The sequence below is a fragment of the Dipteris shenzhenensis genome, chromosome 30 (assembly GCF_047967505.1).
Source record: "Dipteris shenzhenensis isolate YYH24624 ecotype China chromosome 30, Dip_SZ_1.0, whole genome shotgun sequence".
Classification (NCBI taxonomy): Eukaryota; Viridiplantae; Streptophyta; class Polypodiopsida; order Gleicheniales; family Dipteridaceae; genus Dipteris; species Dipteris shenzhenensis.
This window is the reverse complement of record NC_141625.1, coordinates 25,948,870-26,016,369: the sequence shown is the minus strand read 5'-3', so window position 1 is coordinate 26,016,369 and position 67,500 is coordinate 25,948,870. Positions and strand designations below refer to the sequence as shown.

The 67,500-nt window shown below is 38.5% G+C and overlaps 1 protein-coding gene across 2 annotated transcripts; it reads left to right on the top strand.

Annotated features, from left to right (window-relative positions):
- The first annotated feature begins 42,289 nt into the window (after nucleotides 1–42,289).
- Nucleotides 42,290–45,847, top strand: LOC147881894 (glucan endo-1,3-beta-glucosidase 13-like). Of its 2 annotated transcripts, none has more exons than XM_087401771.1 (4): nucleotides 42,290–43,041; nucleotides 43,663–44,919; nucleotides 45,160–45,187; nucleotides 45,427–45,847. In XM_087401771.1, exons 1-4 carry the CDS (start codon nucleotides 42,963–42,965, stop codon nucleotides 45,530–45,532), a joined length of 1,470 nt encoding a protein of 489 aa, XP_087257897.1. In that variant the 5' UTR covers nucleotides 42,290–42,962; the 3' UTR covers nucleotides 45,533–45,847. The 2 variants fall into 2 exon arrangements, with proteins under 2 accessions (XP_087257897.1, XP_087257896.1); XM_087401770.1 differs by having other exon boundaries at nucleotides 43,660–44,919.
- The last annotated feature ends 21,653 nt before the right edge of the window (nucleotides 45,848–67,500 follow it).

Sequence of the window (67,500 nt, the reverse complement as noted above, 5' to 3'; positions counted from 1 at the left end):
TGTCAGAGAGAGAGAGAGAGAGATTAAGAGAGAGAATGAGGTGTCTTGACTATGGCTACAGAGAGATTTAGGAGTCGAGAGAGAGAGAGAGAAAGTAAAGAGAGTTTTATATATTTACATGTTTTATATTATACTTTTAAAAAATTATAAAAGAGTGAATTTATGGTTTGTTTTGAAGGTGAGATAATATTTTTATATATATTCATCTTTTAAATTGAAAAATGTTAACTTTTCTTTAGATACTTGTTCTTCATTTATCTCACATGCAGGTTTAGCCTCTACATCACAACCCCTTCTTTTGCATATTTAAGCCTCTTAAACCCCAGCACATTAAAATGAACACAGAAAAAGAAATTATTTATTGCTTTTCTTCGCTTCGACGGTTGGTTTAGCATAGTTTAGCATAGATTAGATTGCCTTAGAGGAGAGACAATTCTCCAAGTTGCCAATCGAAGCCATGCTCAAATTTTTCTAACTAGTTCCTAATCGTTGTCAGTCCCTTCGCTCACATGTAGTTTAACACTCATAACATGCTATTAAATAAGACCTTTTACCATTTACCAAGAAGTTTATCAGTGGGCAGATTGCATGAGCAGATATCAGTGGACAGATTACATATATCAGTGGACAGATTACATGTCATGGGACATATTGGAGCTTGATGATTATTGGTTATTTTTATTGCATTTGTATAAATATTTAAGCTCCTTTATTGTCATAAAGACCCTTGTAAAGCCTTCTATGATATTTTTTACATTTATTGTCATATGAAGCGCCTTGTAATAAACCCAACCATCCCGACCATTCACTATTTAACGAGTATCAGTGGGATGCATAAGTGGATATCATGTGGGCTGCATAAGTGGATATCAGTGGAACAATTTTTAGTGGGTAGATTGCATCAGTTGGGTATCAGTGCACAGATATCAATGGATGGACAGATTACATGTCATCACGAAGATTGAAGCTTTATGACTAGAGGGCAAATCAATGGATGGATAGATTACATGTCTTCACGAAGATTGAAGCTTTATCACTAGACGACATTTTATATTACTTGTAAAGCTTTATTGGCTAATTTTTTTACATTTGTACAAATATTTAAGCCTTGTAAAGCCTTTTAGGCTATTTCCCACATTTATTGCCATATGAAGCTTTGTAAAGCCTTTTGGGCTATTTCCCACATTTATTGTATCAAGGGTTGTATATTGTACTTTACTTGTATGTATCTAAATTCTTCATTATCTTTTCTTCTAGGATTATGGAGCAATCAACTAATGTGATGGCTATCCTAAATGACTTTGAGATCAGAGAATGGGTTTCTGATGTCACTTTGAATTTCAAAGGAAAGGAATATAGCCCCAATGGCTTTTGTAGGTGGACTCGATATCACACGGGCAGAAGAGCTTGGTTTCTTCATCAAAAGGAAAAGAGACTCTTTCTACTTATGTCAAAAAGGGAGTTCAATGGTGTTGAAGATCCATGGGATGCTACTTTCTTCAAAAAAGATATGACTTCAAGCCTTGTGGTAGGCATAATAATACAAAGAAAAGACACCTTTGTGGATATTTTAACAAAGAGTTTAGATCCTAAAGTTGGTAGTATTCATTTTATTGTGTCAAGGAGAGACTCAAAGATCTTTGTGATGCCTCCTCCTCAACCATCAAAGTTTCTAGAGCTGCAAAGTGCATTGGAGACTCTTTCATATACTTGGGAGCAATTTCCTAGTGTGGTGGCAAAAAGGATGCATGCAGAGATAATGTTTGAGTACTTTCAGGATGCAGAATATGCTCCTCATATTCAAGGATCTTCACATGAAGGAGATCAAAAAGCTCAGACTTCGGGACAAGAAGAACAGGCACACTATCACAGACGTGTAGAACATGAGCACAAACTTCTAGAGCAAGAAATGGTGGATGTAACTAAGGATGATGAAAAACAAGCCTTGAGTGCACGAGAATTAAAAAAAATTGAAGAAGATCAAGGTCGATCCACTGCAGTTATGCTAGAAGCTCTTGCTAGCAAACCACGACATGAAATGCAAAAGGCTAGTATTGCAAGAGCCACGGTTCCAAGCAGTAAAAAAAGACATCATCCCACTATAGAGAGAGATAATGTGGATGAAAAACGGTTAAAAGAAGAGAAAGATGAAGAAGACTCAAAACCCGAGGCTGAAGATGATCAGGATGAACTCACATCAATCAAAAATCTTAATCTGCATCTTAATGAAGCAGTTACAGATGATGATGTGGGATATATTTGGGGTCAAAGGACGTGGTTTGTGAATGCCAAAGATGTGGAAGCTGCAGCTCTCTTTACTAATAGCCAAAGCCTTGATATATCCTATGCAATGCAAATATACGAGGCTTTGAGAGATGGTAAGAAACCTGTGGCAAGCAATGTGGTCTTACCCAATAATGTTTTGTCCAACCAAAAATAGTTTTCTGGATCAAATAACATTTACAGGGCCTACACATTTTGAGGAAACCTTCAGTCGATTCTTTAAAGACACTCTTAAAAATATTCCACATGAGCAAGGTGAAGAGGCACAAGGTGAGAATATGCTAAAGGAAGTAAAGAAGGAATTCCTCCTTCATTGCAGATTCCAACCCATTGATGGTCAACATTGGGCTTATGCTTGTAATCAGATCGCAAGGGAAGCAAAGGAGGGTAAAAGACTCACTCCAGAACAATTTGCAAAGATAAGTTCATTCCATTATTATCCTACAACAATCTGTATATTCAAGCATGAGATCAAGCATTTGATTGGAGTCTGAAAGACTTAATCATTATGTCCATGGAAAGCGTAAGATATCCTCAACATCAGAGGTCTTATAGAAGGCAAGGGTTATATGGAGAACATTATCCTGATTTGAAGTGAAAGGTCACAAAAGCAAACGCCGACACACTCAGAATTTCTATTCTACTTCGAGTGCAGTTGTGCCTAGGGGAACTCAAGAGCGAGAAGAAAGTATGACAAGCCTCAAGGTGGTGAGGGACAGATATGCTGACTACACTTCTATCATATTTCATCCTGTTGAAGTGTTCAATGAGATGCTTGAAACGTGCATTGCTTGTGAGCATGGACAATTGACCTATGAAGCTCCTTTGTTTATCTCCAGCAAGTCAAAGGTAATGGATAAGAAGGAGTTGACAGCAAGGATGTGGAGGCCTATAAAGTACTTACTTGATAAGTATGCATCCATGGCAGCACAAAAAATTTTAAAGAAAGAATGGTTTTTTGGAAAAAAAGACAAATACCACTGCATGGAAGAATGCAGCAATGTACAGGTGAGGGATGATGCTGTCAGAAAAACAAATTTCACTTACTCATTGTAACATTGACTATAATGTGGTGAAGCATATAGCTTCTTTGTCAACACCCAAGGTAAAGCTATGGGCAAACAAGTGGATTAAAAAGGATGAAATAGTAACCTCTTATATGAGAAAAGAAATCCCACAACAGATGGTTGCATATGTGGAAAGATTAATCAGCGAGATAAGGATGCCGACAGATATGCACCAAAGCTTTCAATTCAATGTAGAGGTTAAGGCAGAGTCTGGAAAGCTTGTGAATTTCAGGGGAGTCTCAGAAGATGACTTCTTCAAGAATGAGTCAGCATGGGATAAGCCACAACTATTCTTTATCAATGAAGTTTCTAGCGATGATATCCATAACTTCATTGATAGAATAGTATATACCACCATTAGCAAAGTGGAAATTTGCAACATTGTCATTTTTGTTGATAAAAAAGACAAAGAAGCCATGCAGGTTGCTCTAGAGTGAGCATATTCATCAGATTTGAAGATCTATAGTGGTGTTTATGCAGCAAAGAGACGTAAGAGAGAATGTGGCATAGCGATTCAATATCTTGAATCATTCTTTTTGTGTATGCGGAGTCCCAACCCTGATCACTCCTTACAAAAGAACATAAGAGGGAATTCAAATAATTTGAGATTGATGCTAGAAGAGCAAGATATTCCCAGGTCCATACATTATCAAAAAAACAACTATGGAAGTCCTGCAAAAAGTGGGAGTCTCTTGCTTACCATGATGGAGAATTTGCTACTGGCAGGTTGGGAGGTCACCTTGTGCAGGATGGGATATTTATTTGAGGATCTCCTCAGAAAAGGCAACTCCACAAATATTATTGAAAATAAGCATTTCATGGCTTATTTCCAGCTTCAAGCAGATCTAACCACAGGCTATGAAAAAGAGATAGACCACAAGGACACCGATTACATGGATGATTACCTTGAAGATCATAATGTCCCAGTTGATGATGATGAAAAGATGGACTTACATGACCCGTTCACAAAGAGGTTGGTGGATGAAGACAATTATGATGATGCCTTCTTTGATAATTATGGCTCGCAGGGTTATGAAAAAAGGCCACTACGACAATACTTAGTGGTATGAACTCTCTATTTCTCAACTAAATACAATTTTTTAAATAAGATTTAAATTTAAAGATAATGAATCTAATCTCTCATATTTGTTTACAGGCAATAGAGGGAGAAGAAATGAATGAAGTCAATACGGAGGCACTCCCTTCTACTTCAACAATGCAACCACCTCTAAATTTGATTGAAGAATCAAATTTAGCTGCATTGGATAAAATGGAGAGCTCATTTGAAGTTAGGATCGTTTTGAAATGAGAACCTCAGTATTTGAGCTTTGGTAGAGAGAAGGTTTCAATCCTCTCCAATCCTTTAAAAGAGGTTGATGACAATGTTATCTTGGCCATTCTCAGGTAACGTTTGTTTATTTGTTGCTACTTCAATGAGCTAACATTTGTTTATTTATTCATAGTGTAGTTATATATCAGTTTCCTAGTGCAGAATGCAAATTAATTCTATGAGCTAACGTTTGTTTATTTCTTGGTGCAGTGTAGTTATTTCTCAGCTTAGTGCAGCATCGTGTCTACATGCTCGATGCTCTCCTTTCTTCTATTCTTAGCTCTCCTCAAAAGAATATAGAAGATGTTTGTACCTGGTTAAGCCCTTTGAATTTAGATGGGGTGCGAGTCATCTTAATGCCTTATCATGAGGCGTAAGTATCAACTCTAACCTTATTTTTACTATTTCTTTGGCAAGTTTGTGTAAAACAATAATCATTTTTATTCTGGTCATGTAGCTCACATTGGAGTCTGATCTTCTGGGACCTTGAACTCAATTGTTTGAGGTTTGTGAATTCAATGGAAGGCTATCATGCCAACTCCCCAAGGTAATTATTCTCTTAATATTTTTGATACTTTCGTATTTTGTATCTTATGATCATGACATATTAATATATTTAATATGTCATGATGGACAGTGCTGCATATCGGCTAGTATCTACTGTCAGAACAACCATGTAGCAAAAAGATCAAGTAGAATTCAAAAGACATCTGCGAGTGGAGCAAAAAGATGGACACAGCTATGGGTGGAGAGTTGCCTACAACTGCATGTTGTTTCTTAGAGAGATTTTTGACTTGGAGTTACCAGTCAAAATGGAATCATATACAGAAGCCGATCTGCTAGCATTTCGAGCTGAGAGTATTTAGCGTCCAATTACTTTCATTGGGAAACAACCTGAAAATATGACTACATTGCAGCATGTATAAAACCTTATCTTTATACTTGTATGCTTGTTCAAGCCTTTAATTGGGATGTGTAAATCCCATAACTTTTTTATATTTTCCTCCAAGAGGAGAATAGAATGAGTCTGATGAAAGCATGCTATCTTTATACTTCTATGATTATTTAAACCTTTATTTTTATTTGGGATGTGTAAATCTCATAACTTTTTAAATTTTTCCTCCAAGAGGAGGAGAGACTCACTCTAATGAAAGCATGTATGAAACTTTACTTTTTAAATTTTTGCTCCAAGCGGAGGAGAGACTCACTCTAATGAAAGCATGTATGAAACCTTATCTGCTTGTTTAAGCCTTTATTTGGGATGAGTACATCGCATAACTTTTTTATATTTTTATAGCAGAAGGAGGATGTAGAAGACATAGCAAGTGAAGAAGAATACGATGTAGACTACTCTCTCAATAAGATGAGTCATGAAAATATGAATCTATTGGAGCAGATTGGAAGTTCATTCACCGCTATGATGTTAATTTGACAACAACCTCATTTTTTTGAATTTGGTGAAGAAGAGATTTCAATCCTCTTGAATCCTAAGAAAGAGGTTAATGTCAAAGTCATTACAACCATCCTTAGGTTTGATGTAGCCTTTTCCTTCGCTTTATACTTTGCTTATTTTGATTAAACCCAAGAAGCTAATACTTTTTTTTTTTAATAGTAATATTGTAGCAAATTTTCCACAAAATATACAAAGCATTTCATATATGCTCGATCCTCGTATTTCAGAAGTGCTTAGCAACAAAGAAGAAACCATAGAAGATGTTTGCAAGTAGTTGAGGCACATTCCTATGAATGACGCACGAGTTATTTTCACAGCATATTATGAGAAGTAAGCATCAAACCCTACTTGTTTTTTCTATTGCATTGCTAGAATTGTCTCAAACACAGTAATTATTCTTTATTGATAATGCAGCTCACATTAGAGTCTGGTAGTTGTGGACATCCTTGCAAAGAAGTGCTTCTTTGCCAACTCAATGACATCTGTCCATGGCAATGTGTTAGAGTAAGTATAGACTACACTTGTTGTCACTTCTTGACATGTAAATTGATATGCAATGCACATATTCACTGATGTTATATGTTTTGATGTGCAGATCAGCTCGAAAGTTAGTAGGTGCTGTCAACAAAGTAATGCGGCAATGTGACTTGGCACAACAAATAGAGTATATAACATGTCAGGTATCACATCAAGAGAATAGCCACATCTATAATTGTGGATGGAGGGTGGGCTACAATTGCTTTTTGGTACTTGGTCAAATTTTTGAGATACAAAATGACACCACACTGTCAACATATACGGATTTGCATCTCTATGCATTTATAACATGTACCATTCGAGCAATCATTAAGGGCAAAATGAATGCCGTCAAAGAGTCAAAGGGGATAGAAGACCTCAACTCTACAAACATGGCTTCATTGGAAGAATTGGGAAACTCTTTTAATGTTAGGGTTATGATTCAACATAGACCTCAGTATCTTGAATTTGGGGGAGAGGAGATTTCAATCCTCTCTAGAGCTTCAAATGAGGTCAATAACAATGTTATGATGGCCATTCTCAGGTTTGATACAAACTTTTTCTCTGCTTGATAATTCAATATTTTGATTAATCTAATAAGCTAATATTCATTTATTTGTTGGTGCAGTATAGTTATCTCACGATTTGGTAGAGCCGTATAAAACCGTGTGTATGTGTTGGATTCCCTCCTTTCTCCTATACTTAGCGATAGCAGAAAGACAATAGCCGATGTTTGTAAATGGTTACAGCCTTTACATTTAATAGGTGTGCGAGTCCTATTTATGGCATATCACGAGATGTAAGTATCATGGCAACCTTTATTTTCATCTTATACTGGCAACATTGTGTTAAATAATAATGGTTCTTAATCATTCGTGTAGGGAACATTGGAGTCTGGTGGTCTGGGACCTTGAAGACAACTATTGTTGGTTTGTTAACTCGATTGCAGGCTTTCATGGCTCAGTGCAAATGTAAGTATTCTATTAATCTATTGTTACTTCTATATTATGTACCTTATGTAATAGACACACTAAGTTTTTTTAATATGTCATGATGAGCAGGTCGATTGAGAAGTTGGTATCTGCTATCAGAGAAACAAGACAGTACAAAGACTCGGTAGACTTCCAAAAGCATTTAATAGTAGAGCATGAAGATGGGCATAGTTGTGGGTGGAGAGTTGCCTACAACTTTCAAAGAAATTTTCTCACTTAAGCCACAAATCTCATCGGAAGACTCTTTGGAGCTCAAATATTCAGAGGAGGATATACAATTGTTTAGGGCTGAAATCATTCGAGACCTAAGTGCTGCCATTAGAATACAACGTGCAACTGAAGCAATATTAGAGCTTGCATTTAAGGAAGAGGAGATTGAGTCTACTATGAAAGCACTGCACACTACAGAAGAAGTAGAGACCCAGTGTACACCTACAGCACCACAGCTTCCACTAGAAGCATCAAAAGAGTTGCCATAGCCTCCGCTTGCATTTAAGGAAGAGGATACTGAGTCTACTCCAAAAGCACTACATACTTTTTTGAACATGTCAACCACCTCGAATCAAAACTATGGAACTTCCCCTAGTTAAACAACAGCCACAAAATGCTCCTTGCAGCTAGCAAGACTGCTATTTCCCGTGCTCTATGATGTCTCTTTTCCTAGAACCAACCTACTGCTTGTATGTGGCCAATCACAACAATGAGCCCTTCCAATCCACATGAAAACTAAAAACATCTCCTCACCGCATGACCTTTTTCATTGTGTGTGTACACGCAAATACCGGTTGCCAAATTCTGTCAACCTTCTTGTCTGATGTCTACTTGTATAAACCATCTACAACAACTTGCACACATACTCCACATCCCCTGCAGGTGACTTGACAAGATCACTATTTTTCCCTCAACTGGCTCAGAGTTCTATGGGTGGCTTGCTGTTGTTGTTGAAACGAATGTAGTATGGATGTTGGAATGAATCATCTACTACTACCTATCACTTGTTTACTAAAGCACAAGAGCTGTAGCTACTTCGTGTTCTATTTCCAAATCCTTCTCCAGTGCCATGCAAGCTTTTGAATTGTTAGTAGCTAGCCCTAACAAGCTAGAAACCCGTCCACTTTTCAGTGCCAATAATGCACTCGCTAGTTTCCCAAGCAAAGCCTTTGTGATTAGACTTGTAGCAATCTACTTCAAGCAGAATGAGCCCAAATCTCTCGAACTGAATATTCTCTCCTCACAAAAAACCTAGCGCAATATTATCTGTGCTCTCGAGTTATGGCATCCTCATGCCTATCAGAAAATCAAATCTACTCACCTCTACACCCAATAGAGCAGCATCAATATTCTCCTAAGATCACCCCCAAAACACAGGTGCATGCAAGATCCCCTTGTTTACTTGGCCACCTTGAAGATCTGATGGCGGAACCACCAGTTTATTTGAAATCAAGCAAAACTCCTCTACAATGAGCATAAGCTCATGAAACCATCCATACAATCGACGGGGCCCTTAAGAAGAACTTAAAATGAGCCCAAAGCTCATGAAATCCTTGATCAACTACTCTCTAGAATCAGAGACGACGAGCAAGCAGATGGGTTGAAATGGGATGGCCGCCTCTACTTATGGATGATCAACTGGAAGTTGATTTTTACTTCTTCTACTTGTCTTCCCTTGCTTTCCATGCAAAATTCAAGTTGTGGATTTGTGCTTTTTACATCATCAATAGGGACCATTCCTTTTTTTCCTTTTCCTTGTGGCCCACTCTTTCCGACTGTGGTCATGCTAAGCACTCCTTATCTATAGTCTTTTTAGGAAAACACTATTCCTTCTCTAGTGCTTTAGTGACCACTCCTTCCATCATCCATTCCATGTGCCAGTGCAAAATCCAACATCCTCATTCAAGCTTCATGGGTCATCCAATCATCAATTTGGTCACAAAGTTCTTGTCATCATTTCCTGAAATCAGGGTTCTTCATGTAGGCGCATAATTATTTTCAAGATATATATTCAATACAAAAATCATCCCAAAAAATAGAGAGGGGCAATGTCATGATATTCTCTAGCTACTACTATCTTCTATCCTATCCCTACTATCTACATGTATGCCTATTAGTGCTACTGCCTCCTACATGTGAGTGTTATTATTCATGATTTACATAGCATTTCTTATTTGATACAAAAAGATACCCGTCGCTCAAAAAAAGCCCATCACATTTTGCCATCCCCCCAATTGTTAGAGTATGCACATGCCCAGCAACACATGTCTTGTATTCCTAAGTCATCCTTGGTTAAAAGCAAAAGAAGAAATTGACCATTGCTTTAGCTTGATAAAAGAGATGGATCCTCCAGGATCAAAGACCTATTCAGTTGCTTGAACACCTTCATGCTCACAGCTCTCATCTTCCTGATGCCATATTCTGCCATGCTTCACTTCATCTTCAATATGTTCCTGCACTGAGTAACCAATTGTATCTTCCATCTCAACAACATCAAGATATCTTTCTTTATCTACTATAATGTCATCCTTCCTGACATCTTTTGAGAGACTATTGCATTCTTGAACATCTTGCATATGCTCGACCTCTATTTCCTCCACTAACTTCATAAAAACAAACCATGAATCATCTTTACCCTCGAATTCATCCTCATTATTCTCGACTTCAACTTCACCATCTGGCAACAGCATACCCACTTCATCTCCACTTGAATCTATGATGTCACTTTCACTTTCACTGTCTTCCTCATTCCCACTTGAACTGGCCTCACTATCTTCTCTTTCTTCTTCTTCTTCCTCTAGGAGCTTCCTGTCCACCATGCTGAATTTTTTTCTTAGCCCTTTCTTATTCAACAGAGGAAGCGTGCCCTTCCCCCAATCTTGGACTGCTTTTACTAGTCTCAACCACGTTCTACCCAAGATTAGTGGAAAGGCTCCCATCCTGGTTAGCATGACATGACAATCGACTATTTTATCAACCCCAAAAACCCTCACATCCATGGCATTCAAGATCCCCAATCATTTCACCTTGGAATGATTTGCCAGTCTCATCCTATATCCTGATACTCCATTTAGTTTGAGGCCTAGCCTTTCAACACAAGATTGTGTAATTACGCATACTTGGGCTCCACCATCAATATATGCTTCTCCTATAGATTTTCCCTTATGCCAAGTATCTATCACAAGACATATATCAGGCAATTCTTCCAAAGATTGAACCCTTACTATCTTCTTTCTCTCTTGCTTAGGTGGGTTGACTAGTCACTTCCATTCTGAGCTTAGCCAAGGGCAAAGCTCCATAAATTAACCATATGAAATATCCACTTTCTTACCTATCAAATCCTTCTGAAGAGAGTAATTTTCTTGAGTTCCCCCAAGCGGTAAATCCCCTGTTTGAAAATGTCTTCGTTGTCTTGACTTCTTTTTGCTTGGAGCAGACTCCCCTTCCTTCTGTTTTCCTTTTTTGCCTCACCGTGTCCATTCTCAGGCTCTCTTTCCTTAGTCCTATTTACTGGCATCACTTCTAGGTCTTCTAAATATAGTGGTGACACTGCAGGCTGCTTTTCATCCATCTTCTACTTCCCTTTTTCCTCAGTTGTCAAACCACTTGAACTAGGCTTATCTTTGATTTCTATGCTGAAGTCGTTTGCTCGATTATTCAAATTGCTTGGCAAAGGAAACATGTCTCCTCCTCTACGTGGAGGTTTATCACAATTTGGACTGGTGTGACCCCAATCCCCACAATTGTAACAATTATAGGGTTCAAACCTTCTCTGATTAGTTGTCTGTTCCCTGGATTTTGGTATGTTGGCCTGGGCCCTCTTCCTTGTCCTCTTCTTGCACCTCCCAAAAGATTGAGACTGAGATTTTTGAACATGTCAACCACTCATGCATTTCTTTACGCAAACTATCATTCTTTGTATTCTTTGTTTCTCCTCGTGCAACCAAAGCACCAATAGAAGATTGGTCCTCCCTCCATGGCATTTGTTGTACTCCCGTGGTGGTCAATTGCTCCATTCTGATCATCTTCCACTCTTTTGCCTTTGTTAGATCCACAGCTTCCTAGAAATTGGATACAGGTTTCAGTCATCCTCAAAGGGCCTCTAAGTCCTGAAATGAATTTCTCCGATCACACAAGCGGCTGAAGTCCTGAATATATGCATCAAGGCGACCTTTTTGCACAAAATTTTGTATTTCATGCCACAACTTATTTGGATCCTCTACTCTCGTGTAATGCTGTAGAAAAGCCTCCCTTGCTAATTCAAAAGTTACCTCTACCAGTGGATTATTTGTTGCTGCTTGAGTGGCTTCGTAAGTATGAAACCATCTCCTTGCTTCATCCTGCACATAGTACATGAAGATCTTTAGCATGAAGGTTGCATCTTACTGATTCTTGATCAAACAAGTACTTTCCGACTATTCCATGAATTTCTCGGCATCCTCGCCTAGCATCCCATGAAAGAACAGGAAGTGTTGAGCCATGATTTTTGATGATCAATCACCAATGATTCACTCTTGTAAACTGAAGGTCCGGAGTTTGATCCTTTCTGGAGGCACCAAAAAACACAATGAGATTGGAAGAGCTACACTGAAATGCCTTTATAGCTAGATGAACAGTCACGTTTGCAAACACATTGAGAGGAAACACAATCCCAAGATGAACTCAAAACACCATGAACTGGGAAAACATTGAAAAAAAAACATATATTGATAGCCTCCAATAACTGTAGAAAATATAACAATAAATTGTATCGAGATCACAACTTCCTGCAACCATGAACTTGTAGATAGAACCCCCTGTAGGATCAAATAGGACCTTGCCACAAAAGTGATGGATTGGATGCCTTGGAGCTTGGAAGGAACCTTGGATCTTGCTCTTGGTGCACTCACCCTTGCTACTTTCCTTTGACAACCTTAGAAGCATGTAAGACAATCAAAGGAGCCTTTCTTGTATTAAGTCCACCTCATATATTCTTCCTCCAACTATCTACCTTTCTTTGACTAAAGGCAAAGAGAATTAAACCTGATCATTATTTCCTTATGCATTTCCCTCCCACATATGGTTGATCACCTTTAAACCTTTGAGTGGTACTACTGTGGGCTTAGAAGAACCACCTTATCAAGCTAAGATATATTGTGACTTTGAGGGATCTATGGGTAACTGCCATGTTTTTCTTTGTGACCCATGATTTTCCTTGTGATCCATGAGCAGACGTTGCCTCTGCTCCTATGCTACGACTCTCGCTGAAACCCAGGCCTTGAATTACATGCTGCCATCCATCAGCACCTTCTTACAATTGGCATGCAGAGTTGTTGATCGAACTAGGCCAATATATATGAAGCCACGCTATCGTACTCACTTTGTAGCCTTCCACAATTTCTTTGCAGATCAAAAGTGTGGAACTTCCCCTACTTAAACAACAGCCGCAAAATGCTCCTTGCAGCAGCTAGCAACAATAGTGCTATTTCCCATGCTCTATGATGTCTCTTTTCCTAGAGCCAACCTACAACTTGTATGCGGCCAATCCCAACAATGAGCCCTTCCAGTCCACATGAAAACTAATATGCTCACCACACGACCTTTTTCTTTGTGTGTGTACATGAAAATATCGGTTGCCAAATACTATCAACCTTCTTGTCCGATATCTACTTGTATAAACCATCTACAGCGACTTGCACACGTACTCCACATCCTTGGGAGTCACTTGACAAGATCACCATTTACCTTCAACTGGCTCAGAGTACTATGGGTGGCTTGCTGCTGTTGTTGAAACGAACGTAGTATAGATGTTGGAATGAATCATCTACTACTACCTATAACTTGTTTACAGAAGCACAAGAGCTACAGCTACTTCATGTTCTATTTCCAAACCCTTCTCCAATGACATGCAACCCTTTGAATTGTTTGTAGCTAGCCCTAACAAGCCAGAAACCCGTCCACTTTTCATTGCCAATAGTGCACTCGCTAGTTTCCCAAGCAAAGCCTTTGTGATCAGACTTGCTTGTAGCAATCTACTTCAAGTAGAATGAGCCCAAATCTCTCAAACTGAATATTCTCTCCTCGCAAAAAACCTAGCACAATATCATCTGTGCTCTTGAGTTATGGCATCCTCATGCCTATCAGAAAATCAAATCTGCTCATGTCTGCACCCAATAGAGCAGCATCAATATTCTCCTAAGGTCATCCCCAAAACACAGGAGCATGCAAGCTCCCCTTGTTGACTTGGCCACCTTGAAGATCTGATGGCACAACCACTAGTTTATTTGAATCAAGCAAAACTCCTTTACAATTAGCATAAGCTCATGAAACCATCCACACAATCGATGGTGCCCTTAACAAGATCTGAAATTGAGCCCAAAGCTCATGAAATCCTTGATCAACTACTCTCTACAATTAGAGACGAGCAAGCAGATGGGTTGAAATGGGATGGCCGCCTCTACTTATGGATGATCAACTAGAAGCTGATCTTCACTTCTTCCACTTCTCATCCCTTGCTTTCCATGCAAAATTCTAGTTGTGGATTGGTGCTTTTTACATCATCAATAGGGACCAGTCCTTTTGAGGTCCTTTTTTTCCTTTTCCTTGTGGCCCACTCTTTCCACAACTATGGTCGTGTGCTAAGCGCTCCTTATCTATAGTCTTTTTAGGAAAATAGTAGTCCTTCTCTAGTGCTTTAGTGACCACTCCTTCCATCATCCATTCCACGTGCCAATGCAAAATCCAAGGTCCTCATCCAAGCTTCATGGGTCATCCAATCGTCAATTTGGTTGCAAAGTTCTTGTCATCATTTCCTGCAATCAAGTTTCTTCATACAGGCACATAGTTATTTTCAAGATATATATTCAATACAAAAATCATCCCAAAAAATAGAGAGGGGCAATGTCATGATATTCTCTAGCTACTATCTTCTATCCTATCCCTACTATCTACATGTGCACCTATGAGTGCTACTGCCTCCTACACGTGAGTGTTATTATTCATGATTTACATAGCATTTCTTATCTGATACAAAAAGATACCCGTCACAAAAAAAAGCCCATCAGCAGACTAGCAGGTCAAAATGCGAAATGAAAAGTCCAAATTCACATCATGTGAATGGCTACCATATGCAGCTCGCACACTTCTCTCCATGCTTGTGCTCCTAGGCTGTGCAGCTCGCATCATAGCAATCGTCATCCTTATGGCTCCCATGTCTTCATCCCTTCCTTCTTCCCCAACTCTAAGCCCTCAAAATCTTTCTTGATTCCATCTAGCACCAAATCCTACCCCAGTTCCTCTATGTTTTCATCCAAGTTCCCCACTTGCAATAGTGTTATCAAACCACCCGTTTCGTCTCCCTTGCTTAGTTGTTCACATATTGAAATTTGAATGAGAAGTTTGAAATTTGCCAAGAAATGGAGATTGGAAATATGAAATTCAAATTTTAAATTTACCGCTCAAGCGGGCTTGAAGAGGAAGTAATAGTTGTAATGGAATTAATAGAGACATTTGATTACTAACACAATGGTATCATTCACAAAGGAGCATGAATTTGTGATTTTCACTAATGGTGATGCTTCAGCTATAGCAGTGGAAAATAAAAGAACAACTATCATAGTTGTTTTTATACGTTGCATATAAATAATAAATCAAATATTAGAAATTGTGAATCATTATAGTAATGTCTTATATCCTTAGTTAATCATTTTTATGGTGATTTGTGTTATTAGTCACTTTACATTTACTTCAATGCTTTTTCTTAAGCCAAGTTCATTTTACAACCAACACGACATAAATATTTTCCCAAACATCCAAAACATTCCACTCAAAGTTTGGGCATAAAAAATTGACCACATAGAAAAAATTTTCTACTCAAAGCTTGGTAGGGAAATTGGGCCAACCTTAGACATTTTCATGTCAAAAACATCTGAGCACATGGTGAGATATCTTTCCCTTCCTTGATATCCAAATCTCTCTCTCTCTCTCTCTCTCTCTCTCTCTCTCTCTCTCTCTCTCTTTCTCACACACACACACACACACACACACACAAGATTGTGTTGACATAATCACAAATAGCCTAGCTAAGATTTGACCATGTGGCCAAATCTTTAAGATGGCAAGATGGTAAAAAACACAAAGCCTTATGAAGATTTGACCATGTGGCCAATATTTATAAGGACAAGATGGTGTCCAAAAGAAACCTTGATGGGAGTGTGGAAAGGTTTTCAACCCAAACAATTGATAATGTAGAATTGAAAAACAATAGATTTGACCAGGTGGCCAAATGTTTAATCCATCATTTCCTTTAACAATGTTAGTGTTGTCTATATCTTTGTGTGTATGGTAAATGCATTTAAGAACAAAATAAGATGAATTATGGTTGTCTATGGAGTATATTAAATTGTCTAGTACTTAAAATGTCATGTGTGAATGGGATTTACACATATTTATACTGAAGTGTCTAGTTGTGGGTGTGTAATAGACCAAATGGAAGAATTCCATGTAGCCAAAATATTATTTGTCACAAGATTAGTCAAATTTTCTATTGTATTGGATTTCAATGCTCTTCTTTCGCAATGTTGCTTCTTGAAGTTGATACTTCAACTGGGATGCATGCTATTTCTTAATGCTTTGTTTGAGCGCTTCCAAGTGGAAATTTGATCAACATATATGCACAAGAATGTTATGGTAATCATTTTGTGTTAGGAGCATTGTGTAGGAAATAAATTACCTTTTTACATGATGTGGAGCTAGGAATAATACTATACACATCAAGGGAAAAGGATAACAATCCAAATAAGATGGGAGTAGAAGTAATGTTCAAGCCTTTAACACTTGTTTGGAATAAATGGGCTGATATTTGCAAGCATGATAAAACTATTGTCATTGATGATAGTGCATATAAGGGTGTCAAATCCGTGTAGGGAATTGCATGTTTTGATGATGTTCAATTGTGATAATGAGCATTTAGCTTTGATTAAAGAGATACTACCCTTCGTGATGATTAGTTTAAATATAGTTGAGGATGTCCATGAGGTGATAAAAGGTGACAAATGTGGTAAAAAGCTGGTGTAATTTGGGCACCCTTTGTATCTCCATTGTATGAATGTAACTCTTGAATGGAATACAATCATTAGTGAAAGAGAGTGGGACAGTTCTTGAACTACCTCCAACAATGGAGGTGATAAGCATGAAAAGTATGTGATCTATAATTCTGAAGCCCCATCCAACACGCAATCCCCATTGGTAGGTATTTCTTGTTATCCACATATTTAATTAAGCACCTCAACAACCGCTGAAGTTGAAAAGAATTACTCATGTGTCTACTTTAAGAGACATGGAGGCCATGCACATTGCTTGCTCTCCTAGGTTTTCCCTCCCTAGCCAACGGTCTTAACATATTTTCCAATTAGAGGTCACCTCTTCTCGAAAAAAGGTGGTGTTCAAAAACACCATGTTAGTTTAGTTGGAGAAAAAGTAAGAATGCAACAATAGTCCTTGATATTTTGTCGAGTGTGCAGAACTTGCAACCACAAAGCAATGGTTTGCAAAAAAAAAGATAAAGAAAAAAGATCAATGTCATACCTTCCAAATATTTGTCAGTATTCAATTAAATATTGTCATTGTGCAAGGAAAAAAAAGTCATGCATTTCAAGTACCTTCACTCCATTATGGAGTCAGCATCAGAGTCAGAATAATCTGTTCTATGAGACAAACTAGATAATGCTCGCTTGCATGCAATGGTTGGTATCTTCACCTTGATCGGGAGGTTGCTGCTCTTCAAGGAAACCTTCTTTGAGAGGTTACCTTTTGGAACCCATGACCATACAATAGCATCAACAAATTCCCAACGTGGAGGATCACCTTTATTGCACATCCAAATCTTGTTCCAACAATCTACATACACCTCCTCAATTTGTGCATTGCGTCTTTTGCATATAGGTGCCCAATATTGTATGAAAACCTTCTTGAAATTTTTAGATTTATTATCCTTCTGTACATCAATTTAAGCAATGCCTAGCCAAATTGGGTAAATTTTTTCTACTGGTCAAACCAAAAGAAAGTGTCCTTTTTGTACATCAACCATTGGATCAAATGATTGTTTTGGCTTTTTCCTTTGAGGTCCATAGTAGTGATCATTCAACTCTTCAATTCCTTGAAACTCATCGTTTTCATTATCAACTACTTACACACAATCAATATGTTGCGTCTTTGGCCAAAATCTCTCGTACATGCCCTCTACACTATTGTTTGGTCTATCAAGCTCATCAATCATGTTCTTCCAGTACTTCACTACCGGCTTGTAAAACTTTGTGAAAGATGCTTCTGGACCTTGTAGGTGCACCCATTTTTCCCAAAAGCATACATACTCCTTGATACCAACTATCACATCTGAGTGATCCTTCACATACTCAAACATGGGTACACAATGTGGCTCTCCACTTGGTAGCATCGGATGACCATCCGGATGTCTCTTCCACAACTCAATGCCACCTTCACTTGGTTGCCAATCTAATGATCATGGATGCACTTTATATTGTATGATAGGAACTTCATTTCTCATAAAGAACCAAAATTGGAGAGGCTTTGGGTGTCCCAATAAAGCATCTTGCCCATCGCATAGGCATCCATCAACATAGCTCTTGAAATCAGGGACTTCCGTTACCAAAAATGGCATTGGAGAAGACTCCTCACATTGTCTAAAAGTATCCATGAGATGTGCAAATGTCAATGTTTGGCTAGTTCTTAACCTCTCTGAAAACCTACTAAACATTGCATCAATATCCTCATGTGTATGCCCAACCATCAAGAATCCCAATTGAATTGACTTGAAAATCCCTCGAGCAACAAGTAATGACAAGTATGCAAACAAGTACCTATTCTTCTTTTCAGAACCACAATTATCCAACTGCAACAATAGGTGTTCGGGTAGTTTCTTATAAGGATTTTCTTGATGGGAACTTCCAAGTCCAAGGTCTTTGAATGTTCCACCTACTGCTCCAAGGTGAAGTTGTTGCTTGTCATTAGAAACATAATGAGAATCCAATGCTTCTCTTAAGGTTAGTGCATTTAGCAAAGCGTTGTCAAGACCTTGGCATCCCATCATGTACCAAATCTCCAAGTGCATGGTTATCAAATCTTTCAAGATTTCTCAAACACAAAGCCAATGAACCAATCAAGTGAAGTTAGGATCCGATGGCCACAAGGATAAAGAAAAGTGACCATAACTTCCTTAACCATGTCCATGTGTTATCATCCCAGTCAAAGCCACTGGGAGCTGAAAGGATTTGTCTGTGTCCTTTGAACGATTGCGTAATCTAGGGATGGCTATCTTGTTTTGGTCCATCTTATCATGGATAATGCAAAAGTATGTCTGAGGATACATTTCAGAAAATCTACGCCAAGTGTAGTACACATTTCTATAACTTTTTTGTTGTAACATGTGCTTTCTTCTATCTTCCATCAACTTATTACATTCATTTTGGCATTTTGTTGCTGCAAAAGCTGAGCCTTGATTGCACTACATAAACCACACTTAGAGAATTCACTTGTTTATGACAAAGTTACATGCTTGAATTCAGAGTTCCCTATGCGGTTGAACGTGGAAGTTGACATCTCCTTACAACCCAAACTATGCTTTAACTACATGTTAACCTCATAGAGAATATCAACCTGCTTGTATACATCCGGTATCACTAATTGTGTTTCCCTTGATCTATCCTGAAGTGTTCTACTTTTGTGTGGCATATGCTCAAAATTGTTATCCACAAAATCTTGGATTATGGCTCTACCCAATTATGTGTGGTCCCAACCTCTCCACACGATTCCTTTATTACCATGCATGCACCTTCGTATACTAATTTCAAATTGCTCCATGTATCGATAAAATGTTGTTTTTGGAATACCATGCATTTCATACCATGCTCTACAACAAACTTGAATACCATTCAATGAAAAGACATATTTGAGCTGCCCATTGTCATCTTTTCAACAAGCAACCCCAAGAGTGTCATATACATAATTGGTGCAAGCCTCCAAACTTTGGCCCTAATACTCTATGCATAATTTAGATATCATTTATTGACAACAATTTTATTTACATCAATCAATCATAGATACTTTTGTGACGGCATCCCTTGTGAGTCTCGATGATGCTAATGGCATGCCATGTTTTTTAGCTTTCCTCTTTATCATGCAATAACGCCTCTTTTTTGTGGATTTTTCATTTGGGTCCTCATCTTCCATGTGCTTTTGTCCAGAACCACTTGGAAAATTCATGGTGTCATTGATTCTTAATGAAGTTCCATATAAAAAGGTTATTTGTGCAATGGGCCATTTTATTAAGTGGATGGTATTGATGCCTGATACATCACTATGATACTTTTCAATTCCCACACCCAGATTACCTTCACCAAGCATCTCAAAATTTATAGGTTCAAATGGGTAGACATACAAAACAATACCCTCATCAATGCACTTGGTTTTCTGCTCATCCCATATTAAAACTTTCTTGTCCTTCCATGATTCTCGAATGGAAAACTCATGATATTCACATAGAGGTTCAACATCAATGCTATCTGATGTTATATCATTCATTGGTACAATAGCTCCATTGACATTGTCTACACAACTCACTGATTGTGCTTTCCAACAAACAACACTACCCAAAGCCTCACAGACTAAGAATGCATCCATTGTAGGAAATGGAAGAAGTCCACTTTCATCCATACAAATATCGATCGCCACCGATACATTGTTTTCTCCCAAGGACACACCTTGGTTCATGTCATCATGTGATGTAGAGAATATTGTCCAAATGGCAACAATCTTGCCACTGACAAGCAAGTTGACTTTAACCCCCACTTTCAATGTGGCACCTGCATACATAGCATTTGTTATAGTTCAATATTGATATCTGATGGTGTGACTTAGGATGAAACTGCTTTACAAGATTTCATTGCATGACCAAATCTTCCTAAACCTTGGTGCTTTGAATTTTAGCTAGCAAAATCTGGCTACATGGCCAAATCTTCACAGACCATGGTGCTTTGAAAGGGAGATAGCAAGATTTGTCCACACAACCAAATCTCATGAGACGCTGGTGCTTTCAAGAAGCCATCAAGATTTATCCACACAACCAAATCTACTTAGACCTTGGTGCTTTGAAAGAAGCCAAATCTCTACATACCTTGGTGTTTTGAAAGAAGCCCACAAGATTTGGCCACACGATCAAATCTCCCCTGACCCTGGTACTTTGAAAGGAGCCAACAAGGCCCTGGTACTTTGAAAGGAGCCAACAAGATTTGGCCACATGGCCAAATCTCCTAAGACACTAGTGCTTTGAAAGAAGCAATAAGATTTGGCCACACAGCCAAATCTACTCCAGGGATGTTTTTATCGAAGGTATGGAAATATAGTATTATAATATATTGGCGAAATTTTTCATAAATTATTTTTAAAAGTTTCAAAGAATTGGCGAATTATATCTTTTGTTATAATTTTTGTTTCAAAACTTGGCTAAATATTCTAGGGCATTTAAAAAACTTTCAATTTTCACAAATATACTAAAAACTAGTTATATTGAAAACTCTGTCTTTTTCGTTTTACATAATTTCAAAATACATGAAATAGCTAGCATTTAGGATACGGTAGATTATGCAAAACATAAAATTGTTTAAGGATAATGAATATCCTTCAAATCCAATGGGGGAAGAAAATTCTCAAAGTCTAGTTTAAATAGTCCAAAAAAGCTAATTATAGCCTTTTCTTTTACAGCTTGACTTCTAGAGTGCTAAGGCTCTATCATACGGAAGCTATTAACATCATAAGAACAAGAGTATAATCTCAAGCTAAGATCTAAGTTATCATCTAGCTTATTACGAAGCTTATTCTTCAAGTAACCGAGAGTACTAAAACACCTTTCATCCTCAACTGAGCCAAGAATAAAGGTTTGACATAAATTTGCAAGCTTGAAGTACTCAGAAATGTTATCTTGTAGGAATGTACTGCGAGAGAGCTTGTTCCAAAGCCGAACCATTGAACCTTGCATTTGAACATTTTCCATTAAATTACTTTTTGCAGGTGCATGACTTCTCCAAAAAGGGGATTATGAATAAAGCTTTCCAAAATCCAACAAACCATTGTACTTCATATTGTCCATGTCAATGTCCCGTCCAAAGTGTTTTTTGAGAGCATCCAAATGATTCTTTAGACCTGCTTTGATACTTTCATAAGATCCATTGACCCAAAAATGTGGAAATATGATGGTAAATGCTTCCATTAGGTCATTTCGTGAAAACCTACTTCTGATCTCATCTACCACTGCACTTGCAACTTCACTAAGGGCATTTTTCATTGTTTATACTTTCTTTAAAAAAGCCTCTTTTTTAATGTATTGTAGTCTTTTGTGTCGTTTGTTTTCTCTCGTCATCCTGAAAACCTAATTGTTTGCACAAAGGTAAACATATCCTTCTTGCTCACATGTTAAAAGTGAGGAATCCCTCAGGAATCCCCATCTAGGTCTATTAAACTTTTCCAATCTTTAAACAATTTCTCGTCTTGAAAACTAGAGCTTGACTTCTTATCGTATGCTGTTGTTATACTCAAATTAGTGAGTTTTATTGCCTTGACATATTCATTGATATAAATATCCTTCAATTGCCACATTTTACTCAACATATTCATTTTGTCTAAAAGTGGAATAATTCCACACAATCCCAATATCGAATCTATGTTGGTTAGTTTATGATAGAAAATATCTACCTTTTCAACCTCTTCTTCTACCTCCATGTGCAATAAATAGACCAAAGTCTTGTATTCATTCCATAATCTTTTCACTAGCTGAACCAAAGATATCCATCTAGTATCCACATTCTTCAAAATCTTCCTCCCTTTTGTACCCAGTGCTTTTGTAATAACTCTAAATTGATTGTATCTTTTTGGACTCTTGCGAAAGTAAGAGTGGATTTTTTTAACCAACGTCTCGATTCGTTGTACTGATGGAAATGTGGACACAACTTTGTAAGCTAGATTTGTGCGATGAGCCATACAATGTATCCCAACATAGTAAGGAGCATATTTTGTTTCTATTTGTATAGAGACACCATTCCGACAACCTTGCAAGACTGAAGCACCATCACATGCAAAACAAACAAGTTTCTTGACCACATCTTAGACTCTGTCACACCTCCATACTCTTTTAAAGCTTGGATCAAAACTTGCACTAAGTTATTAGCATTGGATTCTAAATTAAGTTTGTGTACATGTAAAAAATATGGTTTTCTCTTATTGTTTTCTACCATGTACAAATGCATTCCCAACCATGATGTAGTATCCACAGCTATGTACTCATCCAATGACACAGAAAAAAAGTCTGCAAGTTTTAAAGTCTCCTTTAAATCATCAATTATGACTTGGTTCATGTGGTTAGCCATATTTGTTGCGCTACTCCTTGACCAATGCATGCTTGCCAAATTAGGAACATCCAAAAATTGAAGATATGATTGGTAACCCGAGAAGAATATCAGTGAGTGGCCTTGCTTCAATATTTGCATGATAGTTGAGAGTTGCACTATCTTTTCTCTATCAACCTAATCATCGATACATTCCCAATGCTTTTTCAATGATCCTTCACTTTTATTTCTGCTAGACTCTTGTGCAAGCAAGAGCTTATTGTACTCAATCTCATTTTTTCAGTGGTGGTTATTTTCCTTGTCCCATTCTTTGATCACTTTCTTTTCATTACTTGTACCTTCTACATTCTTGTAAACCTTTCCATAATGCTTCTCAATCGTATCAATCTTCAATTGTAACTGTGCCTCCTTTTTCCTTGCCCAGGTGCATATTTTACAAATAGCCCACTTTGGTGCATCCCCAGTGTCCACTTGTTCTACGTCTAACCAAGGATATTTGGCTACCCAATCTTCTTGAAAATTCCTACGAATATCCCAAGCTCTCTTTCTCTTCTGCTTACTTGAAAAGTTGCAATTTTGTGATGCATTCTCAATGGCTTCTTTAGTTGCTGTTGACATTGATGATTCTGTTTCTGACATTTTTTCACTTTCCAATCCAGTTAAATCCACTACCTCATTATTTGTCAATGATGTTCCAGCTAATGAATTTTCAATTCCAATTGCATTCCCTTGATTACAATTTTGTGATCATGTCTTCCCTGCTTCCAAGACTTGAAAACTCAAATCCCTCTTAAAACTATCATCGTTAAGCAATGATCTAGAACATTGATTTCTAGCATGATGCATTGTGCCCAAAGCATGTTCAAGAGTCCCATAAATTGCTTCATGATTCATGGATGATGAACTTGAGAGTAAATTCTCTGGTGTACTTGATGTTGTAAACATGTTTATATTAGTGCCCAATGATGTAGAAGGTAATAAGAAAGATGTCATTTTTGTATTTTTCTCTAGAGCTTGAACTTTCTTCTTTCTTCCCATGATAAGTACCTATTTAAAAAATTATGTCTTTATTAGTTGAGCATAAAATAGAACATAATTTCTTTTCTCTAAACACATGCTGAAAAAATAGCATAATAATTCTTATCCTTATAAAATTATGTGCACTTCAAGTGCATTGCAAATCAAGTTGAACACATCTTCCAAGAGAAGAAATACTTTAATTTATTTTCATACAAATCTACTATATGAATACAAAATGAATACAAGTCCACTACATGAATACAACAAGATATTGCTAGCTTCAAAGCAACATTCATCTTATCAAGGGGCTGCATTGCTAGACTTGCATTACATCCAAAGCAACATTCAAAGGTAGACTGAGTATATTTTCTATGTTGCTAGCTTCAAAGCAACATTCATCTCATCAAGGGGCTGCATTGCTAGACTTGCATTACATCCAAATGTTGATAGGATACTATAGATATCCATAATTGCTATTCTCTCTATAGAATTCTCAGTCATCATCTTTTCAAAGGCATGTTTTTTAATACACTTTAATAGTGCACTATCAGGCATGTGGCGAGACTATTCAAAATACCCAACTGCATCTTCCCAAAACTGTATAATCTCTGTAATTATCCATCCTAATGCATATATGTCTGACTGAGGGCTATACACACCTCTCCTAGAAAAACATTCAAGCTTAGGTGCAAACCACTTCTTTCGTGCATGCTCTTGTTCTTTCTTGTGCTTCCTTTGTGTAAATTGTTGGTCAGTCTCTAGAGATGTCTTCTTCATATCCTTAAAAGATTTTCTAGTCTTTGAAGAAACTAGTGCCATCCCCCAATCAACTATGCCAACTCTACATGCACCATTTGCTGTGAAATCTAACAAAATATTACCAGGATGTAAGTCTATATGAATCCATTGACCCTTATGTAACCTTGCTAATCCAGCAATGAGTGCATGTATAATGTGGTACACATTTGAACTAAAGTAGTTAATTTTCTCTATTTGCTCCCTTGTGCATACATCTTCCAATGTTCCTTGTGCCCTTGCCTTCATTTCTTTGCCTCTTTTTAGGACTATGTCAACATAGCGCCTAAACCTACCTTGCTCATATGGTAAAGTTCTCATGAAGTGCATCAAGCTACCACCATTAAAATATGGTGTGATAGTCCACAAGGGCTCTTCTGGAGTTGCTGCAATAACACGAACAAGCACAGGATGCCGAATTTGCATTTGTCCCTCCTTCCTTGCCTCTTGTGTACGATCCCCTATGTCACCCTTATATTGCTTTCCAACATAGCATATATGTTGTAATAATCCTAGAGCACTTGTGAGTTGTACTTTGTAGACAAATCCATATGTGCCAGAACCTATCTTTTCACCAACTTGGATCTCATTTTCAGTTATGTACATCATGAAGGACACATTGCTTATATGACTTGCCCTGATCTGTAGCTTTTGAGAATCACTACCTTGCACTTCTTGCATTTTTCCATTCAAAATCCTTGCACTTTCTTCTCCTTTTGCTACTTCCTCCACCCTTCCGAAAGCAATTGTTGACTTTTTCTCCCAACTTATAGCTAGTATGGTTTTCACATCCGACCTTATAACCTTTGTCTTATTTTTAGCCCAGAAGGAATTCCATAAATGCATCTTTTCCTCATTAATATCATTTGCAAATGTTGGGTTCCTTGCGCATGCTTCATTAAACCGATCCAAGACATTCCCAATGTTGCTCTCTACCCATAGCATAACATCAATGTCCCATTTTGTGATCCCTATAAGGTGTTTCCTGTTAGGATCCAGTTCTACTTGACGCCTTGTATTCAAAACAACTTTGCTCTTTAGAGTATGCAATCTAGAAGTGCTTTCTATGGTCATCTCCATCTCCTTTGTACTCATGTTATTTATCTCTGCAAGAAGCTCGTTGCGAAGGACCTAATTGACATTCTTCTGTTGTCCTTTATATAACTCAAAATCAATAGCCTTACGCTTAGATCCTTCCATCCCTAAACCATATGTAGGATCAAAACAAAAGAGCATTCAAAAATAGTTCTAAATCTAAGAAATGGAACAACTTTATCATAGCCCAACATACATGAAATTGGTATCAAATTAAAAAAAGAAGGATCACATCACATCATGCATACCAAACAATAATGCATATGCATATTCACAACATAAACTTTAAAAAAATAAATAAGCATATATTTCTTCAGGTTGTCAGCTAGAACTAAGGAACTTGGTCCTAGGTCGTGGTGCCTCTTAGCCCCCTGCCTTGTGAGTGCAGGAACCAGACACCACTTCCTGAACCAAGCCCTTCTTTCATGTTTGAAATCATAATACTACACTACATAAAGCATGCCAAACCAATTTCAACTTACTCTATACAATGCACCAATAAATACATTAACAAAGAAAGAGCACATCACAGACAATGATGCATATGCATATTCACAACAGAAACTTTTACAAAATAAATAAGCATGCATTTCTTTAGCTTGTCAACTAGATCTAAGAAACTTGGTCCTAGGTCATGGTGCCTCTTAGCCCCTTGCCTTGTGAGCGCAAGAACTAGACACCACTTCTCGAACCAAGCCCTTCTTTTATGTTTGAAATCATAATACTACACTACATAAAGCATGCCAAACCAATTTCAACTTACTCTATACAATGCACCAATAAATACATTAACAAAGAAAGAGCACATCACAGACAATGATGCATATGCATATTCACAATAGAAACTTTTACAAAATAAATAAGCATACATTTCTTCAGCTTGTCAACTAGATCTAAGAAACTTGGTCCTAGGTCGTGGTGCCTCTTAGCCCCCTGCCTTGTGAGCGCAGGAACCAAACACCACTTCCCGAACCAAGCCCTTCTTTTATGTTTGAAATCATAATACTACACTACATAAAGCATGCCAAACCAATTTCAACTTACTCTATACAATGCACCAATAAATACATTAACAAAGAAAGAGCACTTCACAGACAATGATGCATATGCATATTCACAACAAAAACTTTTACAAAATAAATAAGCATACATTTCTTCAACTTGTCAACTAGATCTAAGAAACTTGGTCCTAGGTCATGGTGCCTCTTAGCCCCCTGCCTTGTGAGCATAGGAACCAGACACCACTTCCTGAACCAAGCCCTTCTTTTACAAAATACATTAGAAAAGAAAGAGCACATCACAGACAATGATGCATATGCATATTCACAACAGAAACCAAACACCAAGCCAAGAACCAGACACCACTTCCTGAACCAAGCCCTTCTTTCATGTTTGAAAGCATAATACTACACTATATAAATCATGCCAAACCAATTTCAACTTACATTATATAAAGGACCAATAAATACATTAAAAAAGAAAGAGCACATCACATCATGCATACCAGACAATGATGCATATGCATATCCACAACAGAAACTTTTAAAAAATAAATAAGCATATTTTTATTCAGGTTGTCAGCTAGATCTAAGAAACTTGCCGAGTAGACAGAGAGAGCCTGAGAGGAAGATCAATAGTGGGATAATAAATAGTCGATTAATACCAAATGTGGAATACAAAGTTTAAATGCTGAATCTTTTTGGTAATTTGAGATCCAAGGTGGGGGTCAACTTACCTACCACCATCCAAGAGAAACTAAGTGTTAAAACATCATAGTTTCGATTAGGAAGATAGGTAATGCCTGCTTACCCAAGCTTGTTATTGCTTGTACCAAAGAAACAAACCACCATCCAAATTCAAAAGTTGAAGATGATAAGTGTATAAAGTAATAAGTGTGTCAGAGTAGACATCATTATGCTTGTGCACATGTATGATTAACGGATAACCCCATACTTACTATCACGAATAATTATGCTAAATGATTTATGAACCCTATGCTGGAGAAAGTCCTGCCATATACTTAATAATTAGACTCAAAGTGTAAATTAGATGAACTTCAAAGTGTTAAAAAAGTTCTTAAAAAAAACTCCACCAAATTGGAGAAGGAATTTTCAAAACTTACATGTACCTAAGTAATACATTTATTTCTTTATATACATACATTAATATATATATATACATATATATACAATTTGTGTATGGAACAAACTTACAGTCTATCATCTACACAACCACTACGACCTAAACTTACACGACCTTTACTCTACAAGGCAAACTTCAACCAAAGTCTTAAATGTCAAAATAATGAAAGCTCATACATATACACATTCATAGTCATCAACCACTATGTAGAATAACAACTACTCTCTGATACTGTTAGATCAATACAACTGAAGTATGCAGCTAATTGAGAATGAAAAAGTGCATTGTTTATATAAGATGATGGAGCTTACAAGCCCCAATACCGACTAATTGTGTGAAAATCGTACTACATAGCAAGGGTCAAAATAATCTTCATAATTGAGCTCATCTTGATGTTCCTGAGTCGAGTCTGAGTCATCGCATATGAGCTACAACCTTTGATGGAGACTTGTCCTAATCAATAGCACCAAAAATGCATACAAGCTTTCAGAGGGAGCTAAGCACCTCTTGGCCACCATCGCTAGTCCTGAGTGCTCAATGCGACGTTGTCCTGAGGAAAAGTCATGTAAAGAGTAGGAGAAACTGAGAAGGGGTTTTTCCACATTCCCATGCAAAATAAGAAGGAAATCCTCCTCGTAGTAGGGAATACGGACACCATTAGTAGAAAGCAAGTGATAGGGCATGCATGCTAGGAGCTCAAGGTAGCGCAAATGCAAGGAGCTACTGCATATGCTTGCTCGTAAATGAAATTTTGGTATGGCTTGCCTTTAGACTTTAAGAACCATCCACTCTCAAGTGATAAGCAACAGTGGTAAGTGCAAACTGCCTTGCTAAAAGAAAGCCACAGATACATAAATACCTCTCCCATAGTCCTGAGTGTTAGCTATTACCAAGCAGACGTTATAGATCAATAAACCAATCCGTCAATGGGATAGCCACGAGTGGGAACCAATGAGTCTACACCTTAAAGACTAAAAACTGAAGCCTATGAGACACATTCTTTAGGTTCATGAAAAATGCAATAGAGACCAGTACGTAAGAACAACCATATAGGAGCAATGCGCAAGACCATGAGTGACCAGAAATTTTTAGCAAAGGACTTGCGCGAAAGGACCCAAGCTAAGAATTGAGGTTACCAAGAGATGCAACCAATTACATCCGAGCCAAAGTGTACTTATGTATGTGCCATAGTAAGCAGCTCGCTATCACCAAGTATGCTACAGATTTCCTCCTACCCCCTAGTGATGAGCTCGTTCATGAAAGCTAGCGTAGTAAGAGGTTAGAGTGGAGATTATTTCACAATTGAAATAATAATGCGATAGACGTCCACATTTTAGAGAGAACTGTAGACGAGTTTGCGTGATGCAGAAGTACGCCTGGATAAAGTTGTGACAATCATCGAACAAGTGCTAGATCTAGGAGTTGAAGTACGAAAAGGTCAAGGAAATATTAAGCCCATGCAGTAGGCTGCCAGAGAAGCAACTAAACATAGAAGAAAATAGAAATGGTATCCCTCGTGACGGTAGTCAGGAGCCGGTCAGACCTTAGCAAGCCAGATCCGAATAGAGATATAGATGATCATCAATAGCGCAGGTAAAATAGAGCAAGCAAAATAAGAGATCAAGACATAATACTATAGATTCATGGTAATGCAACCAAGGCTTTCCTCCTACGTACACTGAGGCTAACAGAGATGCATTCCAGAGAGAGATACATTCCAGACATATAAGTGGAACACAAAGGGATCTAGAAGATAAAAAATATGTACCTGAGAATCCGCCATAGGATCATGAGAGCAAGGGAGGCGTAGTGGTCCAAACACTAGTGCAAAGCAGCAGACAAACTTTCACGGAGAGTGGAAGATGGGGTATGAGATGCCAATTATTACAAAGCAGAAGAACAGTCGCTCAACATGGAGTAGGGTAGAGGGGACTACACACAGCCAGAGCAAGGTAGAGGGATGGAAGAGAATGCCAATACTGTAAGAAGGCGGTGCAACCATACAGGGAGACTGAATATGTAGATAAGTCATCAAAGATTTAGGGAGCACCGCCAAGAGCATTAAATGGAATCTTATCCTTACTTAAATCATAGGCACGTTGTTCCAACAACACACTATCAATCACACTGTCCATTCCAATTGTAGCATGGGCCAATCTTGTGCCTTTGATTGCATAACCATTGTAAAAGCCACCAACATTTGTATAAGATCTCAAGTCCATCCGATTAGTCAATAAATGATTACTTTGAGATGTATAGTGCAGACTTGTAAAGCAGTGTACCAAAACATCGGAGGTTTTTAGACTATTAGCCCAGATATACTTGAAGAGTCAAACAAAGAACCAATATCATGGTTGCATGAAATTCATTGATAATTGAAAACACCAGAACCCTACCATATAACTAGAAAGACATAGCATTGTTATTGATTGGATGCTCATGAGTTTTGCCTCATAGACCCATGTAGTGGGTCTGTCTCAATAGTGACTCATGTGTCATGGGGTAGTTGAAGATATTTCGATGGAGCTTCCACTCCTAGCTACTCCTTGTGGGACCAATGCATAACACGAGCCATCTGCAAGTGTCACTCAAGCGGCCCCCCGGATTATTGCAATGTGGTTTCATGCGAGGAAGAGGGAAGGGGAAGAGGGGAGGGGAGAGGAAGAGGAGGGAGAAGGGCAGAGGAGGAAGGGAAGAGGAGAGGGAGGAAGGGGGATAGAGTGACAACCACAAAGGCACTATAATGGAAACAAGAGAACACCCAAAACACTCTCTTGGAAGAGAAGAGGGAGCTTGTATTCAAACTTGTGCAAACAACAATGAAGACCAAAGTCAAACATTTGGCCTTTTATACAAGTCACCTTTTGAAGGGAGAGCCAACCCTTTTCCTTTTTAGCACTCTCCCTCACTTTACAACCATGGGCTCTTGGGCTTGTAGGGTGCCAAGGCATATTGCTATTCTTACCGACTCTCCCTACTAGTGGAAATGGCACTTGTGTTAATCATATTAAAGTGCTTGGGACAAACCTGGTATTAGGAGGTGGTCCTAACCAGTTTTTAAATAGCGCTTATGTGAGCCTTGCCACTCCTAGGATCGGGTGATTTGGGGCTCAAACTCCCTGAGCGCCCTCACACCTTCACCTGTTTGTGGTCATGCATGATACATTACTTACTGCATATTCACTACTCTAGCTCTATTCATTAATTTAGTTGAATTTTTATCTACTTTTTGCAATCATAAACTGCAACTAAAGAAATACTTAAAATATCTAACAAGACACCTTCTAGTAGGCCATTATAGAAAATTTCATTCTTTAATTTAAATTTGTGTCATTTTAATCATTTGATTCTTCTTGCTAAGAATCTACTTGTTGCTTATGTTTACCTATGTATGTAGTGTCCTTCCATGTCCTTGTTGAAGATAGAAGCATGGAGAGATCCCTACTATATGACTTGATGAGGGGTAGACGTAGTGCTGGTGATGGGCCTACCAAAGGCTTAAGTTAGCCAAGTGTATGTTGGATGTAAGGCCATGCATTGGTCTAGTTAAGGTATTGATTGAGTATTGAATTCAATTTGTACTATCTCGAATATATTGGCGACAATAGTACATTGCATTTACATTTTATGCAATATCAAATGGCTTCATGTTCAAATAGGATAAAACCTCCACATTATTATCATTCTAGCAAGCATTAAATGTTAACACTAGATTGTACTTGATTGCACAAGTCTTCTTTTGGTGCTTAATTCTATAGATCTAGCCAAGTTTTTAAATTGTATATATAATATGTAGGTGAAAGTTTCCAAATATATTTATTTATTATATAAAACTTTGACAAATTTTCATGGACTTTATTTATAATTTTATAATCTTAAAGGCTAAACCTAGCTCTTTTTTTAATTTGAAACTTAGTAAGCTTTTATTTTTATAAAAGCATACAAACTTTCACAAGCCATATAAAACTTTCGCTTATTAACGAAACTAACACGAAAAAATCATCCATGATCTACTCAGAGCTTGGTGCTTTCAAAGAAGCTAGCAAGATTTGGATGCACGGCCAAATCCTTTGAGACCTTGGTGACTTCTTTCAAAGCACTAAGAAGATTTGGTTGTGGCGTTCTTTCAAACTTGGGGAGATTTGGTCATGTGGCATGCTTCTTTCAAATCATCAGGTTCCGAGAGATTTGGCCATGTGGCCAAATCTTTCAAAGCACCAGGGTTTGGGAAGATTTTGTTGTGCTGCCAAATGTTGCTAGCTTCTTTCAAATCACTAGGAAGTGGCCAAATCTTCAAACATTAAATTTAAAAAGTGAAAATCCAGATTTAAAATTTGAAATTTTAAAGTTCAAAATTTAAATTTTAAATTTTAAATTTTAAATTTTAAATTTTAAATTTCAAAATTCAAATTTCAAGTTTCAAGTACTCGAAACAAGTTTCAAATTTTGAAATTCAAACCTAGAGATCCTACTTTCAAAAAAATCGTACATGTTTTTCATGATTCACGCTATTACACTTTAAAATCATACTATTGCTTTAAAAGCAAACCTGAAACTCTAAAACTATCAAAAAACCAAAACTTTAAAAGGAAAAGCTAAACAGACCTTTTAAACCAAGCATAAAAAGTAAAACTATGAGAAGGAATTGAATTCATCTTCATGGGGGATCAAGTGCTATGCTCACCTTGTTCTCTCCCTTCCTAGATCTCAAATGTGTAACTACGGTGATTTGAGAGCTTTAGGACAATGTCTTAGATGGGGTAGTTCTTGGAAAACACTCCTCCACCCTTGGTTAGCTAATTGCAAGCAAAAAAGCTCAAAACTATGTCAAGATCTCGGGAGGCTCCCCATCCCAGATTTATCCTAACAATGTGCACTTAACTATGTCGGTTCTAAACTTCCAGTACCAATTAAACACTCCATAGGTTCCACACTCAATAGTTGGATAGAAGAGGTCTTTTTTTTTTGGTTTTGCTCTACATGCTTTTGGGGAGATTGCTCCTTCCCCCCATGCCTTTCTTTTTAGCTCCCACTCTCGCCTCCTCCCACATCCTGCTATTGCGGCACATTCCTCCTCCTCCCTCACTTTCCATCCCCCTTGTCAGCATCCTACTCCTATCTCCCTCGATGCTTCTCCATCCTTCACTGCGTCTTTGACACTCCATGGCCCCAGATCCAACACCGTGGCTTGTTTGTTCTTTCTCCCACGCATCTGTCTCTATCGCTCCTACGACGCTCCTCCGCCCTTCTCTGCCTCTGTGATGCTCCTACCTCTAAGACGCTCCTCTGCCCTTCCTTGCGCTTGCGACACTCCGTGGCCTCGGAGCCAACACCGTGGCCTATTTCTTCCACCCATCCGTCCCTACCGCTCCTGCGATGCTTCTCCGCCCTTCCCTGCTCCTGCAACGCTCCTGCCTTTGAGACGCTCCTCCGCCCTTCCCTACGCCTGCAACACTATGTGGCCCCAGAGCCAAAACTGTGGCGTGCTTCTTCCACCCATCCAGGAAAGTGCTTCACCCCCGTCCGTCTCTACTTGTCTTCTGCTCCTGCGATGCTTCATGGCCTCAAAACCAAAACCTGGCCTACTCTTCTGCTTACCCTTCTCCTGTTCAAACTCTTACCCTGCTCTTCTACTTCTCCCCTTCAGCTCCTCTTCCATCTGCTAGCAAGAAAGACAACTCCTACAGCTCCTCTCTCCCTTCACGTCTGTACCCTCCTCTTAATTCACCTCCGTCAACTACCGCATGCAACAAGAGAACTGGTTTTTTGAGAAAACAAATAGATTCGCCTGCCCACTTAAAATCCAAAGAGCACAAGCTCACGAACAACAATGGCTACTCAATCATCCAAGTAAGAAAATGAAAGAAATCGAAAGTGTACCTGATTCTTGCATGTTCTCCATTTTTTCCATTTCGAAACACCACGATTTGAAAGCAAGAGTCTTGTAAAAGTAGGAATCTCGAAGTGTGATTTCAAAGTAGGGTCTTTAGTATATGACTTGACTTTCAGATCTTAAAATTTAAAATTTGAATTTTGTATCTAAGATTCAGAATTTCAATTTTGAATTTTGAATTTTGAATTTTGAATTCTCAAATTTGAATTTTGAATCTTAAGATTTGAAATTTGAGTTTTAAATGGGGAGATTTGGCCATGCAGCCAAATCTTCCTGGCTTCTTTCAAAACATACAAGATTTGGCCGCACGACCAAATCTCCCTAGACCTTGGTGATTTGAAAGAAGCTATAAAGATTTGGCATCATAGCTAAATCTCCCTAAACCTTGCTGCTTTGAAAAGATTTGGCCACACAGCCAAATCTCCCTAGACAGTCGTGATTAGAAAGAAGCTAGCAAGATTTGGCTGCATAGCTAGGTCTCCCTAAATCCTCATGATTTAAAAGAAGCTAGAAAGATTTGTCATCACAGCCAAATCTCTCCAAACCCTGCTGCTTTGAAAAGATTTGATCGCATGGCAAAATCTCCCTAGACCCTTGTGATTAGAAAGAAGATAGCAAGATTTGGCCGCATGGCAAAATCTCCCTAAATCCTCGTGATTAGAAAGAAGATAGCAAGATTTGGCTGCACAGCCAAATCTCCCTAAATCCTGTGATTTAAAAGAAGCTAGAAAGATTTGGCATCATAGCCAAATCTTCCCAAATCTTACTGCTTTGAAAAGATTTGGCCACATGGCCAAATCTCCCTAGAGCCTCATGATTAGAAAGAAGGTAGCAAGATTTGGCTACACAGCCAAATCTCCCTAAATCCTCATGATTTAAAAGAAGCTAGAAAGATTTGGCATCACAGCCAAATCTCCCCAAATCTTGCTGCTTTGAAAAGATTTGGCCGCATGGCCAAATCTCCCTAGACCCTCGTGATTAGCAAGAAGCTAGCAAGATTTGGTCACATAGCCAAATCTCCCTAAATCCTCGGGATTTAAAAGAAGCTAGAAAGATTTGGCATCACAGCCAAATCTCCCCAAATCCTGTTGCTTTGAAAAGATTTGGCCACACAGCTAAATCTCCCTAGACCCTCATAATTAGAACGAAGCTAGCAAGATTTGGACGCACAGCTAAATCTCCCTAAACCCTCATGATTTATAAAAAGCTAGAAAAATTTCGCATCGCAGCCAAATCTTCCCAAACCTTAGTGCTTTGAAAAGATTTGGCTACACAGCCAAATCTCCCCAAACCCTGGTGCTTCGAAAAGATTTGGCCACACAGCCAAATCTCCATAGACCCTCGTGATTAGAAAGAAGCTAGCAAGATTTGGCCGCATGGCCAAATCTCCTTAGACCTAAGTGATTTAAAAGAAGCTAGAAAGATTTGACCGATTTGAAAGAAGCTAGCAAGATTTGGCTGCACGGCCAAATCTCTCCAAACCCTAGTGCTTTGAAAGAAGTCCATAAGATCTGGCCATGAGCCCAAATCTCCCCAAACTTTGGTGCTTTGAAAGAAGCCCATAAGATTTGGCCAAATCTCTCCAAACCCTAGTGCTTTGAAAGAAGTCCATAAGATCTGGCCACGAGCCCAAATCTCCCCAAACTTTGGTGCTTTGAAAGAAGCCCATAAGATTTGGCCACACATCCAAACCTCCCCTTCCGGTGCTTTAAAAGAAGCCCATAAGATTTGGCCTCATGGCCAAATCTCCATAGACCCTAGTGCTTTCTCAATTCTACCACTATGTCTAGTGTCAATTCTCAATTCTATTTCAAATATGTTTATCGATAATGTGTTTTGTCTAACATTAATGATTATAAAGATGATAGTTTGTATATTGCTTGGATTTTTTACAGGAAAGACACAAATGTGAAGAAGGTTGAGAAAGTTGTAAGTGGGTTTGGAGAAAAAAGCATACCTTGGTACTTTGACATATATAGTATTGAGGGAGCACAGTTGACACGAGTTCACTTATTTGTTTTGTTACCTAATAGAAGTGCATACACTTGTGTTGGATCGGAACATCAAATCACAGAAGATGTGGTTGGAAAAAAGGAAGATATTGGATTGCTGATCATTATAAATCAAAATAAGAAATTTCTCTTAGATCCCAATGATTATGAAGCATCTCGTATGAAGTTTGATGTAGATGACAACATGCACTCAAGAGTCTAGATAAGTGTTGAATCAATTGATGGAAATGAAATTGAGACAGTGACAACAATCATTGAATCATATCGCAAAGTTCCAGCAACATTAAAGAAGTGCAAGAGTGGGGAAGATAGTGGGGAAGGAACAAAGAAAGGAAAGTCGACTATGGTTCAAGCACCAAGTGGTAGTGGCGGAGAAGGGGCAAAGAAAGGAAAGCTAACTATAATTGATGTACCAGAGGAAGGAACACCTCCAGAGGGTATGCTAGCAGTTGTGGAAAGAAGCAGTGGTAGTGAATTATAGCCAAGTGGAAAGGTCATAGGAAAAAAAGGCAAAAGAAACCATCAGGCTTGGTGGAATATGAAAAATACTACCCATTCGGGTTGCATGCAACATTTCCAATTCCAGTTACAAGATGTCAAAAAGCTCCTCCAAGCTATGTATATAGAGGGTTGAATAAAGAGCATGTGGAGAAGCTTGCTGCAGACTTTGGTTATAACTCTAGGCCTCCTGCGGTTGTAGCGGATTTAATGCCTTTCAATCCTGAAACAAAGCAGCCCCTCGAAAGGGTAGATAAAAAGTATTTAACCAAGTGCCACTACTGGATACTATCTAGATATCATTCAATATATGCTGCTAAAATATTCACATCTAATGATGATAACAGCACAGCCGAAAGAAAGAACTACTACTGCACCCTCCAGGCGAGGATTGTAGTAAATTGTCCCGCACGCTTTTGTGTGGAGATATCAAAGATGGCAAACCTAGAGTCTCAAAATATATTGAGACAATCTCCATACATTGATATACTTAAGCAGGTGAGGGGACAATGGATTCTCTTTAACAGACCCAAGAAAGCACAACAAGGGCTTGCCAAAGGACATCCAGATCATGAGAATTGGGATTTTAGTGCAGATTTTAATTATGAATCATTTTTTACAAGTTTGTTTTCTTAATTATTGCATTCTAATAGATTCATATATTTTGCAAGCTTTCATTAACACTGGCAAGGTAGCATTGGGCATTAGCTTTGCCACGAAGGATGTACATATGATAATCACAAGCGATGCCATTTATGATGGTTGGATCTCCATCCTTGAGGATTACATTGCAGGTAAATATTCACAAGATGGAAAATGTCGTAGGCAACCCACAGTCTCAATGCTTAGATGCTTGCGTGGATTGAGTGATGATCAAACTGGTCAAATTCAAAATGACATTAAGGAAGGTAGAGTAGTCATAGCTAAAACAAAGATTGATGCCATGATTCTTGATATTGAAGGATGAGCTATGCAGATCAAGAGAGATGTTGCACTACAAGAAGAACTTTATATGTTTATATCGGCAAAACGGCATTCTTTAATGTTCAAAAATTGGGATGAGTGCAGATTACATTTTAAAATTAGTCCAGAATTGTATCATCAGATTCGTGGTTGCTCTAACTCATGGTTAAAAGTGAAGCTTCAATAGGGCAAGGAAACTCCACCATTGCCTGATGCTGCAAAAGGGTATCTGAGGTGGATTATGGGACAAAGTGAAGGTGCAAGTCATGGATCGAATTCCACCCGGCCTTGGAGGTTCTACACAGTCGGTTCAAACATGGAGGGAATGGAATTTATACATAATGTGTACCAAGAGCCAATGGCAATAGGGGTTGCTTTTTTGGATGTAATGTATGGACCAAGTAGCAGTAGAAATTGGAACGAGGATTGCTTTGAGTGTTTGTTGAAAAGCTTGATGACAATCGCTTTTCCCCCAGTGCAATTCCTTGTTGTGGTGTTCTTGACCATAGATCATGTATCATGTTTAAAGAATGAATTAGAAAAGACATGCGGACAATATAAAATACACTTTGATTGCCTTGATTTTGAAACTGCAGATGTATTTGTCACTGGATCTATGGATGGCTTAATTGCCTGTGTACTGGTAAGCAAGGAAAAGCATTTCAACGATATTGAGTGCTATACCAATGCACAATGTAAGCCATCAATATATGTTGTAGATGAAAACTATGAAAAATCAAGTGGTGCAGAAGAATCAGGTGACGAGGATGATGATGATGAATTTGACATTGAATTGTCCTTGAAAAGAAAATGTTCAAGTATCATGAAAGACATGATCATGGGTTTCTATCGAGAAGATGAGTATGTATTGGACTTGTTCTCTGAGGGGCTTACTGCAATAGAGTCTCTTTTTTCTAAGAGGCATGTTGTTTCACTTCTTGAGACTTATGAGGAGTTGGCAAAGGTGGGAAATATCTGTTGCACGCATGCTTACAGTAATCATGAAATTCGACAATGGGCCAGCTTGCAAGAACCAATATTGGCAATAGAGGGGGTACCAAAAGAAGATGATACAACTGAAGGTGGAGGGGATAAAGAAATTGATACCATACCAGGACAAAAGAGCTTCAACCCTTTAATGAAGAGCAACGTGAGCATTTACAAAAACACGCTTCAAAGTTTTGGGAAACAGAAGAGGAAGCAACAGGTCCCTGAAATTGTCCTTTTATATGGTGTTCGTGTTTTCCATATGTTATCTTGCTATATTCTCCATATGATGTATTAATTTTGTTCCAAAGATCTTTTAATATTACTTGGAAATTTCTTCTATCTCATTGCCGTAATTCAGACATTTATATGTATTCTTGAATATGTTTAATTTTCTATATTTCATGAAAAGATGTGTTTGCATGTTGTAATACCTTCGGAGTGTGATACACATCCAAATTTATTTATGAGTTCATAAATGTTAAAAAGTGTGTTGAGCTACTTCAATATCATAGAATCTACCAATGCACAATTGGTAAACCCTACACCATTTGAATTGCTTGCCTACAAAATGGGAAGGTTACGTGAGGTAAAATAAGGGACTTATAGCTGCATCAATATCATAGAAAATATTGATGCACATTTTCTATCACCCTTGTACACCCAAACTACCTTTACAATACCAAGGTAGTGAGTCATAAATTTCCAAACTTTGAGGAGTTGTCCCATTATGACCAAGGAGGCACATTTGATGCAACTTGGCATGTCTTCCTCATGTTTCATTATTTTACCTTCTTGGGCCTAGTTATAATATTGAATGGCAACAGTAGATGTACAACTATGAAAGTGAACCAGGGAGGTCACGTTTCAGACATTTAACATTGAAACATGTGTACAAGGGATATTTAAATTTAATATTGAAGCACATAAACTTATAGAAGGAGGCCAACAAATTTGTGAAAACCTGTAAATTGTCAACTATAGGGATATTTTATATAAATTTTCAATTATCGAGGTTTTTGATAAAAATGCTTGCTTCATACATGCTATGTATAGGTCAGAGTGGGAACCCCATTACACCAAGGGAGGCAATAATGTGATTTGATGTGGGGGTGTGGTTAAATGCAATGTACTTTGTAGTTGATGATTGTATCAAAAGTAGTACTTTGTATTGCTTCTCATATATATAATGGCAATAATGAATTTAAAATTGCCAATTCTTCTCTATGGGGACAGCAATTGTGGAGGCTTTTATTCACTCAAAATCTTCAATAAACATAGTCTATAGGGCTTCATCAAGAAATGTGAAAGTAAACCACATGGGTCCAAATGGAGGGTTTTTTAATTCAAAATTTTAAGGTAAAAGTAATTTAGCAATGCATTTACACTAATGTGGTTTTCTATTTACATTTAAAAACACTGTAAGTTTGTGTAGAAAAAGCTATGTTTTTATTTGTGGAAATTTTATAAATAAGGGTTTTCTAAAGTACCCTTAAACACATTGTAGCAAGGGTTTCTTAGTAGTGCACCCCTCATAGTCCTATTTTGGCTTCCCTATTACCCTAATTATTGCCATTGTACCAATGGACTAGGTTAACTTACTTGTTTGTTCATCATGAGTTGTTGAGGCTTTTCAAGTGACACATTGTAGCATTAAATTTAGACTTGATGGGGCACTTTAGATTGTAGCCCTCCTCTTAACCTGTGTAAGGTGCCACAATATGTTTTATTGGCTTGTACAAATTTGACACCTTGGAACCTATTTAGAGGCATTTTATGCTTGAGAGAAGGGTGGAACAAAACTTTGCCCTTCAAAACAAGATTCTTGTATGGCAATGTGTATTGCAGTAGGATGGTTGAACTAAGGATTGTATTAAAATGGTTGAGGACCTTCCCACGCCACTGCCAAGGTTGGAACTATAATAGAAGTGGGATGCTTAGCTAGCATTGCAGAAATAGTTTCCCATGAAGACTATCATGATCCCAAAGTAGGAGCCATCATCCTAATAAGGATTTTGTAAGCTGTTTTAGCCAACTATATGGTAGAATGATATCTTTTGGGCCAATCACGATGCTTGGGCATTGGAATGTTGTGCTAACAAGCTTTCAAATAGAGTTGCTAGGGTGGCATTGTGGAGTTGATAAAAAGACCAATGGCATGGGGAGCTCCTCTAAGGGGGTTTCACACCTATACGCCTACAAGAGTACGTACGGGTCCCTGACCCCCGCTCAACAAAAAACGTCATGCTGACACCAAGTCATGCTCGAGTGTGAATAAAATCCTAGGGGGCCTACATGTAATGCCCAAGAACCTGTTCGGGAGATGTAGATGAACAAGAGGCTAAGTGGAGGATTTGAACATGGGTTACTCAGACTTCAGCCTGAAGTCTAAGGGCTTTACCAAGCTGCCATAGTGCTCTTTGGTGAGCCTAAATTTATTATATGCCTTTACTCGTCTGTCGTGGTGTGAATATAGCTTCAGACGGGCATACTATCAACACTCAAATTGGCAGTATTACCCATCTACGGACAGGGGAGATATCTGCCAATTGGGTCATAGGCTGGATTCAGATTGCCATTCTCCAAAAAGTGGTGTGAAGGCATGTTGTCCTAGTTGCCCCACTAGGAGGGACGGGCTAGGCACTGATACAAAAGATTTGTGTGTGCCGATGAAGCGAGCCCATTGCATGGCCAACTCCTCCAACTCTTACATGATTGGCCCATTCCATCTCCACCTACTACTACACTAATCACAGGTTGATGACATAAATTATAGGAGGTTCCTGCGAGAGCACAAATGTCAGGAAATGGTAAATTTTCTCTATGCCAGGGAGGTTCCCATGAGCAGCCCCAAATTCCACGGACCTCAAATCTGGCGATGGAATGCCCAGCCTTGGAGATGAGAAAATGGTCTCTATAGGTGGGCACTTCGGGGCTAGCCTCCTTCCCACCAATTTCCTCTTTGCAGATTGCAGGTTTCTTTGTTGAGACTTGGGCTAAGCTAAGTAGAACTTGTTTTCAGGTTTTTCGTCAGAGTCTGGCGATCGTGGGAATCAATGTTGAAGCAATGTGCTCATCAATGCTGCATTGACGAGCATGGAGTGGGAACACGCTCTTAGGCGCAGGATGACCGTCGTGTCGTGTGAACCACCTCAAATCGATTTCGTCCTCCATGGGAGGCGGTGGTGTGCCGCAGCCCAGGCATTTATGCAGGTTCCCTGGCCGGTGGCGAAACGAGTCCACCAATTTTGGATGGTCTCATTGCCGCACCAAGGTGCTTGAAAGGCCACCGGACTGCCTCCGATGGAAACAGCTGCTAAGTTCTTTCTGTCGTTTGAAAATTCAAAAATTTATGGCCCAACGGATCTTTCTGGCCGCGTCACCACGTGAAGACGAGCAGAGGATGTAGGATTGCTTCAGAATTGCTGTCATCCGACCGTCACGCTTTGTCGCGGTCAGCAGCAAATCACCACAGAAATCTATTGTGATTCGTAGTGTGTGTTTTTGTTTTTTCGTAGTCTGGATTTTGCTGTCGTTTTGATTCCAGAATTTGCGCTCATTGATGTCGACATAAATCGCAGAATGCCATCGAGCATCGCAGTGCGGACCCCAGTGTCACAGACAGTCACATACTCATCGTTTTCTATCCGTTCTGCTCACTTTTCAAAATCTATATTCATTCCTTGAGTTACTCGCTGTGGGATGTATGGCGGCGGACGCACCTCGATCCGCGATGGACGTCCAGTGGGTAGATAAGGTTTATTATTATTGGAACGGGGCTGGAATTTCGTATATTATTATTGGAACGGGGCTGGAATTTGTAACAGGTTACTTTCGCGAGAAAATTCGAGGTGCAGAGTTCAAGCCAACGCTTACCAGCTGTTGGGTGGTAACGGATTGACGGAGGGGAGCCTTGGGCGTTTTCTCCTGATTTTTAGTTCGTTTCATTGCGGAGGCGTATCATCAGTAGCGTTTCATAGTTCGTTTCATCGGGTTCTCTCTCGTATAGGAAGCGCGGGAGGCAGGGAGAGACACAGAGAAGAGAACGCTTTGACTCGTCGTTGAAGGCCGGTAGTCCTGGTCTATTGTGTAGAGCTCTAAAATCGTCGAGGGACACAAGGATCGAGAGAGAGAGAGAGATCGGGGCGGGCTTGGCTCGACATTTCGCATTTCGCCAGAGGGGAGAGAGAAAGAGAGAGAGAGAGAGAGAGAGAGCAAATGCAAGAGGGGAGAGAGAGAGAGCGCGCGCGCTTTGGTAGCGTGGCTTGATTGTTTGGGAGAGGTTCCTCTCTTCCCTTCCATCGCGTTTCCTCCTAGCGGAAAAAGAGAGAGAGAGAGAGAGAGAGGCGCTACAGATTGAAAAGGGGAGGGCACCAAATAAGAGGGACGAGTTGGAAGCGGGAGACGGGCAGATCAGAGCTAGTTGAAGTTTGTGGAGGTGGAGGAGTAGGAGAGGTAGGGAGAGTCGGAGACCGAGCGAGAAAGTGCAAGCATAGCAAGAAACTAGCTTTGCTGAGAAACTCTTGGTTTGCCATGGACAGTATTATTAAGCGCTACAACTCCTGCTTCCTCCTGCTGCTCTCGTTGGTTTCGCTATCTGCTTTCATTCCAGGTACGTAGTTCCTCCAATCCTCAAAACCTTGATGCAGTATCTATTTTTTCATCAACTCGAAAAACATATGCGAATTCTACAAGGCTTTGAGTTGCACTGCAACCAGTCTTTTAGACGCCTCAATAGATCGAGAGTTGATTGAGCAATGGGTACTTACTCTCAGATTCTTGTTCTGGGCTGGTTATTAGACGTAGAAGGCTTTTAGATCCCTCAGATTCATCAAGTACATCAATGATCAATAGTACATCAATGATCAAGAGATCGCATTTCAGTACATCCATTATTAAGCTTTCAGTTAGATATAATCAATTAGTGAAGCAATAGCTCACTCACTCGTTCATTAGTTTCATTTTGGAGTCCAAACACAGTTGTTCATTAGAGTCCCATTTCGGAGTCCAAACACACACATGATAGTTGATTTGGTTACTTTAGATTGTGACTGGTACGAATGTCTTGGATCACAAATTGCAGCTGTTAGATCCACCATTTCTGATCTTTCTTCCTTTGTTTTGCTTCTACTCTGACTTTCTTTTGCTATGCTCTGACACTTCCATTCTTCCCACATCTCCAATCTCTCTTTCTTCCTGTCGTTTGATTTTCCCGTCTCTGCTGCCGCAGCAGTGGAGGTGTACGCTGGAACCGTTGGCTTTTGTTATGGTCGTAACGCAGATAATCTTCCGTCCCCACAATCCGTTGCTCAGTTTCTGGCCAAGCAGTCCGTGAGCAAAGTCAGAATCTACGACTACGATTCGTCCGTTATCCAGGCGTTCGCTAACACCAGCATCGACCTCATCATCACCATCCCCAACGAGCAACTTCCCAATTTCCAGACCGAGAAGCAAGCCGATGACTGGGTGAACACTTACGTTGTTCCTCAATCTACCAAAATCACAGTCGTTACAGTCGGAGTAGAGGTCGTCACCTTGACTCCCCAGTATGCCCCGTTCGTTTTGCCGGCGATGATGAACGTTCATACGGGATTGACAAAGGCCAATCTCTCCGATCAGATTAAGGTCTCCACTGCTAATTCAATGGCGGTTTTGAAGACCTCCTTCCCACCCTCTGCCGGGGCCTTCAATGACAGCTTCGCCACTTCTTTCATACAACCCATTCTCGACTACCTCAAGGCAGTAGGCTCTTTCTACATGGTGAATGCGTACCCGTATCACGCTTACACTGCCGAAGCGCAAGATGTGGCCCTGGATTACGCTCTGTTTGAGCCCAAGGACTTGGTTCTCGATCCAACCACGAACTTATCGTACTCCAATCTGCTCACAGCTCAGCTGGACGCCGTGTATTTTGCCATGGAAGCAATGGGTCACGGCGAGCTGAGCGTCTTGATTAGCGAGACAGGATGGCCAACGGGAGGGGATTCAGACGAGACGGCTGCCAATGTGCAGAATGCAGCGACCTACAACAACAATTTGATCAAGCTGGTGCAGAACAACACGGGGACTCCGCACAAGCCGGGGCAAGCTCTAAATGTATACATCTTCTCAGTTTTTGACGAGGATAAGAAGGCCGGGAAGGGATCAGAGCGACATTGGGGTGTGTTTGATGTGGATGAGACGAGTCTCTATTACATAGATCTGGCGGGATCGCAGAGCGGGTCTCCTCAGACATTCAATGGCACGGTGGGTTCGTGGTGTGTTGCTTTGCCGGGGGCTAGCAACGATAGTCTAAAGACAGGCTTAGATTATGCCTGCAGCTTAGGGAATGCAGATTGTGGACCGATTCAAGAAGGTCAGCCTTGCTATTTTCCCGACACATTCGTCAATCATGCATCCTACGCTTACAATAGCTACTACCAGAGGAGCGGAGATAACAATGGCGCCTGTGATTTCGGAGGAACTGCCATGATCACCTCTACAAATCCAAGTAAGGACCATCTTCATCAATTTCAAGATGATTTGATCAGTATCTAATTCATTGCCTTCCCTCTTTTCTGGTAATTCACATTCACAAAATGGACTATCACCACCCTAATGCCATTACACTATGGTTCTTTCTTCACTGTGTGTGATTCATCAATCCGTTAGTTCTGCGTTGTGGATGAGTCAATTCCATGAAAATGTGTTTAAATCTGAGTTTTAACAGCCTTTGTGATTCAAACTACAGGTTATGGATCCTGCGTCTTCCCCTCAGAGTAAGCTACTGCATCTTCTTTAACAGACTAATCGGTTTTTTGCCCAAAAACCTTCGCTCAAACTCTTGTTTCTAGCAGGCTTCCTATTAATAAATTAGTCTTCATCCTGCTTTTATTTCTATAAGTGTAACTGTTTCCTTTCCGCTAATTCTTTTGTTTCTAGTAACAGAGCTTGCAAAGCCTAATCTGCTTGATCATCTGCAAACAAGCTTAACATTTTGATGCTGCGTTTGAAACAGTTCTTTATCACCCTCCAGTAGTATCAGCGGTAACTCGTCGATGGCACGTGGGCGTGCTCCAGCTTGGGTGCTTCCGGTCATCATTTTGCTCATTTCTGCCCTATAGCTACACGATCAATCACTAATTGCGGCTGTACTACACTTACAGCATTTTTTGTATATCCAGGTGAAGGTGCGGCCTTGACCTACAAAATCTATCATTAGCTTAGACAACATTGATAAGATGAGATGTGACATGGCTTTCTCATGAGAGTGTACACAATTGCGGTCTTGAAGTAAGATTGCAGGGCAGTACACAAATTTTGGTGTAGCATTCATTATCGAATGTGTCCTTAAGCACGAAGTTGTGGAAATGTCCTCTATTGCAATATCATTAAAGCCAGCATTTGTAACAGCTCTTCGTCATCTGGAACATCGTTTTCACCTAAAAACTTAAACCTTAGCGCAAGTCATGAATATTATTTCGTTCACGCGAACAGAAGTCCTCGATACGATGCAGGCAGCAAGTGTCTCTTACCATTAAGGCAAATCTAACATGCACGATGGCTCTTCCCTCCACTATGTAGTGCCATATCTGTATCTTGACTGTCTTTGACAGAATTCTGCTTCTTGCTTTGAGGGATAAAAACGGATCACATACACTTCGCCATTAATCTTATTCTATAAGGGAATTCGCCCTTGCCATAAGTGCCATATCTTTACCTTTACTGTCTTTGACAGAATTCTGCTTCTCGCTTTGAGGGATAAAAACATATCACCTATACTTCTGATCTCTTTTATGTAGTTATAGTGGCTAAATCATTACGCCCTATCCCTATGATTGCTATGGGGAGGGTATTCCATTCGGTGGCCAATTGGTAGATCGAGAGCTACATTTTCGACCAGATTTCGATCGAGAATACTCGATTGATAGCAACTTTTGACTGAAAGGGTCATCAATGGTGAGCCACCGATAATTGGTTCCGGATGCAGTGTTGAATACCGATTTCGAATGTCAGTGTCACATATCAATTTTCGATGTAGAAATTAGTGTCATTATAACATCAGTGTTGAATATCGGTGTCGCATGCAAACATTGGTGCTGGATATCGTTTTAAAGTTGAAGTTGAGTAGACAATTGTGTGCACTCTTGGGAGTGCAAACGATTTGGTTCTTGAATTGATTAGTGAGTCTTGAATGTTTCTTTTTAAAGTGACCTTAATACAAAAGGTGGCTAACTCAAGTAAGGAGAAAAACAACCTAGAAAAAAGACATGCTGTATCCCAATAGAAAATCTTTCTTAGAGCTTTTTTGGCCATTGCTAGATATAGAGTGGAGTGAGGTTATACATAGCCAAAATGTTCCATGATATGCAATGTGCCATGAAAGCAAGAAATGGGGGTAGATGTGCTCATACAAGCTCTTAAAGTGATCAACATGTTAGTATTCATAATAATATTCTCTACGATGCCGCTTTTGAAAAAAGTGTTTATTCAAGAGTCGATGGGGCTAGTACAAGCAGAAATGAAGTAAAGACTAGTGGAGGTGACGAGGCCTCTACCTCTCAAATTGCCTCTACTAAAAATGGAATATCCAAGTTGATTTTTACCATTCTCATGCTTCATTGATTTCTTTTTTAACTGCTAGAAGAACAAGAACAACTTTCACTTGCAAGGGTCTAGATGAGGATTGGCCTAAGCAGTTGTTGTTATGTATGTGTCAAGTATTGATTTATGTTCTAAAAGAGAAATCAATATCAATGATAGATTGTTGTAGTGTCTTTTTAAATAATCTATAAGTTTTGATTATAACACTTCTTTTTCACTTATGCACCCCCCCCTCCCCAACCCCTCCCCTTACACTCACATGCAATTTACGCCTTTCATATCCTCGCCCCCTACTTGCCTTTTTTAAAGATCATATGATTCTTCAATGTTCATTGATATGGCATTTTTTATTCCTTTCTTTGCTTGTGGTATTGTATGCATATATAAGAACCATTTGATCTTATGTGGCTTATTTTTTTGGGTTTTACTTAAGACTTTCTCTTTATAGTGAACATGTAGGTTATGACATGGAGACTTATAACCACCTCTTTCACATGGTTTTCGATCACATATAGCACATAAATAGAGTACTTATGGACCATAGCTTTGTGCAAAAGATTTTGGAGTATACTAGTGGGATCCAAGTGGATTGAGGCATGCGGCATGGTAGATACTTATTGCCTTGATTTTACATAATTGTATGGCCTCCAAATTGTCTACTAAAAGTCCTAACTAAAGCTATTACTTTATGTAAGGTCTCATGTATGTATTGCATTTTGAGCTTTAAAAAAAGTAAGAATGAGAGAAATTTGGGAACTACCTAGCTTGGCGTTCACATTAAAAAATTCTAATCTACCTAGCATGGCGTTCCCTTTAAAAAATTCCAATCGAAAAGGATTTATGGGATATTGTTTATTATTGTTGGGATTGAAGTTAAACTTGAGGGTGATGATGCATACGTTGATGTTAAAGCTTGGAAGAAAAAACAACATCAAGCTATTTCCAATATCTCAATAACTATCAAGGATACTATTCTTGGGCACATTCAAGATAAGACAGACAGCTTCAAAGGATGCTTGGGATGCTATTGCAAAGCTATTCAAGACTACGTCTTGAAAATTTGAGGCATTGTTGATGAACTTGGTAGCATTGGTGAAGTTCATGATATAATGATTTACAAATGATGGACGTCTAAGGAAGAAAAAAATATGCATTCATTTTGGGATTCATCTTGTGTGATTCATCTTGATGGATCCTCTACTCATACACTTATAAATGGAAGGATCATTAGGTCTTCACATAGAGAAAGAGCATGTTCTTATTGATAGTGTCTAGGTTGATGGATAATTGCCTCTTAATCATCATGAAACTCTAGGTGTTGATACAAAATAGGATGGACTCGGAGAATAAGAGAGGGCATGTACACTTTTTGGTTGTCTAGCAACCTTCAAAAATCCATTCTTTTGGGAAAATCATTGTACCAAAAGATTGCTCAACTTGTCAATTTCATTGATGAAGCTAGCAAACCATAAGAACTATGTATCATGTTTTTTTACATTATAAAAATTTGAAGTTTAAAATTTTAATGAAAAATATTGGTAAATTTAGGCCTTTTTTTCAAAACACTTCTTTCCACATTGATACCATGCAATTTTTTACTTTAAAAAGATGGAAATTTCATTTAGTTCTCATTGTGTGCAATGTTACCTCCTGCTTTATATGCAATAGTGTTTAGAATGTGTAGATATTTCTTGTGGGCTAACGAGGGTACCTCTAAATGTCTGCATTATGTACCTAAACTCAAGGCTCCTAAATTTCAAGGGAGATGTTAGTGTAAGGAAATTGTACATTGCTCTGATGTCTGTTTGAGTGCCAAGCCCCCTGGGCTGAAGTTGTGAAGTACTTTGTGGAAAATGGTTCGTGCAAGGTTTTGAGACAATGGAAGGATCTTTCATGGTATGCCATGGTACTATCTTATTCGTGGCTATGATACGATCTCTAGTATAGTTAACATTGAGATGTTCTATGGGTTTATTATCTCGTAGAAGGCTAGGATTAGCCTCAGAGGGGATGCCAGGCTATTAGAGAGCATTTCATTAGGATGGTTTCATCTACAGAATGACAAACCTTTGGACGATTGATTTAGATTGTGCTAGGTCTTTATATATAAAAGGTGTTTGATGCTAGCTGCACATGTGGGACTCAAACTCTGTGGGAGGAGTTTAAGGTGCAGTGCAATTTGTTAGATGCCAAAGTTGATTTTTTTGTCTGAGTGGTTGGGGATCTTCCTTAAGGGTGTTGATACCCTCCCTGCATTGGAGGGTTCATCAATGAGTAATCGGTAAGACTAATTTTTGTAAGATCTCTAAGGGAGCTATGTATGGTTGGCTGCTTAGTGGTCAAGTTCAAGTGGAGGCCTTTAATCTCAAAAGGGGACCCTAGTGTGGAGAACTTCTTATTGGCAGGTATGGAAGAATCATTTGCTAGGAACAATCAACTTTTTGCTATGGGTAGTTAGTATATACGAATAGATAAAGGTCAATCCCATGTGTGCCCTCTGAGTAGGTCAGACTTTTGGTGTAGGAAATTCTTATCATTAAGGAAGAAGTGCGAGAAACCCTGGAAGCACATTACTTGAAGTTGCAATTCATTGTGATGGCATGATGGCATGATTCTCCATCTCCTCAAACTAGAAAATGGCACTATTGGGTGATGTGGCCAGACTTCCCTTGACCCTAGCTTGTTATTGGCCCCATTTTATGACTGTTGTTACATTGGCATTATGGATGGTCTAGTATCAAATTATGTTTTGTAAAGAAGTGGAGATGGGTCACTGCTGAGATCCAAGTGGCTCTCTAGTGAAAAAGTTTCTAAAATTTTTGAATATTGATATCTTTGAAGGACTCCACAATTGATGGTTGGTTCTAAGTGCAAATCATGTAATAGTTTAAATATGAACTGTATTGGAATTATCCAAATTTTAAACATGTACGTTATCGAATAACTATTTAATCTATATCACAAAAAAAGACAACTTATCACATACAGCTTTTTTCACTAGCTCATGGGAATTGCAATATAAATTTTTATTTGAGGCCCTATATAGAGTCCCAACATGTTGTGTATACATTTATGTTTGTAAACCAAGATGCACACACAAAAACATATAAATATATACACACACATTTAGATATGTAACTTCACATACACACACACACAAACATGAAAATACTAACCTATCAGAGATTCTATTATTTGAATTGTTAATAGACTTTCCCATTAGTTTGTAATACATATGCATTTTAGCATTAGTTTTTAAGTGTGCTAGGTTGCACACTAGGTTACTTTAAAATTATTAGATTTTAATAGATAGTTGTAATACTTAGTATGTTCAAAGGTTAGTATTAATAGGATCATACTCTTAGATTAGCATTAAACATTCTACACATCTCAAACATGCTATTATTTGAATCATGAATATATTAGATCAATAGTTAGAATGAAGAGGTTGGTACGTATGCTAATGTGACATTGTTTTATCTTTTGTTAATGTGATGTATTTTGATTTTTTAATATTACACAAGCATACACTTCATGTGATGCTTTTTTTATATGAATGAAGACATTTATGTACAAAATGTGATGCAAAACATGAGGGGATAATGGCATTTGTTCCATTTTCCCTTGCAAAGAGGAAATTTTTAGAATTTGGGCTTTGCAAAGGGAGAATGGCACTAATGCCAAGAGAATGGAAGCAATGCCATTCTCCCCTTGCAAAGTGAAAATTTTGAATTATTACATTCGAAAGCCAAAAATTTGAAGACATTGGAAAGAGAGAATGGCACTTCTCCACTCGCAAAGCCAAAATTTTTGACATTTTTCAATTATGACATTTTAGGGGAGAATGGCGTCATTGCCATTCTCCCAATTGCAATGTCTTGATTCAAAATTTTGGCTTTGCAATGGAATAATGGCATTGATGCCATTCTTCCATTGTGACACTAGAATTTTGAATTGAGACATTGCAATGGCAAAAGTTCTTTTCTCAGGGGAGAATGGCACTAGTGCCATTGCTCATGTCATTCTCCCCTTGCAAGGCTAGAAATTTCAAATAATGCCATTCTCCCCTTGCAAACCTGAAGTTTTCAAAATTCTAACTTTGCAAGATAATAATGGCAAGAGTGCCGTTCTCCCCTTGGAAAGCCAAAATTTTGAATTAGGGCATTGCAATGGAGAATGGCACTAGTTACTAAGCCAACATTTATGAATTATCAAAATATTGATATGTCCCATTAATATGTGCTATTAATATCTGGAGCATGAAAGATGGTATGATGAATGTTAAAGGATGAGGATAGCCAAAATCATCTCTAAAAAAGATCCAATCATACTTGCAACATCAGGATCTAGAGAGAGAAAGACTAAAAGCCTACACTTTTTGAGGTCCCCACTTTGTGTAGAGACCCAAAAGGTTCCCCCACTTTGTGTAGAGACTCAAAGGTCCCCCCACATTGTGTAAAGACCCAAAAGGCTCCCCCCCAAAAGTGGAGGGACTCTTGTCCAAAAGGTCTCCTACAAAAGAGGTCCCACTTGGCAAGGAGGTACCTATACGAATTGTATAGAGACCAACGTGTATAAATATCTCTCAATGCAATGAAGCTCCCACTCTTTGGGGTTCAGTGTTCAAGATCACTATTGTGTTCATGTGATTGATCTCCCTTGTGTCCATGATCTCTTACACTATTGTGTTCTACTTGGCCCTCTATCCTTGTACTCCCTCCTCCTCCATTGCGTCCATGCTCTCTTACACTATCGTGTTCGACCATGCCCTTACCTATGCACTCTCTACCCTTGTACTCCCTCCTCTTCCTCCTTCCTCCCTCCTCTCTTCTCTCCTTCCTCCTCCCTCCTCCTCCTCCTCCTCCTTCTCCTCCTCCCCCTCCCTCCTCCTCCCACTCCCTCCTCCTCCCTCTTCCTCCCTCCTCCTCCCTCCTCCTCCTCCCTCCCTCCCTCCCTCTCTCCTCCTCCTCCTCCTCTCTCCTCCCTTATCCCTCCTCGTCAACCCTTACCCCTCGAATCCATGGAGTCTAGCTCTCCAATCGTCAACCCTAGAGTCCTCCTAAACCTTGCAATCCCCTCTTGACCCCTGGAACTCCTAGATAGCTCTCTCAACCTTGTCCCCTTTTGAACCATGAAATCCCCTTCTAAACCCAGTGAACTCCCATGGAGGTGAGAGCATCCATCAATTGTTGTGATCAAGCCCTCTTTCTCACCCACACGTGCATGAGATCTACTTTCCATGCCTTAGCCTACACCTCTCATTGAAATATGACCCGAGGACCTATGCTACAGTACTTGTGAACACCTATGCTACAACGAGGGATGACATGACTATAGGTGACCAAAACCCTCGGAACTTGTACTTGGGAAAAATAGTGACAACAATACGATCTTGGTTGATCATGGGTTGCACCTAGGTAGGCTTATGCAATCTAGAGATGGTCAAGCCCACTAGTACCTATGAAGAATGCTAGACCATGATATTGCTTTGGAGAAGAATGAAGGCTCAAAGAGCAAGGAAAAGAAGAAAGATGCTGATAGTGACATCATGGAGCAAATCTTGAGGTTGCATTTGCAGCTGGGTTGTTTGTTTGCTATAGGGGCCAAGTATGCAGAGCCACTCCTTGTATGGTAGTCATCTTCCTTAGCTGCTTTGAATGCTAGGTCGTTGTAGATTAGCTTGTAAGGTCGATTGCTTGGATGCGGGTATGTTATAACTACTTGCAAATTGTAGATGATGTTGGTAGATGAAGCGCTTTTGCTGTTAATGCTACCACTAGAGCTTTGCTTGGCAAGGTAGTAAAAGTTTTCCACTCAGAAAAGAAAGTAGCCAAGCTCTTTGATCACTCACAACTGAATGCTCACTCTCATTCCTAGAAGAACCACTCACATTCTCTCAGGACAACTGATGAGCATAGTAGTACTATTTAGTACTGCTCAGTACTCAATTGTCACTTGCTAGGTACCACTCTTAGATGCTAAGTATGACTATCATATGCTATTTAGTATTATTTGATATGCTAAGTATGATTGTCATATGCTATTTGATATTATTTGATACTATTAAGGTACTATTATCATATTCTCTAAGATGCTGCATACCACTGTTATATGCTATTTGGTACTATTTAGTACTATTTAGGTACTACTGAATATTCTCTTACAAGCTAAATGATTACTATCATATGCTATTTACTACCAATGCCAGATACTAATGTCACATTAAGACCATATTAGATAATTTGGGAAAATCCCAATTCCCAGCTTGGTGGTATTTTGAGAAATTGTAGCCTTTCTCCATGAAAAACTAGAGAAATAGGCAAAAACAACTACATTAAGGCCTTGGACTAAGTGGAAGTATGCAAGATTATAGTCACATGCAAGGACATGAGGCATTGACAAAGCATTTAGTATGCACTTCTAGATATTAAGACTAAAATTCTTCATTTTAAGAGTTGGATTTCTCATTAAGGGTACTTTGTTTTTTTTCTTTTGTTGAAAACTTAATAGTTTGTGGATGCACAATTGGAAACCATAAATTCAAATATCTTCTAAATTTTTTTGAAATTACAATCTAGAGAAGAATGTCATGTCACCAATGCCATGTAGTGAGTGTTAAAATGAAATATGTAGCATTGCCTTACTATGTTGACACATTATCCAAACAAACATCATACACAACATTTAAGACTCAAAGTCTACAACTAGTAAGAAAAAACATGATATGGACTAGTATTGAATATAAAATGAGTACGATATCATTTATAAAAAATCATAGCTCACAAGTAGCTCCTCTCCTACACATATATCATCTATGGTTTCAACACAAATGTGTCCATATTTTGCAACGTCTACTCTCCTCATGGAGATGGATCGAGGTGGTAAATAAGGGGAAAATACATAAGAACATTTGGCTTTGAATTTGTATTTCTATAGCTGTTGATAAACTCGGCCACATTGCCATGCTGAACATCACCGACAATGTACACCATATCCTCCATAGAAACATAAGGGTTCTCTTCGATAGAGTAATTCTTTAGCCTTGCTCTAGCTTCACACAATTCTTTCCAATCTCAATTCGTAGATTTGTCACCTCCATAATGGAGAGTAGTAGTACCTCTCTTAATGGAATTATGCACAAATAAGTCGTGAACCATTGCTTGTAATAAATGATTCATGCACCTCAAAATCCAGATTTTTAATCTGAAAGACTTCCTTGATGGGGATAGAAAACTTTGGAGTTCTAAGTGGATCACAATCTGGTATGCACATATTCAAGCCACATTTTAAAGTATATATGTCTGTTGGGCAAAAGACAACCCAATTAGCCCAAAACCATTACAGTAACTTGTGACAAAACTAAAGGAAAAATAGGCATATGTACCTTCATAGAAAATATGCATTTAGAAGTCTCTTTAGAAGCAATGTGCTTCTAGATATAGCGAACATTGTACCCTAGTTCTATAGCCATATGAGAAGTTTGCATAGCACTCATACTATTGATAGGTGGAGCAACCCTTAGCATATTTAATTGTGACATGTTAACTTTAGGCAAGAATTCACCACCATCATGACTTGGCATATGGGATGCAGCCTTTGATTCTCTCTGATCACATCCAACCCTCTCGTTAGTTGGTCTACAGGAGTAAGCTTTCCTGTATTGTATCTTGTTATTGACCATTGATGATTTTGCTCACTCCATTCTTCAAGAACTTCTTGGACAAGATTGAAATCTTTATGGCCCTCCACCACTAGTAATTGTCCATACTGATTACTCTCAATCATGATGTGCATATCATTGGCCTCATAAAGATGTAGCAAGTATGGCATCAACTCTCCTAGTAGAATGTTATCATCATTGTCTTGCACATTAGATGTGTGAGGAAATGTGAAATTTGATGGAGGATTGATGCAAGACTTGTATGGAGAGTCATCAATAAGTATTGTCCTCCTAGTAGCACATGCAAATGCCTTTGAGATTTTTGCTAAGGGTTTGAACATAGCCTCTAAAACCTTGTTGGACCTATTTATCCTCCTCTTACTATAAGTGTAGCATCCCTACTGAGCCCAGATCATGAAGAAAGAGAGGTTTTCCTTTGCATATTTTTGAAGATTTTCTACCATATCAGTGACATTATGCTCCATTTTTACAATATAATTATTCTGGCATTCTCCTTTTAAGTTATGGAGAATGGCACTAATGCCATTCTCCTTATGTGGTTGTGGAGAATGGAACTAGTGCCATTCTCCTTGTGCGGTTGTGGAGAATGACACTAGTGACATTCTTCTTATGAGGTAACAGAGAATGTCACTTGAGAGATAGACAATTGCACAAAGTACTATCCCCTATCACCTCATGGAGAGTGCATTTTCCCATGGCACTAGTGCCATTCTCTACATCACGAGGGTTCTTAATGAAGCACTTAGAACACAACAAAAAATGCATTGCAAGACCTCTAAAACTTGTAGGAAATGGACATGAATACAAATGCAATAAAGGTTGGTGAAATAGATATCAAAAATACAAATGGGGCAAACGACCTTACTCTTATTCTCCACAACCTCATATGAAGTGGCAGAGAATTCCACTAGTACCATTCTATTTTCAGTGAATGACAATATCATCATCCCCCTAATGAGGTTATGGTGAATTTCTTAAAAACCTCATCATAGAATGGCACTAGTACCACTCTCCAAATTTTGGTGGATGTGTGGAAAGAACTGCAATTTAAATGCTTTGGAAGATCAAACATTACAATACATTGGCTTCAGATCACACAAAACCAATATCAATCAAAGAAATGGCAATGCTATATTATTGAAATGGTCGCTACTACTTTTTAAAAACTAAGATTGACATGCATAAATCCCTTTACAAATCATCAAGTGACATAACAACTGGAACACTAGCAACATCTTTGGTAGGTATTGGAGGCAAGCATCCCATTGGCTCACCATCATCATCTAAATCATGTGGTGGTGGCGAAGCAGCACGTGTTTGTAGTGGCTTTTTGATTCTGTACCAAAATATGATATTTGGATCATTTGTTAAAAGATCAAAACAAATGGACGACTTCTATGGCTTGTGGTTTTGTCAACACCAAGGACACCACTCTTCTTTCAGTGGATAACACATGTGTTGCAACAACTGCTTTGGTGAAGAAGTCAACTCAAATCTTATCATCCCTGCAAAAGCACATGTGATGATGCATTCTTTAATTGTCTCTTGTGGATCCTTTGTTTGCTCCTCATCATCACTCTCAACGATGATATTATCCTGAAGTATGTAGTAAGGCTTGGCAACTTGCAAGTAGTGATCAAGTTCGGCAAATCCACCATCTAAGCTCTAGAATGTAAAAATGGCAAATATTTATGTCAAAGCCATCCACGCCTCATCTTTTGTGTGAATGATATACACAAATCTTTGACTCCAAATTGGACACTCATCAATGGAATTATTGAGACTGACCATCTATGTCATATTCAAGAATGATAAAAGTAGCTTTATTTTCTTCAATGTCTTCTGTGAAAAGCTCTAAAACTACTTCATGGTTTGGAACCCATTCCTTTTTCAAATAGCCAATATACATTGTATTGTTATCCTAGTTCTCCTTCCTACGCCTTGGCTCATACTATAGTGTTGTAAATGTTGCAACTTTTCCCTTGACATCCATGCTCATGTCCACCATTTTTGCAACCCAAAACTTAACATTCTCATGCTCATCATCTGATGGTCAGACTACAACAAAACAGTGGATATCTATGTCTCCTTCTAGCATAAACTCTATCTTCCTCAGACCACAATATGGACGTGGGAGTAGTAAATCAAACTCATTTTCAAAGACATCAAACGTTACCAACATTTGGTCAAAATAAAGGCCGTTTTGACTTAGCATCATCTACTCGCATTTTCTCAAGGTCCTTTATCAATTGATAGGTCTTCTTAATTATAATAATAGTGTGTTCCTTCCAAGAGGGCTTCCAATCAGGAAATCTACGAAGAATTTCCTCTTTGTATGTAATAAAAGATTTTAAGCGTTCTATTTCACCTTTAGATTTCTCGCTGAACTCTTTTATAGGAGCTCGTACTGGATGCATTTCTTTTCTCGAGATTGAAGTTAAGAGACAGTAAGGTTCTTCGGGTTCCCATGTTGTATCATTATGAGAATAGTGTTACCATTGCATCACTGGTTTTTTATCCTTTAAGAAAAAGCGAAAGTAGTGTGGAGCACTATGACCAATTAGGGCATCACCACCTTTTTGTATGAAAGGTAGAATAAACCTCTTCCAATCATACATCCTTTCAACCATGGAGCATACTATACCTTCCTTGTGGCCACCAACTTGCCTCTCACATTTTCTTATGAAGTCATCCATCATCTCCATGTCCTTGTGTTTTAGCTCTCTTGAGACTATGCTAAAAACCTGATCGATATCCGCATGTGTGTGTCCAACCAACAAAAACCCAACTTCAATCTCATTGAAGATTTGATGAGTGATTAGCATTGAGCAAAATGCAAAAAAGAGTACATTCTTATTCTCTCATCTGCAATTGTCTGCCTATATTCTCAAATTTGCTAGTAGGTGACCTTTTTCTCAATGTACATTGTGAATTACCTTCATAAATGACCTCTAAATGATGTTACAACTTGATTGCTATCATGTAGATGCAAGGAATCAATCCATATGTCTGCAAATAACTTAAATCCATGCACTAACACTCCACATAGACGTGTCTTCAAAAAGTATTTTTCTTGTAGCTTAGGTGGAGTATTAATGAATCGAGGTAATGTTGTGTTCTAATCCATACCATCTACAATAACACACATGTACTCATTTGAATGAGAAATAGCCTGCTCCTTTCAAAATGCATATTTTAGTCTAGAATGCTGAACCAGTCTATGATGAAATTCTCTTTTTTTTTTTGGTATGATTCTCTTTGTTTTGGAGATGGATGCACTCTCAACTGCTCACTTTAGATCATCACAATCACTGCACTTTGACATTTTTTTCCTTTTTGGGATTTTAACATGTACAAAGCTCTTCTTCCAAAGAGTATACAAATTGTGAAAAGATGTCAGAGCATGCCCTCCTCTATGTTTCTCCAATAGACTTAAACACTTCCTTTTTTGTCAAACCTATCGGAAGATGCATTTCAGATAGATGGGGTTGAGGTAAAGAATTTTCATAAATGTAGTCTTTTAAAATTGTTGTTGCCGAGACCATTGAGGCTCTTGTTTTGGGCCTTCCTGTGCTTCCATGAATGTTAAAATTTACTCCATACTTTGCTTTGTTAGCCAAATCCCAGTATGTGCCATGTGATAATCCTGTAGTAATGCGTATGCATTATTGCAAATACTTTTTTCATTTATATGAGGCTTTATTTGTTGTTCAAAATTTAGCTTTTTCGTGTCATTTACTAGAAAATAAGAGAGCCTCGTGGGTACGTATTCATTTCTTTTGCTCCCTCTTCTTTGCCACACGTGTTCTCTACATCCCTTCATTTCAAGTAAGTTAATGGAATGCATACAACTTTGCTTACAACATGTAGATCACATTGCTTTTAGCATAGCATCTTCATTCATTACTCTTATTCTCTTTGGTTGCTTTTCTACATCTACCTGGACTTGCTTTCTTTTCATGCATATGTATGTCCATTTCTTCAATACATTTGTACACTTCTCCCTTCAAATTTATTTGTTACTTTATTTTCATGGGGTGTTGCATCCTTCATCTTATTACAATCAAAGTCAAGTACGAAATAGTCCTTTGTTAGTTTCTTTTGTACATCCAAGTTTTTGGAAATTGTACACCTCTCTGCCGTCGAATTTATTTGTCACCATGTTTTCATGGGATGTTGCATCGTTTATCTTATTATTGTCAAAGTCACATACTAAATAGTCCTTTGTTGATTTCAATATTCTTGTCTTTGAAGTAATATTTGGACCATTTGAGTCAATATCCATGTCGTCCATGTTTGATAAGCCAACACCTTCGAACTCTTTGCGCTCCTTGACAATGTGTATTAATTCATCCCCTCCAGATGAGACATCACTTTTGAAACCTTTTACTTTATTGGTATCAATGAACTCATCCACTCCCGACAAGATATCACTTCTATAGTTAAGTGCATTGAAATCATCCAAGTTTGAGGAGATAACACAAATCATATCTTTATCTTTCTCGACATGCATGAATTCATCGACTCCAGATAATACATCGATTCTAAAGTCTTTTGCCTTCATAGAACCATTGAACTCATTGATGATATCTTTATCTTTCTCGATGTGCATGAATTCATCGACTCTAGATAAGACATCGCTTCTGAAGTCTTTGCCTTCATAGTACCACTGAACTCATCCACTCCTGATAAGATGTCATTTCTATAGAGAGGATTAGATTGAAATCATCTAATTTTGAAGAGACAACACTTTTGATGCCTTTGCCTTTCTCAATATCAAGTCGGCGACTCGATTCACGATTACTCAAATTGCATCATGCCTACGAGAGGTTTGTGGTAATTCTACCAATAATTCATCCACTCTAGAGTAGGCATTGCTTTTGAATTCTTTATCGTTCTTGGTATTAATGAACTCATCCACTCCTAATAAAATGTCACTTCTATACTTGAGTTCATTGAAATCATCCACGTCTGAAGGGACAAATCTTGGCTTGTATAGGCATATTCTTTAAGTCCTTTGAAATTTTAGTATACTCTATCTTTGTCATTGAAAACTCTTTGTCATTGAAAACCACATGTCCCCTTTTAATCTTAAAAAATTGCATGCTCCATCTCGAAACTTTTCCTTCCTCATAATAGGGACCATCCAGTGACGTTGTGTTATCATCCATACCATCATTAGTAACTTTCACAATCCTCATCTTCGCAAGTGACCATTGATCCTAGTGTTCAAACCCCAAAACTTGACCTTCCGCTATGTTCTTATTTGCTAATGATATCATTTGCAAAATATCTCCCACACTGAAATCCAAAGAACTGCACTTTGTATTCTGAGTGATATGTGTTGTATAAGTCTCATCTCTATCCCATGGAATAAATGATTTATTAAAAACATTATAAGGCATAACATCTCCAAGTACTTCCATATCTCACTTATGCTTTAGCTCAACATGTGCACTAAGAATCTTTGATACCATAACTGCATCCTTATCTTCACCAAGTCTTTGAAAGTGACAAAGGGAATTTGGATCGCTATATGGATTGTAGCAAATGCAACTACTCTTTGGCAACATAATATCACCTCCATCCTAGAAATGCAATCTATTGCCATCTTACAGTGGAACAATTATAAAAAATATTAGTCTCTTTTGAATATTTTCCCTATTAGTTATAACTTCTTATTAAATTAATTTATTTTATTTTACTTTTACTTAATTTTGATGGTGATACAAGGATATTGGTTTTCAATAATGAATTCATGTTTAGCATTTAGTTAATAGAATCTCTAATTTAAATTTGTGATTTTACGGTTTAGAGAGTATAAATAATTTAGTATTGAGTTGCATGCAATGTGGTATGCCCATCCGATAAGTACTTGTTTGGATAAGACACCTAGGAGCATGTTTTTTGATGGATGTGCATCATACTGAAGCAAAAATGGTGTTTAATGCGAGAATCAACCATGCAAAGCATATCAAATGCGAACAATACTTTGCACGTGCCTCAACCTAGGTGGTATTTACTTGCATACAAAGTGGCACACCCATCCCATAAGTACTTATTTATATAACACACCTGGGAGCACTTTTTTATCGGTTGTGCATAATACTAGGGGGAAAATAGTGTATAATGCATAATCAACCATGCATAGCACATGTTATGGTCACAATTCTCTGCACGCACCTCAACCTAGGTGGTATTGAGTTGCATGCAAAGTGGTGCGCCCATCCAATAAGTACTTGTTTACATAACACACTTAGGAGCGTGTTTTTTTACGGATGTGAATCATGCTGAGGCAAAAACAGTGTTTAATGCTTGATCGGCAATGCAAAGCCTATCCGATGGTCATAATACTTTGCACACAATTTATACTAGGTGGTATTTACTTGCATGCAAAATGGCATGCCCATCCCATAAGTTCTTGTTCACATAACACACCTCGGAGCACATTTTTTTACGGTTGTGCATAGCATTAGGGGGGAAATGGTGCATAATGCGTGATCGACCATGGAAAGCATATCCGATCGGCACAATACTTTTCCTACACCTCAACCTAAGTGTTATTGAGTTACATGCGATGTGGCACACCAATTTGATAAGTATTTGTTTGAATAACATACCTACGATAGTGTTTTTTGATGCTTATGCGTGACACTAAGGCAAAAATAGAGTTTGCAAATCATATCTGATGGGCACAATACTTTGCACAGGATTCTTTCCAAGTGGTATTGACCTACATTAAAAGTGGCATTCCCATCTCATAAGTAAGTACTTGCTCAGATAACACACATGGGAGCGCGTTTTTTGATGGTGGTACATAACAATAGGAGGAAAATGGTGTATAATGCGTGATGGAGCATGCAAATCATATCCGATACACAGAATAATTTGCATGCATCTCAATGTAGATGGTATTGAATTTTGTGCAAAGTGGCGCACCCATCCGATAAGTACTTGTTCAGATAAAATACCTAGGAGCATGTTTTTTGACAGATGTGCATCATAGTGAGGTAGAAACAGTGTTTAATGCAAGAATCGACTATGCAAAGCATATCGGATGGGAACAATAATTTGCACCCACCTCAACCTAGGTGGTATTTACTTGAATGAAAAGTGGCACACCCATCTCATGTGTACTTGTTCGCATAACACACCTAGGAGTGCATTTTTAATGGTTGTGCATAACACGGGGAAAAATGGTATATAATGCATGATCGACCATGCATAGCATATCCGATGGGCACAATACTTTGCACGCACGTCAACCTAGATGATATTGAGTTGCATGCAATGTGTCATGTCCATCCAATAAGTACTTGTTCGGATAACACACTTAGGATCCTGTTTTTTTATGGATGTGCATCACGGTGTGGCAAAAACGATGTTTAATTATTGATTGACAATGCAAAGCCTATTCGATGGGTATAATACTTTGAAATCATCTCAACCTAGGTGGTATTTACTTGCATGCAAATTGTCGCATCCATCCCATAAGTTCTTGTTTGTATAACATACCTCGGAGCACGTTTTTTTACTGTTGTGTATAACACTAGGGAGAAAACGGTGCATAATGCGTGATCGACCATGCAAAGCATATTCTATGGGCACATTACTTTGCACACACCTCAGCCTAGGTGGTATTGAGTTTCATGCAATGTGGCGTGCTAATTTGATAAGTACTTGTTGGAATAACACACTTAGGACATTGTTTTTTAATGTTTGTGCATGACAATAAGGCAAAAATGGAGTTTAATGCTTGGCCAACATGCAAATCATATCCAATGAGCATAATACTTTGCACAAGTCTCTATTCAAGTGGTATTGATGTGCATGTAAAGTGGCACAACCATCCCATAAGTAGTTGTTTTGATAACACACCTACGAGCGTGTTTTGTGACGGTGGTGCATAACACTAGGAGAAAAATGGTGTAGAATGCGTGATCGAGCATGCAAATAGTTTCCCATGGACACAATAATTTGCACGTGTCTCAACCTAGAAAACACTTCATTAGGATAAAAAATAATACTCGAGTAATCTTGATACCTATCCATCACTATCTTGAAACTTGTCGTCGCTCCTTCTTGTTCTTGATTTCCCTTAGTACAACTATACTTAGGCAAGTATATAAAATCTACTAGCATTTCAACATCTACTTTTGTCACAATCCTCTTCAAATGAGTTATTGGAGAATCAAATATTTGCATATACACTCAGTTTCTGTAAGATCTTTGATGTCGAGGTTATCTTACACTTTGTAAAAAAATCATGATTCAATCTTTTAGACTCAATCAAATATTTGGTCTCCAGATTAAATATATTTATGGTTACCATGTAGTTATGGAGTGAAATTATATTTACAAATTGCTTTGATGTAATTCTTCTAGCTGCCTTTGCTTCTCTAGAGATTTGATGACAAGAAAAAGTGAAGTGTTGACCATCAATTGCATCCTTCAATTCCCTCTTGTCCTTTGATTTGTACATTTCTCATGAAAGATGCGTTGAAGAATTTAGTGAACATTTTCTCAAAAATTGTAGGCCCTTGAAATAAAATTGCACCCTCAAATTTTTCTCCATTTGCATAAAACACCTTTGGATGTAGTCATACATTGGACACTATACGTTTCTTTGCATCTAACAAAGCCTCAAATATTTGTATAGCATATGACCTATCAATATTTCTATTATTGTTGAATATGCTTGTTGTCCCCACATCATACGCATTCATAACATCGGTCTTTTATCTCAGCCAGATATATCCAACATCATCATTTGTGGTTGCCCCATGCAGGCATGGATTCAGGTCTTTCACTTAGTCAAGCTCATCTTAATCTTCTTTAACATCCTGGAAATCCTCTTCTTTTTCATGTTGCTATTTCAAATGTTCTTTCTTTATGTAGGGATGAAGTCTTTTTCTATTATTTGGAACTATGGCCCTTGAAGTACTAGTGTTTTGCATTTGTTTTCATGGTTTGCCTCTGAGGGATTTTATATGATGGCTGGGGATTGTCCTTGCTATTCTTCTATGATTTGTAATTCCTATGCACTCAAGGATTGTGTTTATTCTTCATTCTATTGTTATGCCTCGAGTGAAGATCCTTAAACTTTAGGTGCATATTGTGCATCCTCAAAGTATTCAATCATAATCTTTATATGCATCCTATTTTACTCCACCCTTAGAAATTATTTCCACATGTTTTTAAGAGCCTGCACTATAGCTCATAGATATGGAAACTTTGATGATTTAGGAGGTGTCTGTTAGACCCTAGTTAACATGGTGAATTGGGTTAGGACACAATTTGGGTTAGGTCAGCCAAAGTAGACCATGCATGCAAGAATGATTTGGTTTGGCCAACACCAATCGAGTTCCTATGATTTAGGAGATACCTCCATTGATGTAGGAGAGGTGCCATTGATTTAGGACACCCTCTCTCCATTTCTATAAAAGAGGGATCAGAGCCTCCCTGATTCCCTAGCCCATTGTAGCTTCAATATGCCACATCATCTTCTTCTCCACCCTCCATCTTCTTCTTCATTTCTACCCTCTTTCTCTCCAAATTTTGCTTAGCTCCGTTCTCCTCCATTAAGCGACCATTCCTAGAGCCCTCTGAGTTGAAGTCTCCTCTCTTCGTGCACCTTTGACACCAAGCACTTAGAGAGAGATGCCCTCTATAACTTGTGCCGACATGATCTCTACTCGCCAAACTTTTAAGCAATTCTGCCTAATGACGTGATATTTTGCCAATTTCTCTTAGCCATGGGGGGGCAACACTATGAGCTTGTTGCTCATGAAATTTGAGCTGAAATGCTTGTTGGAATAAGGAGAAACAAGCAAAAGACCACTCGGACAAGGCGCAGCTGCCATGAGCAATGCTGCACATTTGTTTGGAAATCGTCGCTGCTAGAAGTAGTCCTAATTAAGAGCTTCCATTTGCCTTTGAAAGGACTATCAAAGCTTTTCCCTTCAGCTTCAATTGCACCCTCCAATTTCAAACTGCTCAATTTAGGGGTGATAGTGATATATGCTTCTAAGATGAACCATTGAATATGGTTAAGTGCTAGAAATTTTCATTATTATCTTAGTTATCTTTGGTCTTTTGGATGTTTGACCATTGGAAGTGATCTGAGGCATTTTTTAGTCTTATCTTTAGAGCACTATCCTGTAGTTTGATAATTTTGGTAAATGCTCATAATGCATCTATGATTTGAATATGCTTGAATGCTATTTTTTGTGGCTTATCCCATGCTGACTCCTTCTTGATGAAGTCATCTTTTGAAACTCCCCTGAAGTTCACAAGCTTTCTAGACTCTGCCGTAACCTCTACATTGAATTGAAAGCTTTGGTGCATATCTGTCGGCATCCTTATCTTGCTGATTAATCTTTCCACATATGCAACCGCCTGTTGTGGGATTTCTTTTCTCATGTAAGAGGTTACTATTTCTAACCCATCTTCATCCTTTTTAATCCACCTGTTTGCCCATAGCTTTACCTTGGGTGTTGACAAAGAAGCTATATGCTTGACCACATTATAGTCAATGTTATAATGAGTAAGTGGAATTTGTTTCTCTGATAGCAAATACGAGGCAAATACTTAATGGCACTATGCACTGCATCACGCCTCACCTGTACATTGATGCATTCTTCCATGCAGTGGTCTTTGTCTTTCTTTCCAAAAAACCATTCTTTCTTTAAAATTTTTTGTGCTGCCATGGATGCATACTTGTCAGGTAAGTACTTTATAGGCCTCCACATCCGTGCCGTCAACTCCTTCTTATCCATTACCTTTGACTTTCTGGAGATAAACAAAGGAGCTTCATAGGTCAATTGTCCACGCTCACAAGCAATGCACGTTTCAAGCATCTCATTGAACACTTCAACAGGACGAAATATGATAGAAGTGTAGTCGGCATATCTGTCCCTCACCACCTTGAGGCTTGTCATATTTTCTTCTCACTCTTGAGTTCCCCTAGGCACAACTGCACTCAAAGAAGTATAGAAGTTTGTGTGTGTCGGCATCTACTTCTGTGACCTTTCGCTTCAAATCGAGATTTGGAGAACCAAATGTTGTCCATATAACCCTTGCCTTCTGTAAGACCTCTGATGTTGAGGATATCTTACGCTTTCCATGGACATAATGATTAAGTCTTTCAGACTCAATCAAATACTTGATCTCATGCTTGAATATACAGATTGTTGCAGGATAATAATGGAATGAACTTATCTTTGCAAATTGTTTTGAAGTGAGTCTTTTGACCCCCTTTGCTTCTTTTGCGATCTGATTACAAGCATAAGGCCAATGTGGACCATCAATGGGCTGGAATCTGCAATAAAGGAGGAATTCCTTCTTTGCTTCCTTTAGCATATTCTCACCTTGTGCCTCTTCGCCTTGTTCATGTGGAATATTTTTTAGAGTATCGTTAAAGAATCGACTGAAGGTTTCCTCAAAATGTGTAGGCCCTGTAAATGTTATTTGATCCAGAAAACTATTTTTGATTGGACAAAACATTATTGGGTGCAGGACCACATTGCTTGCCACAGGTTTCTTACCATCTCTCAAAGCCTCGTATATTTGCAGTGCATAGGATATATCAAGGCTTTGGCTATTAGTAAAGACAGCTGCAGCTTCCACATCTTTGGCATTCACAACCCACATCCTTTGACCCCACATATATCCCACATCATCATCTGTTACTGCTTCATTAAGATGCAGATTAAGATTTTTGATTGATGTGAGTTCATCCTGATCATCTTCAGCCTCGAGTTCTGAGTCTTCTTCATCTTTCTCTTCTTTTAACCGTTTTTCATCCACATTATCTCTCTCTACAATGGGACGATGCCTTTTTTTACTACTTGGAACCATGGCTCTTGCAGTACTAGCCTTTTGCATTTCACATCGTGGTTTGCTAGCAAGAGCTTCTAGCATAACTGCAATGGATCAACCTTGATCTTCTTCAAAATTTTTTAATTCCCGTGCACTCAAGGCTTGTGTTTCATCATCCTTAGTCACATCCACCATTTCTTACTCTAGAAGTTTGTGCTCATGTTCTACACGTTTGTGACAGTGCGCGTGTTCTTCTTGTCCCTGCATCGAAGTCTGATCTTCGTGAAGACAGGTAATCTGTCCATCCATTGATTTGCCCTCTAGTGATAAAGCTTCAATCTTCATGATGACATGTAATCTGTCCATCCATTGATATCCGTGCATTGATACCCAACTGATGCAATCTACCCACTAAAAACTATTCCACTAATATCCACTCATGCAACCCACTGATACTCGTTAAATAGTAAATGGTTGGGATGGTCGGGTTTATTACAAGGCACTTCATATGACAATAAATGTAAAAAATAGCCTAAAAGGCTTTACAAGGTTTTTTATGACAATAAATGAGCTTAAATATTTATACAAATGCAATAAAAATAACCAATAATCATCAAGCTCCAATATGTCCCATGACATGTAATCTGTCCACTGATATATGTAATCTGTCCACTGATATATGCTCATGCAATCTGCCCACTGATAAAATTCTTGGTAAATGGTAAAAGGTCTTATTTAATAGAATGTTATGAGTGTTAAACTGCATGTGAGCGAAGGGACTGACAACTATTAGGAACTAGTTAGAAAAATTTGAGCATGGCTTCAATTGGCAACTTGGAGAATTCTCTCTCCTCTAAGGCAATCTAATCTATGCTAAACTATGCTAAACGAACCGTCGAAGCAAAGAAAAGCAATAAATAACTGTGTTCATTTTAATGTGCTGGGGTTTAAGAGGATTAAATATGCAAAAGAAGGGGTTTTGACGTA

Bases quoted from the DNA above. Each gene is read 5' to 3' on its own strand.
- LOC147881894 (XM_087401770.1), top strand. From the start codon at position 42,963: ATGGACAGTATTATTAAGCGCTACAACTCCTGCTTCCTCCTGCTGCTC. The intron at 43,042-43,659 runs GTACGTAGTTCC...CTGCTGCCGCAG, and splicing joins GCTATCTGCTTTCATTCCAG to CAGTGGAGGTGTACGCTGGA. The intron at 44,920-45,159 runs GTAAGGACCATC...TTCAAACTACAG, and splicing joins GATCACCTCTACAAATCCAA to GTTATGGATCCTGCGTCTTC.